The following is a 72,089-nucleotide window of genomic DNA, read 5'->3' as shown; positions in this document are numbered from 1 at the left end:
GTTCGTGGGAAAGAACGTCGTCCGTCGTCACGTACGGCGACGCGGGGCTTGCGTCCTCGCCGTCGCAATGTTTAATCTTCGTCTGGCTCTTGCAGAGCATAACCAACGTGTATGCTCTCAAAATAAACACCCAACTGTGTGGACAACAATCTAGACAAAGCGGCCCCTATATTTCGATCCGCTCCCCAATAGTCCAATTCACGAGGCGCTCTCACTGTTCAGTAATTATTTCTAAGCCAGTTCATTCATGCTATAACGAGTCGTAAAAATTCATCAGCCTTGCTCTTCCAAACGATAAAACGAATTCCGAGTCGGATAAATTTAAACTCGTTTCAAAGTACACTGCCAAGATAAAGCCGCCCATATTAATTGTCTCTAGAACAGCAGTTGCAACATGACGAATCACGGAATTAACTCGAGATATTTAGCACATCTTAGTTCAGCGGTTCTCAAACTGTGGTCCGCGGCGACGGTTGAAGGGGTCCCGGCTGATTCGAGGATCACCCTGTATATGTGTTCATGTGAGTAAAAACAGCGGCGCACAGACACAACTAAAGGGAAGAGAATTAAAACAAATGCAAATTTAATAATTCGAGCAAAATAAGCGAAACTGCACTGAACGTACGGTTGAATGCACTGACCGAAGAATCAAATAAACACTTGTCAACTACAAACACATGGGACACGAGGCGACAAAGACAATCACAAGACATTACTTCAAAATCCGTCTTTACAAGTGGGCCGGCGTGGAGAGTTCGGCAGTAGCACTGCTATTATATAATAAATATTTTTTTTAATTACACAATATATTTCTCGCGATACTGTATTACATAAATGACATTGATAAAACACTATCAAATGATCTGTGCCGCGAGAGGCGCTCCGGAATATTATTTCTCACTATAAACATTGTGTTTGCAATTAACACGCTATTTATTTTGTACGATGTGTTAGCGAGTGATTGCTTTATTCAACTATGCAGAAATAGCGGTACTGCGATTCCCGTGGCCAAACGAGCCAATTATGTTTTGGCCATAAAAAAACTGAAAACCTAGATACCTAAAATCCCTTTGGGTTTTAGCAATACGTCCAAATTTATTTACCGTCTAATGACTTTAAATATATAATTGCAACACGAGCTATAAACCCGCTCGTGGGAAACTTGATTAGCAGCTTTTAGTTATTTACCCACCCAGCTTATCGCTACAATGATCTCCGTTCGCCGAGCCCCCTAAAAGCACAGTGAATACGGCACTAAGGGAAATGCCTCCCCCTCTTCTAAAAGAAAAACACGTTCCAGTTAAGTAAAAACAACACTGTATATTAGTTTCTTTAAAAATAAATACATAATCGAATACATATATGACAAACTACCGGCATATACCTTCGTTACTTCATCACAACTAGCCACCAGCACTGCACAACAAAGTATTTTTATACAATTTTTCACGACACTGATTGTTTCCTATAGTATTTCATAGACAATTTGTAATGATTGGCGACCGGGCAGTTTTTCATGACTTGAGAACATATCTTCCAATAGTCCTGATCCCCACACGTTCTGCTCCTCGGATGACTTCGTAGAAGGTTGAGCACTTTCGTGTAGTTCGTTCCACACTGCAGCAGAATCGTTGAATCTAAAAAAATAAAAGCAGAGAAAAACACCATGAACGGTTTTAGGGTCTATTCACGAGCTGAGTCATCGCCCACAAACATGACCGCCAAACGATAAAGCAAAACTTTGATTCGCGAGAGTTGTGAAAAATAAAAGACAACGCAAACTCGCCAATGGGATAACTGCGTTTGCCTTCGGTGGCCATACTTCTGTGTTGTGACTCGGCATCAAAAGGCAGTCTGACGTCATATAAATACTTGTAACCTCCTTGCCTACTAGCCCCGAGAACGAACGCAAGCGTGGCTGTTGTTCGAGGCGTTCGAGATCGTTTCATAGGTCACAAGGAAAGAGTACAGAGAATTTAATCGCAAAAGATTACAATCGCACGAATAGAAATATAAAAAATGGCGCTAAACATAAAGCAAAAAGTTACGGTGAAGTTATCGGCGGCCAATCACCAACCGTCCGCAACGTGAGTACTAAAGGTGTCGCGAACCAGCCGACGTTCGAGTTCGACCAGGTTCGAGCTTCTCGAACCTTTTCCGCAAAGTCCGACAACGTGCGTACTTGGGCACACGTACGCCCAAGTATGCATGCGCCCACTCAAACACGCACGAATTAGGCACTCATACGCATGCGCGAACACAGATACGCGGATGCACGCGCAGGCACGGATGCAAATTCACGTACACACGCACAAGCACATCCGCGCACACGTACGCACAAATTACACACGCACGTGCACGCGCGCACTCGCACAGGCACGCGCACTTATGAGCAGGCGAACGCCCACGCGTGCAAACACGCACATGCACGTATAACACGCACACAGATACGCGGGTATATATACTCACGCGTAGGCATGAAAACACGCATGTGCATGGGGGGCACGCACATAAGCATCCTCGCTCATGCAGGCGCACACGCAAGCAGACACGGACGCGCAATTACGTACGCAAGCGCGAGCACGCACATAATAGAAAAACTAGACAAAACGTCACAAGGTGTATCGATGAAACGAACGCCGGCTATTTCCGATGGAACGATTTATCCTTGAAAAAGTGCAGCTTCGAAGAAACGAGCTGTCTAAAACGTCGTCTGACGAACTGACTGCATGGCACCGCGTATATTCGGAATGTATAGTACATAAAACAGCGGTCACTAAAACAGGCACACAAAAAGCATAACTGTTTCCAGTGCTTCGTGAGAAATCGTCAGACCCCAGTTGCCGAAACAAATCTTGCATTCACAGAAATACACATACAACAGAGAGGGATTCTAACCACGGTCATCTCACCATAAAAATAAACTACGCATTGCCAAATGCTCAGCGTCCGCCCAAATGTAGCCTAGCGACAGAGACTAATGTATTTTCGTGGCGAGAAAAACATGCATCGGATTTCTTTCGAACGCACTCTAAAGAAATGTATATTATATCTACGATCGAAATTCGCGCCCCTTTTAGAGGAAGAAATGTAGTACTTACCGTACCAGAAGGAGCGTCGTTCTTGTGCCTGTACGATCGCTTTGACCACGCACAGTCTGCAACGACGGTAACAAGCGGATAGCCTTCGGCATCGATCTCGCCAGATTCCTTCGCGCGCCTCGCTTCTTCCACTCCGGCCTGTTGCATGGCTTCCCAAGCGGAATCTTCAACACCCCGAGTCAATTCGTTCTCGCAGCGCTACGACACAATGACTCAACCTCACCTGAAACCTCACCATCCGTAGTTTCAGCAGAGGGTCGCTTACGTGCAAACTCTATTTGCGACTTCGAGACCTTTCGCTTGCCATATTCATACCTCTTTGGACCCATAGCTGCGAGGACGGCCTTTCTAGTTATGAAAACACGCACACCTATCCGCCTGACACCCCACCCCGAGAAACAAAACCACTCTGTCTGGACGGGTCTTGCCGTCTCTGGACCACCACAAGCGCGTTACTGAAGAGCGCATGCGCGCGGAGTAATACAAAATCAGAGCAGCGTGCGTGGCGAAATGGTGACGCCCTCACGCGGCGCTCGTCGAACTAGTCTTGACCGTCCAAACGAGGAAAACAAGCCACAACACCTTGGTTCAGTTTTTTCGATGTAGTTAAAGAACGGATGTACTTACAGCTATAATTTTAATATAATTGAATTCCGTGTTAAATGCCGCAGATATCCCACAAGACACATTTGTAGTTCAAAATTCACAGGTTTTTAAAAACGCGTTCTAACGTAAACATGTCAAAACAGCCAATTCCGACCGATTTCACGATTTAATATAAAATATAATAAATATTTTTATGAAAAATATGCTCGGTGGGATAGTTGGACGAAGAATGAATCTTTTTATAGCAAAAAAGTTTGAAAAAATCGGTGTAACGGTTATTAAATGAGAATTTTCGTAAAATGGCAGAAAATCGCGTGTATTCTCTATGGGGCTTGGAGGAGCGCTCCCTCTTAAGGGTTGGGTTGTCGGGATGTCACGTGGCAAAAATCAAGGACTTGGAAAGGTTCGGCAGTAGGCGCCGTAGCCTGCTCGCCGCTGGATGGTCTCTAGTGTCGCCTGAGCTGAGGCTCCCTTTGGCGACCAGACAGGCGTGCATTGCTCTAATAGGGCAGGACCAGCGCAGTGTACAGCTGCGCCAGTACAGCAGCAGAGTTGGGCAGAAATACTCAAAAATGTATTTGGAAATACAGATACTGGGATACATTAAAATAGTAGCTAAAATACTGCTACTAAGATACATCTGTAAAAATGTATCGCGATACGTAACGGAAATACATTTTAAAAAGAGGCAAAAAGTATTTGGAAATACAAATACAGGAATACATTTTAGGGAGGGCAGCAGTACAAATACAGAAATACAGATAGTGCAATAAATTGTCCCATTTTCTTGAGACGCCAACTGAGATAAAGCTTGAAGTTTGAAGTGGATGTTTTGGATCCCGAAATTACTTTCCTGTAGGCTTGGCACTTTGCCTTGAAGGTAGTGGTTTCGGACGACAAGGAGTCTTCAATGGGCCCAAAAAAACGTTCCATCAAGGGCTCACCGCGGTCCCTTCCATGACATCCTGTCTGTCTGACGAGGGAATTCTGTCAACATTGATCACATGATGTCACGGTGGAATGAACTAGTATTCTTTATCTGTAGGTGTGGCCTTGAACATGAAACTTTATCACGCTGCTGTATGAAAGAACAATACGTACTTTCGTTGTAGGTTACCTAGTTGAAGATCGTGCATGCTGTGTCATTTGGAATTTTGAGAATAGTGGACCACTTGAAGCATCTTGGAATACATGTCTTATGTTTAGTTATGGTTGAAAAAACGATGCGGTAGCATCCCTGTTCTGAAAGGCCTTACTACAGACCCTCCGCCACCGACGCACGGATTGCAGTCCTCAAATTTCGCCTAGCATTATCCAAACAGAGACCTCGTGGATTGCGAGCTGATATTGCCGGCACAGGTGCGAGCTGTCCGAGAAACAGCTCGTTTGGGACGAGTCGCGGGAGTACATAGTCTCGGAAGGCACAGCGAGGCCACTTCTGGCCTCCTTCTGGGTTTCGGATCATCAGAGCAGCGGGTCACGTCAACGTCGGCTGATGACGTACCCTTGAGCCATGCAATTTTACGGGCGCAGCCGCAGATGCATTCGAATATGTGTTGAACTTCACAGCATGAGTCCTCCTACTATTTCAAGTCAACCACCGCCAGGCTCGTGCTGCAAAGGAATGTGACTCAGCTTTACCGGCTGGGTGTACTCTCTGCGCTAAGGTGAGAGAGACGGTTAGCAGCGGGCGTTGGATGCCAGCAAACAATGACTCAAGACATCCCTACGTAAGGACCTGCGGCAGATGATGCTCTGACTCCACTCCTGGCACGACACCTGGTTCGAGTCCCCGACTACGCAACACTTCTCGGAAGAGAGAAGAGGACGCATAGAAAAATAGTTTGCAGAATCAAAAGGAACCTTGGTCAGCATAGTAACAATGCCCCAGTATCTCCTTGACTCTGGTGCCCTCAGAAGTAAAGAAGAAAATGCGTTCGGACTTGTTTCTTTTATTTTTCGGGGGGGGGGGGGGGGGGGGGCGGAGTAATTTTCAAAAAATGTAACGAAGTAAATTTCATCCTGATTGTATCGCGATACAGAGAAACATGCCAAATGTATTTCCATACAGGAATACAGATACTGGTGAAAAAAATGTATCGCGATACAGAAATACAGATGCAAAATGTATTTCTGAAATACTATCGCGATACATTTGTATCGTGATACTGCCTAACCATGCACAGCAGGACGTAGACCCTTACTGATATTGTGCACGAATCCCAGCATCCGCCGTGCGCGTAAGACGACGGAGTGGACGTGCGCAGTGAAGCTCATTTTGCTGTCCTGGGTGACACCCAGCAGGGTTATTCTCTGCTTTCGTTCCGAACTCCTTAAAACGAGTTGCCGCTTCGGACATCACAAATCCAGAATTGCTGTTATCTTGATAAGTGGGAGTGTTATTAGATGAGCATATGATTAAATATTCCTGGAAAATTAGTTAATACATTTAACAATACTTTATAAAATTCATTTACCATTATGGTGTGCTGCTTTTTGTGCAGCAATTATAATTTTTTTTTAATTTTAGAAGCTTAATAAGCTTCATGCTTCGAATATAATTTATCTATTTGTCTAATGAACTTTTCGTTATACGTTGGAACTCATGTATCGCAAAGGTAGTCAATATCGGACACCTCGATATAGTGATCAAATTATTGTCATGGCAATTGCATAGCGACTTTGGTAACATACCCAAATTACTTGGATAGAACATAATATTATACCCAAAACCCACTCAATAGATTTACAAAAACTACTCCCTCCGTTATATTCAGATTTGCTGCTTGTCACTATTGTGTTCTTGAAAATATCCGATCCAACGCAAGAATTGTTGACTAAGCACATTATTGAAATTAAATAAAACAACAGCAACAGAAATACGTCTTACCTATTTAACTTCATTTAACGTGTTCCTTTTTCACATGCGACTTAAATGTGGTACCGTACACTGATTTCAAAGGCAAGCATCATGCACGGCGAATTCCGAATTCGCCCAAAACGCATGTTCTCGGAATGTTTTTTTTTTTTTTTTAACGATTGCAACGAAACATTTCTCTGCGTAGAGACGACATCAAACTGTTCACGCTGTCACATTCACGAAAGAATTAACATCTAGCTAGGCCGATGACAAAGTTCCTCCGGTCCAAAATTTAATCCTGGAATGTCTCCAGGTCTAGCGGAGCGATATATACCAACCTAGCTAACGAGGATCAAGTCGTCAGTAGAGCAAAGGGTTGTTAACAAATGCCACCAGTATCGTTCATCACCGCCCCTACACTCTAAGAAAAAATGACTACCCTGGGTAGTCAAATGGCGCATTGGAGGCTTTGACTACCCCAAAAGGCGAGTTACTAGCCTTTGGGCAAAGTGACGACCCCAAACCGCTGTGGAATGACCGCCTTTCTGCAGGTGACGACATGGGTGTGGTCACTTTCGAACCTGATATTCACGTGCAGGCAGTCGTAAATAATATTAGTAACTTGGATAACTACTGGAAGACTATAAATTATATGCTTCCTTAGCTTTCGTGATCTTTTAAGATCCGCCAAGGGGAAAAGATCAGAAGGTTTGAAAGGCCACGTCTTGCAACTTGCAAGGCAGACGGTAAACTGAACAATCACGACCATTAAACACCGAGGTCTGCTGTACCCGGTTTTGGACTTTACGAAATTTCATTGCATTGAGACATGCTGCCCTATACTCCGTTCACCCCTAAGCTGAGACAGAGCCATATATATAGAAAGTTTGGCCATTCGTTGGGAAGTATAGGAGACGAATGAGGAAGTGCCATTGGCCGAAAACAGGCTGGGCGTGTTCCAGGGCGTCTTTACAAATTCGAATGTGGCCAATCAGAAGCCGGAAATAATACCTTGGCGGTGGTTGCGAGGAACAAGATTCATAAGTGCGTCGGAGTAACTCTCGGTGACTGAAAATGTGGTCCATGTGATGTCTCAATCACGGTCATCCGAAATTATGGTGAAAGAGTGCGACTGGCGGAACGATCGACATAATCCGTGCGCCGAAGGCCGGGAATCTACCGTCTGAGCGGTCACACGCTCCCCGAGCAAAACAGAGTTGAGCGGCACATTTGTTTCTTACATCTTTCTGCATGATCATAATTGTAACATCCTGTGCACCCTATTTTCAACCATGAAGGGTCACTACACTACACACTTACGTGCTTATTAAAACCACACACCAACATATAACTATGATTAAAACAGTTTCTCGCTACTACCGCTACGGATTCTTTTAGGCTTCTGGTTGGCCAAGAGAGAATTTCAAGCCCACTTTCTGCTTCTGGTGCACGCCCAGGCTCTGCCTGCGCCCAGCATTGACCAAACACTCTCTAAACACGGCTCTGAGCTGAGACTGCAGTGGGAACTACTTGCCCGCCGAACTAATTTGCCACCTCCCTTTCATCACCTGACCCAGTCCTCGGTCTGTGGATATGAGCGGGAGCGTGATCACGTGGCGAAAGAGGGATGTATGACTTGGTCCATTGAGGACGTAGCTTTCACCGCAGTTTCAGATTAGGGATGAATGGAATATAGTCAGCGCGCAGGATGGCCACCCAGCTCCGGCCTCCCAAGAAGTTGGTGTTTTAAAGATGGCCGCTGTCTTCATTGGCCTCCTCGCTCGAAACCGTATGCTGAAGAACCAGCGTGCACCAGCAAGCGACATGAAGCTTTATCGACGGCTGCCCGTACACGGAGGAGCTAGCATCTCCTCCTTTCTAGACAGGTGCTTTCGGTGAATCGCAGTGCTGTGAAATTAATTGTTTCTCTTTCGATTTTTCTTCTAAGAAAACGTTTTTATCATAATTGCCTGTGACCACAACAGCTGCCATTAAGTCAACATTTTCCTCTGATTGCGACTATCTCAAATATGACAAACTTTCCTCGGATATGAAGTTTTTCCAATATCATTTCTCATTGACCACTTGTGCGTATTAGAAAATAAGTGTTGTGTTCTGGTATTTTTATTATTGTAGTCTCCCTACAGCTACTGTTAAAAAAAATATTAAGAATGGGAGAGCAGTAGTTGTTCGTTCTGCTTTAATGGGGTACGGAAGCAAAGTTTCAGCGCCTACTTCTTTCTGTAGACAGGACCAGCTTCATGACAGCAGCTCACGAACAGCAGTCTTTCGTCTATAAATGCAAGAAAAGCAAATTTAAAACAAATAAACAAATGCCCTGATACCACCTGGTAGTTGAGGTCTGAGCTTTGTTGGAATGTCTCACGTCACGGGCCCATCAGGAGCTACGCCACGGTGTCGCGTGTCCGATGGAGGCGTGCGGGAGCGAGCGACGCTTGGCGCACGTCTCAGGTCTAGTACACCGTACCTCAGGCATTCCGACTTGTCAGAATTGTAACGCGCTGACGATAAAGCTGGCGCCACCTAGTGACGGCGATCGTAATTACGATACCCTTGGCCTCGTATGGGCCCGTGACGTTGCGAGCGTGACGTCATGGGTAAATATTGCCGCGCCCAGGGCTGAGAAAGCAACGCTCAGTCACGGACCTCCAGAAAGTTCTCGTTTATTCATCTACCGCATGTAACTTCTCTCATTTATTCCTGCTTTTGTTTTCTAGAAAGTGCGTGTTCATTCTCGCCCGATCACGCGACGCTCGAGCCGCTTTCGCCGAATCTTCGAGATAGCGACGCACTCTAGATAAGAGGCCGCCCGCGACCTTGTCGAGTCAGTTTCGCCTCAGCGTTCGACCTTGCTGCTTCGCCGCCTTCGACGCCCGCGACGCTCTGTTGTTATTTTTCTATTTCCTTTTATTTTTGGCACAAGTTCGCCACATTAAACGTCTATTTCTTTCTGTGTATTTATTGTTTCTTTTGGTCACCACCCGTGACATTTTGGTGGAGGTGCGGGGTACCGCATGCCCCTGCCGCGTACCCCTCCGAGGGCCCGCAGTCCAAGTCCGACGCCTAGTCCACGAAGAACCAACGAAAGCACTTCCGAGATCCGGTTCAGTCGTCGCACCCAAGGCCTACACCCGGAATTCGGACCTCTGCCGCCCAAGACTAAGCAGCCAACGAGACCAACGATGGACAGCCAGTCGTCGCAGAACCCGTCCACCGCCAGCGTCGTCGTCCTGCCCGTCGCACCCCGGACTCCGACGCCTTTCCACGGGGAGATCCACGAAGACATCGAAGACTGGCTGCGACACTACGAACGTGTAGCCCGCCACAACGGGTGGACGACTGAGCAGTGCCTCCACAACCTTTACTTCTCGCTTGAAGGCACTGCGAGGCACTGGTTTGAAAACCACGAAGCCTCCTTCCCCACATGGGAGTCCTGCGTCGCCGAACTCAAACGAACATTCATTAACCACCATCGTCGCCAGCGAGCAGAGGACCTGCTTCAAACAAGGGTGCAGGGCCCCAATGAAAGCCTGACCAGCTTTGTAGAGGATGTTCTGCGTCTAAGTGCCCGAGCAGACCCGGAGGCCGCTGAGGAAAAGAAACTTCGAATCCTCATGCGAGGCGTCAAGGCAGAAATTTTTGGAGGCCTGGTTCGCAATCCCCCGACGACCGTCGATGCATTTGTGAGTGAAGCCACGAACATCGAGCGCGCACTGACGGCCCGAGCAAGCCACTACCACCGACTCGCCGGCGCGCCTACTTCTCCAACCGTCGCAGCTACACTTCCGGACCTGAGCACCACCGGTGTCGACAGCCTTCGGGATATCGTCCGGGATATCGTCCGGGAAGAGCTCCGGAAGATTCTACCTGCTGCAGATCGCCCAGCCTCACTCTCACTCGCCGACGTCGTCCGAGAGGAAGTTCACCGAGCTTTCCATCCCGAGGTTGCCGTCACCGCAGCAGCACAGCAGGAGCCAGCCGTAAGCTACGCCGAAATGCTCCGCCGAGCACCATCAGCACCGCGTCCGTACATGGCGCCTCCCGGACGTGTGCTTCCAGAGCCGCAGCATTCCCGACGCCAGGAAGATCGGGCACACGTTCGTCCAGAACAAGTTGCGCCAAGGAAGACCGACGTGTGGAGGACGGCTGATCGACGCCCGTTGTGCTACCACTGCGGGGAAGCCGACCATATCTACCGACGATGCCCCTACCGCCAGCTCGGCCTACGAGGGTTCGCGCCCAACGACCCTCGACCACGTCTTGGAGAGCGACCTCGGGACATCGAGGACTACCTCCGCCGCTCTTCAACTCCTGAGTCGTCTCCCCGCCGAGTATTCCGTTCGCCATCTCCCCGACGCTCGCTATCGCCCTTCCGCCGGTCTCGCAGAGACAGCCTGTCACCCATTGCGTCCCGTCGGGAAAACTAGGCGCGGCAATGCCGGGAGGTGGTGTTGCCGAAGACGAACGATGCCAAGATCCTCCAAGATCGTCGGAGCTCTCCCACTCTAACGCCGCAACGCCCCGAAACGACGTTTCTGTAACAGTGTCGAACAACCTCAACGTTATCATCGACGGCCACGACGCGACAGCACTCGTCGACACCGGAGCGGATTACTCCGTTTTGAGTGGGAGACTCTCTCGTCGCCTTCGGAAAGTTACGACGTCGTGGGATGGACCACAGATACGAACCGCCGGCGGACACCTCATCACGCCTGTCGGCAGGTGCACTGCTCGCGTTGAGATCCATGGTGAAACCTGCCCTGTCAAGTTCGTCGTTCTGCAAGACTGTTCGAGAGACGTCATTCTCGGAATGGACTTTTTGTGTGAATACGGCGCCATCATCGACCTTGGGGAGAACAAGCTGACGCTTCGGAAACCTGTTCCCTCGGCGGAAGATCCCAAAGCGACGTTAGCTGCAGTGCGAGTCCTTACCAGCCACGTAAACCTGCCGCCGCTGTCCAGTGTCTTTGTCCCCGTCGGGACCGACGAAGCCACCTGCGGGATAGCACTGTTGGAAGGAAGCGTCCAACTTCTCCTGGGACGAGGGATTGGTATTGCAAGAGGCGTAACCGAGCTCCAGGACGGGCGTACCGTAGCCCTTGTCACCAACTTCCGGCAAGAGTCGCAGCACCTTACAAAGGGTACAGCTGTGGGCTACGTCGAGGAAATTCAGGACTCGGCCGCCATCGCCGTGATCTCAGAAGACGCCTCTCCGACGCACCACAAGGGAACCACGCCGTCAAAGCTCGACATCGACCCATCCCTCCCAGGCCCACAACGACGACAGCTGACTGACGTTCTCGCTGAGTTCAGTGAGTGCTTCGCCACATCGTCAAGGCTACGCCAAACAGCGGTTGCGAAGCATCGAATTGTTACTGACGATGACGTGCCCCCTATTCATCAGTCGCCGTACCGAGTTTCGGTGAAGGAGAGGGAAACCATCCAGAAACAAGTTCAAGAAATGCTCGACGACGATATTATTCAGCCTTCAAGCAGTCCGTGGGCCTCTCCAGTCGTGCTGGTGAAGAAGAAAGACGGAACCCTTAGGTTCTGCGTGGACTACAGGCGGCTGAACGCTGTTACAAAGAAAGATGTCTATCCGCTTCCCCGCACAGATGACACCCTCGACCGTTTACGCCACACCCGGTACTTTTCGTCGATGGACTTGAAGAGTGGCTACTGGCAGATTGAGGTCGATGAACGGGACCGCGAGAAGACTGCCTTTGTCACGCCCGATGGACTTTACGAGTTCAAGGTGATGCCCTTCGGACTCTGTACGGCGCCGGCGACTTTCCAGCGGGTCATGGATACTGTACTAACGGGACTGAAGTGGCAGAGCTGCCTCGTTTACCTGGATGACGTCGTCGTTTTTTCGCACGACTTCGACGAGCACTTGAAACGGCTTAGGGCCGTGCTCCAAGCCATCAAGACCGCAGGGCTCACACTCAAACCAACGAAGTGCCGCTTCGCCTACGCCGAACTTAAGTTCCTTGGTCATGTCGTTAGTAGCGAAGGAGTACGCCCTGACCCCGCGAAGACATCCGCCGTAGCCGAATTCCCTCGACCATCGGACAAGAAGGCCATCCGCAGATTCCTGGGGCTGTGCGCGTACTACAGGCGCTTCGTTCAAGATTTCGCAAAAATTTCGGCGCCCCTCACACATCTTACGAAAGACGCCGTGAAGTTTCACTGGGCAGAAGAACAAGAACGGGCGTTCGACGAACTGAAACAAAGACTTCAGACACCTCCGATCCTCGGACATTTCGACCAGCACGCCGAAACCGAAATTCACACGGACGCAAGTAACTCCGGCCTTGGTGCGGTATTGGTACAGCTACAGGAAGGCACGGAGCGAGTTATTGCCTACGCAAGTCGGACACTGTCAAAAGCGGAGAAAAATTACTCCACGACGGAAAAAGAATGTCTCGCGGTTGTATGGGCGATCACAAAGTTTCGTCCGTACATATACGGGAACCCGTTCCGGGTGGTCACAGACCACCACTCGCTCTGTTGGCTTGCAAACCTCAAAGACCCTTCAGGACGCCTGGCTCGATGGAGTCTTCGACTGCAAGAATTTGACATGACCGTAGTCTACAAGTCAGGACGGAAACATAGCGACGCCGACTGCTTGTCCAGAGCCCCCGTCGAAACGCCAGACTGTACCGACGTGGATGATGACGAGTGTTTCCTAGGTGCCGTGGACACCAACGACATGGCAGGACTTCAACGAGACGATCCGGAGCTCCGCGCCCTGATTGAGCATCTAGAAGGACGAGGAAGTACCGTTTCTCGTGTCTTTTCACGAGTCCTGCCGACCTTCGCTATTCGAAGAGGTGTACTTTATAAGAAAAATTTTGGAACCAGTAATTCGTCGTGGCTTCTGGTAGTCCCCACCAGCCTTCGAGAAGAGATTCTTCAAGCCTGCCACGACGACCCAACTTCAGGACACCTCGGTTACAGCCGAACACTAGCCCGAATACGTGAAAAATACTACTGGCCCAAGCTGCCGAAAACCGTCCATCTCTACACGCGATCGTGCCATGAGTGCCAGCGACGCAAGAAACCGCCGTCAAAGCCAGCAGGTCGCCTTCAGCCGATTCCCCCTCCAACCAAACCGTTCCAGCAAATTGGAATGGATTTGCTGGGCCCTTTTCCACCGTCGACCCTGGGAAACCGCTGGATAATCGTCGCCACAGATTATCTTACGCGTTACGCCGAGGCGAAAGCCCTTCCTTCGGGGACTGCTGTCGAAGTCGCGAAGTTCTTCATCGAGTCCATCGTCCTCCGGCATGGCGCCCCCGAAGTCCTGATCACAGACCGAGGGTCATCGTTCATGGCGCAGTTAACCCAGGAGATCCTTCGTCTAAGCCAGACGGACCACCGTCGGACAACTGCATACCATCCGCAGACAAACGGGTTGACGGAGCGGCTCAACAAGACCATCGCCGACATGATCTCCATGTACGTCGACGTGGAGCACAAGACATGGGACGAGGTATTGCCATACGTCACATTTGCCTACAATACGGCCGTACAAGAGACCACAAGAGTGACGCCCTTCCAGCTGGTGTATGGCCGGAAGGTGACGACTATGCTAGACTCTATGTTGCCGCACGATCCAGTCGACGACGGAAGCGATGACGCCCAGGTGGTTGCTCAACGGGCAGAAGAGGTCCGCCAACTGGCAAGACTACGGATTCAAGACCAGCAACATGTCGACGCCGGCCGATACAATCTTCGCCGGCGTGACGCCCACTATCAACCCGGAGACCGGGTATGGGTGTGGACACCAATACGGCGCCGCGGTCTCAGCGAGAAGCTTCTCAAGCGCTACTTTGGACCCTACAAGGTGCTTCGCCGTCTCGGGGACTTAAACTACGAAGTCCTTCCCGACGGAACCCGCCCATCTGCAAGACGTCAGCCGCGACCCGAGGTAGTGCACGTCGTCCGGCTGAAGCCGTATTACGAACGATAGGACTCTCCACTCTCGTCGACGAGTGAACTGTGGACTGTGAACTCCGGCTAGCAATTCTGCTGTCCTTTTGTTTTTTTGTTTTCCGTTTTTGTGCTGCATCGGGACGATGCACTTTTAAAGGGGGGGATAATGCCGCGCCCAGGGCTGAGAAAGCAACGCTCAGTCACGGACCTCCAGAAAGTTCTCGTTTATTCATCTACCGCATGTAACTTCTCTCATTTATTCCTGCTTTTGTTTTCTAGAAAGTGCGTGTTCATTCTCGCCCGATCACGCGACGCTCGAGCCGCTTTCGCCGAATCTTCGAGATAGCGACGCACTCTAGATAAGAGGCCGCCCGCGACCTTGTCGAGTCAGTTTCGCCTCAGCGTTCGACCTTGCTGCTTCGCCGCCTTCGACGCCCGCGACGCTCTGTTGTTATTTTTCTATTTCCTTTTATTTTTGGCACAAGTTCGCCACATTAAACGTCTATTTCTTTCTGTGTATTTATTGTTTCTTTTGGTCACCACCCGTGACAATATCCCGAGATTTGCTTGCCGACTCGATGGCAGTTTTTGAAGCGCTCGCCAGAATCTGTCGGTTCGAACAAAAAATATAGCCAACTGCTAAAACTGCAAGCGTGCCATTATCATTTACGGATATCGTGGATCATATTTCACTTATTTCGAAGTGTTCCGGAAATATTCCAAGTTTTGATTCTGTACCCCCTTAATGTCTTTCTTGGGGTTTTGTTTAAAAAAAATATAAGGAAAGGAGAATCTATTAATTGGCTTTTACTAGTTTGTTGCATCGTCACAGACACTATTTGCACTATTATGAGTGCAAGTTCGAGTCCGAGCTTGCACCTCTTTGCCATTCTTGTTCTTCAGTTCTGATGTTCTGCTCTATAATTAATGAAATCTAAACCTAAAAGTCAATCACCTCTGCTTTGTCGCCGGCAGGGTTCGCGCTGACTGTGAACCCCGCCACTACTCGTCTCCCATCAGGGTACCCCATCACCTGGCCGCTCCACCAGCGCTTTTTGGATGTCTCCTGCTGCCAAGGAGCAGCCTGATCATTGAACCACCGAACCTCCAACATTGTTGCCTCTCCGTCAAAAAACTACTACAGGTAGGCTGGCCCACTTGTGGGGAAGCTGTGTCCAGAGCTGATCTGCCTGGCGTTGGTGCTGTCCTCTTGAGGTGCCTACTGTTGTCATTCGCATACCATCAAGTGAGCAGACATTTTCAGGAATCCACCATAGGCCTAAACTGCGCGCCCACACAATCTGTCCCACACCAAAAGGATGGTTGTCTCCCATGTGCGGGGACGAGTCCAAATGCATATAGACAAAAATCAATCGGGGATCTGATGTGGTAGCCAAATAACAGTTAAAAAGAATACTTCCTATCTTTTGCTGAGGTTCTGCAGCAGTGGAACTTCAACAACAGCGGGGAAGTGCTTGCAAGCCTGGTTCCAAGACTGAGGTTGAACCTCATAAATTCCCCTTTGTCTCCACATATCGCATGCTCGGATAACCTGATGAACTGCGGGTGATACAAAGGGGTGGTGGGGTGATGTACATGACTGTTGTAAAAACTGTTTGAAACCAGTACTATTAATCTGGGTTCGTTGTCGTCAAACACAAGTGTCCTTGGCGGTCCAAATCTATCAAAGATGTCGCACTGGGCTTCCACTGTGGTCTCGGCCGATGCTTCTCTCTGCTTTGTGTTGATCAGTATCACGTAACTTTCCAGCTGTACGGCATAATATAAGCCATGTTCAGCATTGCTTGGTATCCAATCAGCTGACCCGACCCTGCACCAGGGGCATTTGACAGGACTTGGCACATGTTTCGCACCTTCTTACTTGGTCTTAAATGTCTGTCAACACCGGGGTATTAGAAGATGGTTTGTGCCAAGCTCTTCATGACTGACCTGCCTGGGGCCATACATCGCGCTTTGTGGACTCCCACGGCGACTAGAAACAAGGAAGTGACGTAAGCAACGCAGCAAACGCAGATTAAGTGTTGATTGGTGAAAGTCGCTGATGACGAATTTCCGCAGAAGAAAACAAAGTTCACTTTTTATTTGTTTTCTTCTGCGGAAATTTGTTACCAGCAAATCTCACCAATCAACATCCAATCTGCGTGTGCTGCATGTTTGACGTCACTTCCTTCTCCCTAGTCGCCGTGGGAGTCCAAAAAGCGCAACATAGCGCCCCAGGATAGGCGTCCTGGAGCATAGCCTCCTGTATACTGATAATTCCTGCTCAATTGCCAGTTGCCAGCTATCACTACAAGGGTGTGTCGTCTTCCTATACAAGGCAGAAAATGTGAATGAAAATAAGCCTCTCGTGTGCTCTTGTATTCTTGGTGCTGTTTTTGGCATTTGTCATGGTACCTGTGGGCAACAACTTGCCGGGGCTGTCATTTCACGAGACCCCAAGCAACACCCGGAAAGTGACTAAAGCTTATTTTGAGGGAAGATTGCGTCCCAAATTCGACCTCCTATATACTTAATAGTGTGTGGTAGGCACCTTTTTGTGACGTACATGAAGGAAGGCTTGTCTGGTCCTCCTTCGTGGATTCTGCTGAGGTTCCACTCAAAGCCCAGCTTGGCTCAGGCCTCTCTGGTGTCAAAGCTGGATGAGCCCATGTATCCTTCCAGGTCCTGTTTTGGTGCTGCTTGACTGGCTGTTACTGTTTACCTACGCACATCTTTCTCGCACTGCTCGAGGTATATAGTGACGGGCGCCTGACAACAGGCACAGTGCATCATTACTAAACGTGAGCCCTGGCACAGCTAATACCTTCCACAGTGCTTATAAAGTCAAATAAATGTGACTTCGTAGCGGTTGTTACCCGAGAGGACCCTGGCTGTTGCAATTCCTCTTCACCTTCTGAACTTTAAAGCAAAACCAATTATGCAGCAAAACCAAAGCCTGCACTACCTTTCAGCATTTTACCACCGCTTCTCGGCATCATTGTCGTTGTTGCAATGCTTTGTTTGTTTGTAGTTGATATGGTGATATCACAACACCTTCCTTGCCACTCATGGTGCTTGCAGTAACTTCGCAGAACACGAAAACATTCAAACTGCATACAGCTGACACTGCAGTGGAATGACCAAAATATGCGGTTGCAATTTCTGCTTGCGTCGGCCAGCTCCACACAATGCGACATCGGGACATGCCATGTCACAGAGTCATAGGACGCCAGCTACGGTTGATGTGCGAACCATCATACAATGCCTGTCTTTGTCGTGCACGTGTTTCACATCTACTTTGCCAACTGATGCAATGAAAAGAGCTTTTGTTGAAGGCTACTGAGCTGGCAGGTCACAACCGCCTGAGCATTCAGCTAATTGGTGATTTCACTTGGCTACTCGTTTCAGTGGAATGTGTAATCTTGATTCTGTTTGTCCATAATCTATTTATTGGCTGGTTTGTTAGAAAGTAACCCAGTCGGTCTATCTAAGGAAGCCTCAAGAAAAAGCTTTGTAAGGCAGCACTAGCCTTGACAATTTTTTTTTGTTGAGACCGAGATAAGGCCGCCTGATTTTATTTTGAGCAAGCCAGCACACTGCAGAGGAGGAATGACCCAGATTTAGCATGAAGTTATAGGTTTCACATCAGCACATTCCATTTGTAGCTGAAAAAGAGGTGTCACTTAATTAGAAAGACAAGTGAAAGAAAAGCATTCTTAGGTATTTCGGTTAAGAAAGCTGTGCATACTTTAGCTCAGCTTTCAGTATTTTGGGTACATTTTGCTTTGTAGCTTTGAGTTTATTTATGATAACTATTAGTTGTCTTGGAGCATGTAAAATACATTGGTTTTGACAGACAACCGCACTTGGGCATCTATCATATGTCTGAGCTGAGCCTTCATTTCTTTTTTTTTCAGTTGAAGTGCATCTCTCGCTTGGCTTGATGAGTATCTACTTAATGTACTGAATGCCTTTTTACAGGGTTGCGTTGCCACAGGAGACTTGTGCGCTTGTGGGTGTTTGGTGAGTGGTGTCACCAATCACCATGAGTCCCGAGCCCAGCATGGGTTCAGACCCCCTGCAAGCCTGGCTGTGCTAGGTGTCCCCGTGTCTGATGAAACTGGGGTCTTGGCAGTTGAGCCAAGCCCGGGCTAGGTTTCCATCAAAGGCCACCCAGGTTAGGCAAAAAACCATCCCAGCCCACGCCCTGCACAAACAGGTGTACTGCGTTGGCTCGCCTAGGACGATTCGGTCAGTCGCTTTGCTTCACCACTCCTTTCCTCTGACGTTCTTCTCCATCCCTGTTTTCAACCTCTCATCTTTCTGATGTAACAGAATTCTTTGAAAGTGAAGAGGAATTATATAGCCCATGGGTGTTGAAAACCACCAGGGTGTGACATGACGACACTGGTAGATACTTTACTATGAAAATATCTCACCCCATGAGAATCCAATGGCCTAGACACAAAGAGGCTTTGCATGGTTGGAACGACTGGATGTGCAGCAGCCTCAGGGCTTTTGCCTTTCAATAGACCAATCTCACCAGCCAGTTTCATTAAGCCGCCACTGCCACAATGCATCAAAGAAACTTAAGTCTTTCTGCATGTAGGAGAACCCCGCTGGAGCTTTGCACGTGACAAGACGACACGAGCCGTCTCGTGCACTGCCTCCTGTGAACTAAAGTTATGGCGGCATCACGCATGCGTGGAACGCTTAGTGAGATCTGCCTATTGGGACAGTTGATGGCAACAATAGATGACTGTTCCCGTATATGGTTGTGGACACCTGGAGCACTAGTCGTGACAGCTGCCTCTGCTGTCTCGGAAAACCCGGTATCTCGGCGTGCCCATGGCAGCCCTCTCCCTTGGTGCGGCATGACTGCTGTACAGCGTGGACGGTGTGATCCACATGCATTCTCTCATATGCGTGGTGTCTACACCGTTAGGAGAGTAACATTTGGCAGTGTGCGTGCGCTGGCGTAAATGAATGAAGACAAATGTAATTTTCCTGGTGAAGTATTTGGTGACACTGTCAACTGGCACGCTTGCAGCCAGGCTAGCAATGGCCGTGGTAAGGTGACTCGTATCCCAAATGTCCCAAGATGTCCCTGTCGCATTTCAATGACTGCATTAGGTGTGCTGGCAACAATGGGACATTTACAATAAAAATATAGATATTCACTCAAGATAGATAGTAAACATATTTTTTTTATGAATCTGTATATGCTTGTAGTTTAATTTCATTATCAATGCAGGGTCAGAAGGTTAATTGACAACAAAATTTGATTGCTTTATTTATTTCTAGTTTTGTAATTTATGGTTCTAGGTGCATCAGCAAAAGACATAGGCATAGTTGCAAGTGATCACTCCGAAAGTTTGGGTCTATACAGCATGAACTAATTGTATTTTTGGATAGTGATCATACCAGAAATAGCACGTTGCTATTTCAGCGGTTGCTGCTCGTGAACTCAGGAGACTGGAATTGCAGCTATTGCTACTTTAAGATGTAACGAGATTTCAGCTGCTCGTCAGACCATGGCCAGGCGGTGGAATATCGATCCTCAATTCTTTGGGGGGGGGGGGGGGGGCATGCTTGTTGGTTCAGATCGTGAAACTTCCAGAATTCTGTTTGCCTTGCAACGTCAAAATGTTGAAAAAGATTTTTCGTGTGAAGCCAGCCTAAAACATCTGTTTGCTACATTGTTACAGGATTGTCAGCCTTTTTTTTATAGTGATATAGAACTGTTGTGGGAAACACCGGTGCCCACCGCCAAGCACAGCACCTCATGTGGCAAGCACCAGCAAAAAGATGCGAAAGAGGGTTAGCAGACAAGACCCGCCATGTAATAGATGCCACCAGCCCGACGTCCCACAGGACCACATATTGTATGCAATGCATCAGTTGTCATCGTTAACCTGTCTCGACCACGACATGCCGGCAGCAGTGGGATCCAGTGTTGCCCATGAGAACAAAGGCTATATCAAAACCATAGGAGACGAGTGAACATTGCAGTATGCGCTTCTGCTATTTGTATTGCAGCCACCAACAGCTTGTCAGCTACCCTTGAATATTCCCTTTTCAAAAGTGTGCACCAGCTATACTATCTTCACCCTGTCGGACCAATCAGCCGCCTCCCTCTTTTCACCCAGTGATGTGATTGCTGCGTAAATTGTGCCAAACTGCGCCTAAGTGCTTATTCTGCTACACTTGCTACATTTGATCGAAATGTGAGGAATTTGCACCAACATTGCACCAGAACTTAAGTTCAATTAAATAATACTGAAAATATAACAGCTGCAGGCCTCGCTGCCGGGGCGAATCGTTCGTGTAGGCTCGTGCGGGTTTTCAGGACTTTCGATAATCGTCTCAAATAACATACTATTCGATTTGATTTCGCACCAAGCACTGACGGTACTCAGAAGTTTCGTAACAAGTCTCGTGTTCGTGGTCTGCTCTGGTGGGTTAGTTAGCCTTGTTGAGTGCGCTTCTCACCGCATAGTAGTGTAATGCAGTGAAGCAACAATTGCAAAATAGGCGTCGCTATGTTGCGTGTCTTGCTTCGCCACAGCACACCCGCGTACTAAGGGGAAAGGTACTCCTCCAGAGCGAGACGGGGTGCAAGAAGGTATATATGGACTCTTGTAGGTTTATTTTTTATGCTTTTTTTTTTGTCTCAATTAAGAGTTGGTTTTGTTACAACCCCCTTACAACTTGAAGGACACATAAATCTAGGTGCTCAAAATGATTGTATTTTAACATTTTTTAGTGGGATTTCGTACCTAAAATAATCATCCACAGCAGTTTGCGCTGTTCTTCATCAGTCGTCTTCTTGTTGCCGTGTCTGGTGCTTCCACAAGCACCTAAACAGCTGGTGTTTGTTCTCCTGATATTTGCCATCTCTCCTCACATTTGCAGTGATATAAATGAAAATGAAGTGTGCGGTTGTGCTTCAAAAGCTCTTTTTGCTTCTGCAAAATGAACTTTTGGCTGCTCAAACAGCTGCTCCAAAATGGCTATGACCAATCACATCACGGCTTTTATCACCTGACCCAACTCTTTGCGCGTGGGTATAACCAGGAGCGTGATGATGTGGCAAAAGAGAGGCATATGACTGGTCTAACGAGAACGTAGGTTCCACCACAGTGTCAGCTCAGAGGTGAACGGAGTATGGTAGCTGCAGCACCAATTATCGAAGTCTGCCATTATTTGGGCACACACTGTGGCCGATGTTGCTTGATGTTACAGATAAAATTGCCTCATCTCAATTAACCTTATGCGAAATTGCTTGGTAGGCTGACAACACTGAGAGCGTCACTGTTTTAATGTTAGCAAGCGTTGTCGGTACTGAAGCTCGGTGGAGGGCAGTGTGTGATGGCGCGGCAGCTGTGTTTTCCGCCTTCTGACCATGGAACGGGGACGAGCAGTTTAAACAACCTACCGCAACTGTCTGATGAAACTTTCGGAGGCCTGTGCACACGCTGGCGACAACCCGCAGTGTGTAAGCTTCTACAGCAAAGGCGTAGGACTTGCTCCGCTGCTTCGACGAGGTTGTTGCCAGCGTGCACAGGCCTGCTAGAGCTTCATCAGACAGTTGCGGTAGGTTGTTTAAACTGTTTGTCCACATTTCATGGTCAGAAGGCGGAAAACAGCTGCTGCGCTATCGTACACTGCCCGTACGGCTCTCTCTGATGCCTCCACCATGCTTTGGTACCGACGACGCTTGCCAACAATAAAATGGCGACGCTCTCAATGTTGTCAGATCATCAAACAATTTTTCATAAGGTCTATTGAGCCTCTTTGACTGGTCGCCATCTTTTTTTTTTAAACATGGCATATATCGAAAGCTTTTGGTGCAGTGATTCGTTCCAGGTTGGGTGCAAAAGTAACCGGAATGAATTTCTGAAAGCGGGCTGTTCGTAGTACCAGCTTCCGCCGCTAGCAGCGCTTTGCAGCGCCCCTTCCGAGCGAGTTTTCCGACTGGCATTGTCTGCTATATATACTGTTTCCAAGCACTTTAAAATGTTTTTTTTTGCAATGTCTGATATGAAAGAACAACATGGGGCTGTGAAATATTGCTTTAGGTAAAACTGTGCCAGAAACTCTTGTAATGCTTCAGGGAGCTTACAAGGAAGATGCTAATAAGAAATTGCAAGTGGTTTTCTCGCTTTAGGACTGGTGATTTTTTGATCGATGACCAACCTCGTTCTGGGCGACCTTTAACCTCCTCAAATGAAGAAGAACACAAAAAAATTGGGCACTGATCACTCCGAGTTTGTTCCTCTTGGTGAATCTGTTAATCAGGTGTTTTACCGGGCAATTTTGCGACACTTGCGAAACTCAGTAAGGCAGAAATCCCCGATATGAGGGAAAGGGGGAATGATAGTTCCATCACAACAATGCCCCAGCAGACACTGTCCTGGCATGACACCGCTTCTCAACCTCCCGTATTCTCAGGACCTCGCCCCTTGTGACTTTTTTCTGTTCACCCGTATGAAAAGTCTTGAAAGGACATCATTTTATGGATGTGGAAGGTCCTTCAAGTCAGACATTGCAAAAAACAAGGAATGATTTTGAAGCGCTTGGGGAAAAAATTCGCAACATGCCGCTAGATCCTTAGCAGACGACGCCGGTCGGCAAACTAACTTGGGAAGGGTACTGCAAGAGGTAAATGCTGGTACTACGAATGCCCGGCCTCCTGAAATTCATCCCGGTTATTTTTGGGTACCCACTCATACTTTTTTTTATTGTTGAAACTTTGATTCTATGGCCCAGTATCTTGCTTGGTATAAATCATATCCCTTTTTTTGTTATGCATATTTTCAGGTATTTTTTTTTTTTTAGAATGGTGAAGTGACTGTGATGTTTCATATTTTGATAAATTTAATATGTTTGTAACGCATACCTAACATTGTTTTTTGGTTAAACGTTCCCTGTTTCCATGTACCGTATTTACACGAATGCAGGTCGACCCTTTTTTTAATTTTTGAAAATCTGAAGAATCTTATAACCGAACCAAAGCATTCCAACGCCGGCAAAAACGAAACAATCGCGATATCATGGACACCTCGGCTTGTTACGAGTTCAGCCGGCTGTACCCCTAGCATTACATTGTTTTGTGCGCTCATTTTACAAATTAATTATTTTTTATTTGCGCAAACGAGTATTATTGGTAGCGATTCGCAAATTAACTCGAATGCACGGCGGTGAGCAGAGCACGGAGTGCCCGACTCCCGGGGGGTGACGGCACTTCTCGTAAGAGCCACTCCGGAGGCCGCTGGAACAGCCTCACGGCTCGCTTGGCTCGCTCACCCCGCGGCCTCGCAGTTTTTCGCGGGATTCACGGTCGCACATCGTTTGATCGAGTACGAGATCATGCCGGTGCGCTAACTATGTTCACTATGGTCCGGGCAGTTTAGGTCTTCGGTGCTCGTTTATGGCAATTCTTCACTCAGAAGCAACAAACAACTGCGCTGTTGGACGCAAGTTCGAATCGTCGGAGTGGGTGATGCTCTAGTGGAGTCTGCGGTGGCGCGAAATCTTAAAGTGTGACGGCAAACGAAGAAGCTTTCGCAGGCCAAAGTCTGGATAGGTGGGGATGCCTTCAGGAGTTGGAGGTCAGTCTTGCAACGTACGCCGCAAACGTGCGCAATCGGTCCCTACCCGTGACGTCCGACGCGATCGCCGAGGAAGCGCGGAAGATGCGGTTGATCCTCTCATTTGCGAAGTGCCGAGATTTCATTGGACGACGCCGACGACGTGCTTCGAGAACGTAGCAGTGACGACGACGGGACTGACATCACCAGTGCGGACGAGTCGTAGTCTAGTCGGGGATGGAGTGAGAACGACAGTGAGCAGCTTCAGTTGTCCCGCCTCCAGCGTCAACTTCCTAGTTCCGATAACGCCAGACCATCTCATGCACCTCGCACGTGCATGCGCAGCCAAAGCACGCCAGAAGGCATCGATCGCGTGTTGGAGTCTCGGCTTTCGAAACAGATACTTTGCCGTTCTCACGTGTTTGCAATAAAATGCGCAACTGAAAAAAAATTTTTTTTTGCTGATGTGCGATGTGGGGAGTCGACTTACAATCGAGTCGACCTACAATCGTGTAAATACGGTAAGTTTTCAGGTTTGTTTCATATTCAAAGGGTTGATTCTGGCTTTTGAAAGTATCATTACTATAACTATCATAGTTTGATAGTCAGGTGCTGGAAAAAGACTCCTTTTCAGATTTCCATTTCCACAATGTGTCAAAAGTACCTACAAGGTTGTTTTAGGAGTTTTATTTATTTTTAGAAGAAAATATTTTCAATATAAAATTTTATATTCAGGTTTGGAAAACGAAAGAATGCAAACAATTGCCACCTGAGTACTTTGTCTTCATTATAGCCACTTTATATATATATATACACAGTATAGTTTTGGTTGTAATGCCCTAATGTTTTGAGCTCAATACACTATTTATATCAAGTGTCCCCATACTTGAAAAGTGCCAACTTTTTGTTGTCAACAGAAAACTGAAAGATTTAAGATAATTTGATATCGGTGTACATGTTCTCCGAATGCAGCACAAAAAAAAAAAAGAAGAAATCTCGGCTATGCTAGTTGTTTTTGATTCTTTTACAGGTACCCCAATCCTTTTTTTTTTCACATGAGTATAATTTAGGGGATTCTAAAGTGGAGCGAGTAGAGCGACTCATCGGTCACTCGATCAACACGGGAAAGCGTGCCGCCAGCGTCTGCCCGCTACAATTGTCACCTATTCTCAAGCACTAAATTTAAGTGCTTGAGAAATTTAAGCCCAAACATATTTCTACGCAAATTAAAATTGTAGAAACTTGTGTGCCTTTATTTATGGCTAAGGTGAGTACATTCATACAAAAAGAACAATGAAATTTCAAACCAGTAAAAAATTATTGAACGTATCAAATATGATACACTGGGCTTTTCTGCTACGTCCTTGCCAGCTGCAGTCTCGTGGCTTGCGGTATTCAAACAAACAGTTGCGTCTCTTGCTCAGATTTGGAGTTAGATCGCATTTCGCGCACACAACTGTGCTAGATGTGTTCGCATTGGGCACACAGTTCCTGCATCGAAGTCGGTTGCTCGCCATAGTTGGAAGATGCCCAACCCCGTCTTTTCGAACGTCATCTTGGGGATGACTTGGCGTGAACTTGCTCTTCTTCATCGGAGGCGAAGGCAGACTGACCGGCCGTCCTCTTGGCGCTTTTCTAGTAGAGATAGGGCTTTCTGATAAACTGGCAATGGAGGTTCTCAGCTTGAGTGGGCACTCCTTCAGCTGATGGCTTCGGCGCCTGTGAATATTCCACGCATTCACGGCGCAGATGGAGATAGCATGATATATGAGGTACGTGTACCAGCACCCCGACCGTATGGTGTATTTGTACAGCGACACCTGATAATTATGCTGGTCAATCCCCCCCCCCCCCCCCTAAAACTGTTGTACATACCAACAATTGCCGGGCGTGTGATGTCAATGTGGAGTTTGGCCTTCCGGTCATACCGTTTGACTTGCTGAATTGACTCAACAGAGCCGAAGTTTGACACTAGGGTGACAGCTTTCCTGTCAAACCAGCGAACTACAACAATTCCTTTGTCATTGTCAACTCCGTAATCATGTGAGCCTTGGCCGACTTTTCTCAGAGTTTTCTCATCCTGGAGTTTGCAGTCTCTCAGCCGATTTTGCCTCAGAGTTCGAACGTACTGTATTTTTCTCGTTAACTCTTCAACAAGGTCCAAAGAGCTAAAAAAATTGTCAGCTGCAACCTTGAAGTCTTCATTTGAAGGTATTTTAGAGCAGCTGCTCAGGACAGTATCACCCCAAAGTCCAAAAATGTATTTCTTTTTTTTTTTTTTTTTTGAGTGGCCTTGGTATACCTCGAACTGGTAAAGGACACCGGTTGTGTCTGCCCGTCCCCAAAGCTTGAAACCCCATGGCGTCGGTTTGTTTGGGATGTACTGTTTTAGCGAGCTCCTTCCTGTAAATAACACCATTATCTCATCCACCGCATTCAACTTTTCTTTTTCAATGCTCTTGAGGTTGTGCTGGAATAATGAAATCCAAGGACGAATCTTCCACAACTTGTCCTCCTTCGCTTCTTCGGTGGTTTCCATGTTGTTTACAACATGCATGCATTGCATCAGCTTCAAGAAACGATTTCTCGACCTCTTGTCAGCAATAGGAGAATACCTTGTCCCATTCTCCCAGTAGCACATGACCTTCGGCATTTTGTAAGCGCCATTTTCAGGTATATTCTAATTTACTGCTCCAGCTCTTGCAGGGTTGTGTTTACGGAGCTGCCGTATTTCTGCGTACTGTACACATTTGTTTGCTCCACTAGCATAGTGAGCATATCAGTACTTAGAAACTGGCGGAAAAGGAACAATGGTGAATCTATGGTATACGACTCAGAGAAAACTTTGGAAAATTCAGCATGACTGTTTTGGAGCAATTCCTTTCGCCATTTGTTGTATGGACGAGAAGACGAAGCTACAGATGATCCGAAGGAATTTTCTACAGTGTCTTCATCATCACTTGTCTCAGAGGGCTCAGCCGCGGCGGGGGGACTAATTTTCGTCACTTTCCGACAGATCACTAAAATCGCTGACATCTTCGCCGGCGACGATATTGTTCAATATGTTCCTAACTTAGGAACCTAAAATTAGAAGGAAAAATCAATCAAAAAACGGTTAAAACGTGTACCATTCAAAGCTTTACCAAGAAAACAAAAATAATGCCGTCAATTACGACCCACTGTATCTAAGATGATACGCAGAAATTTGAAGCAATGTTACTAAGCGGACGGGACTCAAAAACAAAAGTGAACGGAATAATGTGGTTGCGCAACACTTTCTGAGCAAAAAAAAAGTGCCGAATATAGGACGGCAAAGCCATATACTTACTGTTTTCTGAATACAATGACGCGGGCGGTGTGCCTTCGAGCAGCCTGCTGCGTGCGGCCATCTTGCTCTAGCTGCCAGCGGCAGCCTGGCGGGGCCTTGCTGAACTACCCAAATCGGAAAACTCTGTCAGCGTATCAAAACCGATACTGCGGGCTTTGGTCTTAGCAATAGAGTTATTACAATAATAACTCTATGGTCTCAGCTTCACGCAAATTATTGTCACTTTTTAAGTTATCAAACTCCACGTAGCAAATATGATACGCTGGGCTTTGTGGGGTATTTATTAACAGAAGACTAAGAATTATGTTACCTTTAGCCGATTACTGACTAGGAATGCGGATATTATTGTAACCTTTGCTGCTATTACACGCGCGGAACGAGCATGGGGCAACATGGCATTAGTAAGCTTATCACTGCGTGAATCTGAAACCGAAACTGATCGGGAGCATGCCATTTGGTGTCACTTTAGCCGATTACTTTCATATCATGTTGGCTTTCAAAGCGTTAGATTAAGAGAGGTGTCTAGCCGGCCAATCTAAATACTCAGAACAACTGTATACTAATAATACTTGCAGATACTCTTTGTATTCATCAACTAAACAGCGGCAGTCACTTGCCTAATCCTTGTCGGAACCGGGTAGGGCATATATACGAATCGGGTCGGTAGGGTGGTCACAGTAGAGATTCGCGGAGGTGTTGTGTTGCAGTTGCTTGTGCCTTGTAGTACTGTTGATATGTATGTGTCCGTTTACAGTGTTCGGTATCGTAGCTGGTGTGTGTTGGCGCATGAGTTGTCATAGGTGCAGTACGTACGTAGTTTATGAGCCTCAGGAGAGTTGGTGTATAAGCATTTTTTTAGTGCATCTAGCTGTTACTACTACACCTCCTAAGTGGCGCAAGCTGCCGCCTGATTCAATAAGCTAAGTGTTGTGCAGTCCCGTAGCTATTGATTACAAACACCTGGCATACGGTCCAGCCGTCCAGGCTCTGCGGTCCACTGGGCTCCCTACGTGCCTCTCAGATTGAAAACAATCGTAATAATTGAGTCACTCGGCCTCCTAAATTATTGTTCTGTGTCGAAGAGCTGCGAAGTGCAGGCAGCAATGGATATAACCACGTCGGTTGAGGTTGGCACAAACAAGAAGAGATAGAAAAAAAAGAAAGGAAGAAAGATAGCGGGGCGTTGGTGCGAGTTAAACGCCTCCCGTCGGTGTCGACGAAGGTCCCCAGTGATTCATCGCCGCAAACGACAAGCATACGTTGTCTTCAATAAAGTCAGCGTGCCCATTACTCGCGTTACGATTTCTTTTTTGAGCGTTCTCCGCCGGCGGTAAAAATACAGTCAATCTAGCGAGATGCCGTCGGGTGCAATCGCGGCGATTCCGGCAAACACGCTGCCGTCCTCCCGGCTAATTGGTACGGTACCTGTGTCTAAGGACGGATGTTTAGAGTGTCTGATGGCGCTTGGAAGACGTCGAATAGGCGTATGCGCCCCACTGCCCTACTCTCTAACTGGGCCGAAAAGCCGTGCTGTTCGCTGGGCCTTACCGCGGAATCCGAGCCTCACTAACCGTCCGCCATGTTGCTTTTGGGGGTAGTCATATTTGACTACCTGTTTTTTGACTACGTGTGGAGTCGTCATTTTTACCCTAGGGGTCGTTATATTTGGGACAACTTTTTACCACCCTAAAGGTAGTCACATATGACTACCCTTTTTTTTAGAGTGTAGGGTGATAATCAGGTGTTAGGGAGTTGATATAAAAATGCTATGGAAAGTGCTCAAGGTGGAACTTGGGGAGTTTCTATAAACTCACATAAAAGAACTGTCCTTTACACCGCCAACACACACCAACCCTTCATCCTTTACACCGCCAAATCATATTTGATTGCATCACTGTATCGCAATTAGATTCTAGCTCTTTAGCGAACTGATCGGAGGCGTCGAAAACGGTACCATAAAATGTCAGGTTGTTCTTTATGGTTCTGAATATAAATCCAGATTTCTTTCAAATGAATTGCGCATTTTTGTTCCAATTTTACAAAATAACTTGAAAGTCTCTGAGTGATTGAGGTATATGAATTGAGACGGCCCACACACTGAAACGGGCGCTGCACGCGTGCTTCGAAGACTAGATCCCCCCTCCCCCCCACCCCCTTTCCCATGTCCCCGATGTGTTTGTCTCCAGTTTAATGAATTGCGCAATTTCTTATACAGACCTAACCTTGTATTAGTGAAATTGAATGTCGTCGAAACCAGAAAAAGGGTATCGCCGACGCTGAGCAACCCGTTTACGGGTTACGCAGCGTCGGCGTCGGCGTAACCGCGCTTAATTTAGTGGAAAAACGGACCTCACGTGACCTCAACACCAATTCGATTCCCCGCTAAATGTAGCGGGGAAAATAGCGTCACATGACTCGGTGTGACGTCACCTATCGGCAAATTCAGTTTCTTCGCTAGATTTAGCGGGAAAACTGACGTCACGTGACCTCAACAGCAATTCGATTCCCCACTAAATTTAGCGAAAAAAATTAATGCCACGTGGCCTCAACACCAATTCAGTTTTCCAGCTAAATTTAGCGAAGAAAATGACGTCACATTACTGGTGTCACGTTACCCACGAAAAACAAATTCAGCTTCTCCGCTAGATTTAGAGGGACAATTGACTTCATGTGACCTCAACAGAATTTAATTTCCCGCTAAATCTAGCAGGAAAATTGATGTCACGAGACCTTACACCAATTCGAATTCCCTCTAAGTTTAGCGGGGAAAATGACGTCACATGACTTGGTGTACGTCACTTATGAATAAATTCAGTTTCTCCACTAGATTTAGCAGGAAAATTGCCGTCACGTGACCATATTAGCGCAAAGCATATTTATGATCATGTATTTATAATCTTAAAGATGGCAAATATAGTCAACACAAGTACGTAGCGGGTGTGTTCGAAAGGTATGTGTCCTCCCTGAAAGCATCCGTGCTCTGCCTTCATAACAAATCAGAAACAGTTGCTTTTGATTATATGGAGAAATCAATTTTGCATTATAAAAATTTGCTGGATCTGTTTATTTACAAATTTTAAGAAACTGTACATTGTGCTCGATCTCATGTCTGTTGTCATTAAGTTTTTGTTTAAGGATATACAACTTAATTGTTTTATTTAGACACTCAGGGTTCGCTCCCCGGGTGAAAAGGTGCCATAAACAGCTATTCTTGCCTCAAAAAAAGCGCCTGAAGTATGCAATATGTGACTCCGAAAAGAAGCCGTCTGCATGGAAGTCATTCGAGTGCAGCGTTGTCGATGGCCCATTTACTCTCTACGCCGATGAAAGTATAAGGCGTATCTCTTAAAACAAATAAAGATCTGTCTACACAAATGGATGAAGTGGTGTCGGGCATTTGACTTCAGCAGAGCTCGCTGGATGTGAATTTTCTTGCGCCTTTTTGTATTATTTCGCGAATTATACGAAAGATAGACGTCAGACTTCAATTGACGGAATTGTACTTTATGATATATTCTCAATACGTTTGGAAATGCCCGTATAAGAAATAGCTCCCCTAGGTCAACATTGTGCAATGCTGCTAATGAAGAGTTTAGCAGGACTAATAGTTAAAAAAACATTATACTCGGCCTAGGATAGACCATAAAACATATGTCGGGTACTTAAGTTCTTTAAAGGGTAACTGCAAAGCATAAAACATATGTCGGGTACTTAAGTTTTTTAAAGGGTAATTGCAAAGAAAACAAAAATTCAAACAATCTAATTGGGACAAGCATGTCACAAAACAAATCTTCCGCGAAAGTAAATTCTTTTTTTAGCAATATTTACGTTATAGGACGTTGTTTAGTCGGAGTCAGAACCACTCCACAATTGAAACTCCCGCTCTTTCGACCCGCGCGGAGGAGAAGTACGCCCCGCCTTTCAGTCTTGGATATGCTCTTGGGTCGACTTGGCTGCGGAGTTGAACGACGAACGCCGCGTCTCGATCTCCGGTGCGTCTTGTCGAAAATACGCCGCGTATTGGGGAGGGGGGGAATTGCTGACGATGTACGCTTGAAGCTAGAACCGGTTTGCTTTCGTTCCTTTTGTTTGATCGGTGAAAATCGGGCAACAACGCACGTTTAACATGGCGGTGGTATTGTGTTGTTTCGACGGGACTCGAGAAGCTCCGCGGTTTGCGAGCACACGTTGCGAAGACGTGACCAGAGAAGTGCCCCTGTGATGTTCCCGGAAGACGGAAAGTATCATTCGTAATCGTCGTGTGCGCTTTGAAAGCGAAGGGTGTGACAGAGTCCACGAGTGCGCAACCACAAGCCAACGTTGACGACAGCAGTGCCTGCACTTCGGCGACCTCGTTTTGTTTGGTGCAACATGCGACTTAGAACTGAAACGTTTGCGGTGTGTGGTGCGGGGCTTGTTAGTAGAAACCCACATTAACACGGAGCGCAAATTGGTTGTTGTGGGGTTGACATTCAACGGGTTCAGTCCCGTCGTCGTCAGCTGATCCGGTCCGGCTGGTCCGATAGGACGCCGCGAGCTGTGGCAGCTAGCGTTTTTAAAAGTAAATCTTCCCTCGTTTCGTTTCAAAATCTGAAAGAGTCCCGACGCATACCGTGAGTAAAAAGCTGCAGGGCTTTTTCAACAAAATTATGTCGTTTTAATTTAACAATGGACTCCGGATTGTTGTCCTAAGTCTGCTGTTTTTATGCTTCGTGTTGTTTGACTGCGTTTGCACAGCGACGCACACCGCTTGAGTAGATGATTCGGTCCTGCAAACGACCGGTTATACAGAATTTCAGGGAAACGTAAGTCACTACCGATACGTTCCTGTAAATCTCATGTCAGCTTGCTGCGCTCATCATGTGGTGTGAATAAATTTGGGGAAGATTTCCTACCCGCCCACAGATGCTTGAGCTGAGACCATTCTTTTGCTTTTTCTTTATTTTGTGAAGAGGCGTTGGTGCATTTATTATGGTACAATCACTTGAGAGTTCAGGAATTGGGGAGGGCGAACAAGTTTTCCCTACTTTTTTTCTTTTCTCTCTGGCACTTCCCTTAGTTTCAAGTTGCAGTTTCAGTAGACATACCTATTAGCAGGTACGAACTTTTCTAAAGCAGGTAAAATACTGGGAAGTCAAGACGGTGCGCGGACTCCATGTTTCGCGCTTTTCGCAAGGTGACTGGGTAAGTGCTTTTGCTAGGTATGCGGAATGAGTAATACTATACGCACTCCGTCTTGCACCTTAGCCGGAAATGGCTATATGCACTATGCCAACCTGGTATAAAAGGAATGGTTCCAACAAGTTTTCTGAGCGCTGGCACAGCGTGTCTGCTTCATACGCAAGTGTACGCGGGTTCGGTGCGCTGTGTGAGTCTACTTTTTTCCTTTTTTTTTTCTGGAATATTTTGTTTTGTCGAGGCACATTGGCGATATTTACGACTTTTCTTTTGTTACAATCAACACACAAACAAAAACACGAATGTCGTCGACGAAACTTTGCAGAACTAAATGGTATGGGACTCCCTTTCCAGTGGTGCAATCACGGACAGCGGAACTTGGCTTTCCAGCTGGACGCTGCGAAGCAGTGTACGGGTGACGTTTGGTAACTAGCAGCCGCACGCTGTCGCCGCGAAGCGTCTTGAACGCAGGCGGGGGTGTGTGTTAACGAGCGCCCTAGTGATACACGCGCCGTTCGAAAACGGTGACCCAAAAGGCATGAGCTCTCAGCGTAGTGCCTATAGCCATTTCCGGCAAACGACTTTGTTATACCCGTCGTTTGCGTCTCCAGCAAAACGAATAAGATGATCTAGAAAGGCACAATCACAAGCCAAGATTTACGATAACAGTACACATTTACGATAGCACTACACATTCAGTTCAAACAACTTAACGCAAGATGGTTCGGAAACCGAGAAGAAAAAAAAGTCAGCTAACGCAAAGTTCGGACGTCCGAAGGCTTCTTCGGACAGCTGTTACGTAATAACCTGGCCGTGCCAGGTTTTTTACGTAACAGCTGTGTCTCAGTCGCGGACGTTCGGTGTACCCGATGCGGATCTCGAAGGCCTCCAGAGCGAAATGGCGAGTACACACCTGGACACGTTGCTCGCTACACGAACGCCCGATTGACACCAGCTAAATATGTTGTCGATAAATATGCTTATGTTTCTGGTATCGTTAATGTGTGCTTTGCGCAAGATTTGGTATCCATATTTCACAAACAAAAAAGAAGAAAGAGCACGAAATCGACTGCCGGGCTCCGCCCCTTAAGTCCCTGTGGCATTGACGGGCCTGACGCAATGCATTGCGAAAAAATGAATCAATAAATAAATTATTCTTCCTTTCAACTGATGTTCTATTTAACATTTTCTTTAACATTTTTGAACAGTGAGAGCTGTTAACACCATACCACAAAGACAATTCCAACGTCAGTGCTCCCCAAGTATCGGTTGCGACAGATTCAAGGGGTTGGAAGGTGGGGGAGAGAGGAAGGTCGCGAGATGCGTTTTAGGACTAAAAGAAAATAAAAATTGGCTTTTCTAGTCTGGCGTCGTTGAACAAAAAGTACAGGTTGCAGCTCGACACACAGCCGGAAGAGAAAGTTGCGGTGTCCAAACTCCACCCTTTTTTCTGAGAAGCTGTGCGCTAAAGAAAACAAGCTCAGATTAGTCAGGGCTAGGATAGAGAAAGCTCGAACTTCGGAAACGAAATATAGAGGATAGGGCCAGCAGTATTTCTATCTATGTCTCTTTATTGTCTCTTTCTCTCTCTCTTTCGCTCTCTCTGAGTTTCACGCTTTTCGTCTCCCAATTTTAAGTTGAACCTTTCTAGCAAAACTCAAGCCCGTCACATTATACATTATGCACAGAGATACCTGCTGGCCTTCGTTAAGATTCTAAAGTACTCATGCACTGAAAGACAAATGCTTCTGGTATCTCCCTAAAGGAAGGGTGGGAAAGGGGAAGAAGATCCCGATGCAATATTTTATTTGGATTTTTCTGGGTCACAATGTAAAGCGTTGGGTAAGCACTGGAGCGCGTCAAAATTATGGACAGACTGCAGTTATTTTTGAAGCGGCAGCGTTAGAGGACCCACCACGCTCAAGGCCGTGCCCTCAAGGTCACGTAACGCCCGTGGCTCAAGTGCTCGGGGTTGAAGCTCATGGTCGTGTTGCCGAGGTCACATAACCCCAGTGGCTGAAGCGATAGTGGCTGAACCGTAAGCGCCGGTAGCTAAAGCTGACGTAGCCTGACGTTTTTGGCGTCCTCTTTGACGTCCTCCTTGGCATTGTCCTAGAGATGTCCATGCGGTCGACCTACACGTCGACTTTGACGTGGTCTCCTAAGACGTTGTCTTCGACTCCGTCTTAGGCGTCGTCCTTGACATCGTCCCAGAGGTCGTCCTAGAGGTCGTCCTCGAGGCCGTTCTAAACCTTGTTCTTGACGTCATCCACGTCGTCCTAGAAGCCGTCATTGACCTCGTCCTCCATGAGTCTATGGCATATTGCCCCGCGCGCAGGTGGCCAAGTAGGCAGCGCGCGCGTGGCCTAACGGTTATCGCGCCTGTCTCCCACGCGAAAAAGCCAGGGTCCGATTCCTGGGAGCGACGCATCTTTTGTTATTCCTGCAATTTAGTTTTCTGGTAAATTCAAGAACCCTATTGGGCTTGTTCGAGGTCCGAATGTTCTACACGTCGAACATTCTACGCCGACTATTCCAGAAGTTCACTCGTGTACATAAGGGGCTCCGCATAGCGAGCCAGAGTCACTTTCGCCCCAGCGTCCGACTCTGCTGTTACGCTTTCGACGCCTGCGACGCTCTGTTATTATCTTTTGTACCCGTTTATTTTGGCACACGTTCGCCACATTAAACGTTTATTTCTTTATTTTTACTTATTGCTCTTTTAGTCACCACCTGTGACAATATTGCAACCATTTCATCACCGTACGATTGCTATTCTTATTTGTTTTCACTAACGATGTTCCTGCAAAGCTACCGCATTTCGTCGTGTTTGATCGAATGAAAAAAGCTGCATGATTTGTTTTTTTTGTTTTTTTGCCCGCAGCAGGTGCACAATAGTTTAGTTTGCAAACAGCAGCCCAGAGCGAATGCCAGCATGAAGCTAGCCTATCATTCGCGGTTGATGTCACGACGGTTGTGCAACAGTAACGGTCATACGGATCCGACATATGGTCGACGTGCTGCTTGTTTATTTTCATCCCGGCAGATGGCTTTGCCCGTGCTGCCCTCCCCTTCCAATACGTCAGTTTTCTTAGAGGCATTGTTAAGATGACCTCCCGTATTTTAAGTTTGTCGAGTGGAGTCTACAGCTTCAATGACTAGGGCCTTTAATACCTACAGAAATTTGAGTCCGAACTATCGCAAGACACCCCTTTGTGCAAATACTGCTTTCCTGTGAGTAGTTTTTCAGGCATGAAGTGCTTTTTAATGCAAATCCCGATCCTAAAAGTTTGTCCATCCGCCTGCGATTCTCTCGCTAAATATGCCGGGTACGCTGACGTCACGCGACGAAACGTCACGGGACATATACAGCAAGAGGAGAAATTGATGTCACCTAACATTCGCGCAGTTTTCTACTCGTTACTGAGAAAGATTCCGATTACAATTGCCATTACTTTATTGAAAAATGTAACTGTTTACAGTAGTCAATTACTGGATCAGAAAAGTAATTGAGAAACTACCAGAAAGTAATTTATTACTTTCTAAACTTTTGATTAGAAATTCGAAAATGCATACATTTGTCCATAGCGGTGACATTTTGTTTCCTTTTGTCATTGACACGTTGTTAAGCTTCCACAGCAGTTGTCGTTCGAAGTTCTTTTTAGTCATCTTTCCACGTTTCCTGATGAAGATACCTGCCTCGACGCCGGAGGCCCTCACGACGGATGCGCTTGAGGGAGGAGCGGTGTTGTAGCGCACAAAAACTTGGCGTACCAGTTCGCGGTTGCGCAGTGCTTCCACGGACGCTTCCGAGTCCCCTAGGGAACGAGGCACTCTCAACAGTCAAAACGCCGCTGAGCAAGTTTGAATTCTATTTTTTGTGGTATCTTAGTTTTTAGGGGTCACAAAATTGTCCAATGTTGGTGCAGCATAGACGAGTGACGCACGGGCAGACAGTGTGATTTCTTTATGAAAAAAAATGCAACTCAGTAAAATGAGCATTTTGTGGAAACTTATATTTTCAACCTGTAAATGATAACAAATAATAATATTTGCGTTACAGCAAACATTACCGCAGAACAAAAGTAGTTGAAGCGCTAAAAAGTTACAATGAAGTGTAACTGATGGCACATATTCAGTTACTTGTTACTCGTAACCTACAACTCTGTCTACACGTGAATTCAGTCTCCCCGCTATATTTATTAAAAAAATGCAAGTCTTACGACCTATGCACCAATTCAGATTGGCCGCTAGAGTTAGCGGGGAATCTAAATTGGTATATTGACGTCACGTGACCTATACACACATTCAGTGTCCCCGTTCAATATAGACGACAAACTGGAAAAAAAAAAAAACGTTACCCACGAAATTTAGCGAGGTAATTTGCGCCACATGGAAGAACAAATTATTGTCCGAGTTAGTGGGAATTCACCGTGGAAACAGCGCGGAAACATGTGGACGCAGACGAAGTAACACATGAGGCAAGAGCTTTCCATCCCTCTTCTCCCTTCTGCTTCCTTTCCTTTTCAATCCCTCTCCCTCTATAGGCGTCCTCTCCAACCTCCCTTTCCTTCTCTCCTCTCTCTTTTCCCACCTACCTCTAAATTACTCCCCCTTCCTTTCTTCGCCCTCCTTCTTCCTCCTCCCTCTGTCTTGCCATTTCTGCACCGCTCTTCTACAGTGGTGTCCCATCCTTCCCCCTTCCTGTCAATTGACACACCAATTCATCTGCTTCACTTCCTTCACCTCCCCTTCTCTCCCTTCATCTTCCAATCCCTCGCCAGACCGTCGAACAGTGCCCCCTCACTCTCCCCTTTTTCCTCTCTTCTACCTCCCCCTCCCTTGTCACGTGGCACCATTTAAGTTTTTCAGAAATTGATAAAACTAAAGGGCCTTCTCGATTGAAAATATCCATCAAGTATGATGTGTTATGGTAGCCTCCCAAGCATTCGAACCCTTTCAGCTCATCAGGCACTTCTGCCCTTCAAAGCCCTTCAGCCCTTAAAATCCTTCAAACTTCTTAAAGGAGCTGTGCAACGAATTTAACGTTGAAAGAATTGGCATCTTCTGCTTTTGATATTGTTCACCTAGTCACGAATGTCAGAAAACAGACCTCCTTCCATCGAAATGTTACGATTCCGGTGCGTAATAGCGAGGCAAAACTTAGAATATTCCCCGACCTGTAGCCGCGAGCGGCGGCCACGAGAAACACGCGGCGTGACGTCAATGGGGAATCTTGTAGAAAGATAGCAAGTTGTGCGAATACCTGCTCGATAATAGGTAACTTTTCTATAAATCTTGTCGTTCCAACATCTCTATATATATGCGTCAAAAACTTGGTATCCTCGACAAAACTTTTAATATACAAAGTTTTAGGGGCGCCATCTATCATAGGTCCACAAAACCGTCAGCTCTCTCTGCTACCGCGAACAGCCGCCAGAAGCCAAAGGCTCCTTTCAACATATCGTTCGCGCGGCGCCCGCCAGCACGTGGTCACGCGCGGATGAGTTCTCGCTGCTCACTGATGGCTCTAAAGAGAGAACTTTTCCGGAACCCCGGGCCTACCCCATCAACGTCACTGCGCACGTGACCCGAAAGACGACGTACAAGTTGAGAGGCGGCAAAAACTTGGATTTTTTTCATTTTTTTTAAATAAAAACTAGGGTATCCAGGCAAAATCTGTTTTCTGTAGTTCACTTACAGAAGTGTAAAGCATCAACTTCCACAATAATTTAAGCGAAGACCTGAAATTGTTGTACAGCTCCTTTAAACCCCTAGTCTTTAAGACCCACTGAACCCCAGAAGTCTTTAGACGCCCAAAAGTTGGCGAATCGTAGGCCAGAACTGCAGTCAATTAAAACTAGTTTATTTTAGAGATTATGATTTAGATGCATTTTTAAACTCAGAAAGATGGCAAGAACCAATGTTTACTCAAACTTGGGAGAGAGCAGCTGTAGACAAACGCGATCAGACCAAATAGCGGTAATCAGGTCTTTATCTCTCCGCTACGTCAAGTATAAAATCTATTCTGGATGGCAATTCAAATGTTCCTATAAAGTAGTCCCCATGCAGCAGGGTGGAGAATAAAAAGCAGTAAATTTAGAATGGCAATTTACATCATGATTTAAAGGGGCACTCCGGTGATCTCTTGGGCTACTGCTAGTAGCTGTATTTTCGAAATCACCGGCCTTTACCCTTTCCGCTATGCTATTCAGTATCATGTAATTCAGGATAGTCATTGTGATATCGGCAAGCGAAAATTATGCCGAAAATGACCTTCAAATATGCCTGAGTTTATCGGTGTGGTGACGTCAGGGGAAGGCAAGCTTGAAGGTCGAGCGGGCAGTCTAAAAATGTACTGTGCCACTCATTAGCTTCGTGTCGCTGCGCGGGTGCTGGAGCGAGCTTCCAAATCATAATCTGATATCATGAAACTGCTATTAATCAGTTGGGAAAAAAGTCTACAGTTCAAAGGGTGAACCCCTGCCTTCCCCGGAGTTCACTTTTTTAGTGTTGCCAGTAGAAACTTTCACTTTAAAAAACGCGGCGAAGACGAAAATTGTGAAGTCATATTTTTGCTAAAACAATTATGTTGGCACAATATTTAGGTTGCCATTTCTGCGATGTTTGTTGTGTTGTCTGTTTGGAAAATGTTGAGGCTAATTTGCGACTCTGAAGACAACGCCGAAGCACCCTTTTAAATCGTAATTTATATCAGGCCAGGTTCAGCATCACAAGTTTCCCACAAACATAATTCCGAATTATTTTTTTTGTACCGTTTGTCTGTAATATGATGCTTTGTATGTGTATGTGTGGTGATTTCGGACTTCAATGTAGAAGAAAAAAGAGGACGACGACGAAAAGGAATGCTGATGTGGCTGGTTGACTGTGTGTTTGTGTGCACGGAGAAAATTTGGCGCGACTGGCAGGTGGTGGAAAAAGAAGAAGTAGAAGGAAGCCTGGAGGTGACCGAACAGGACAAGCGAGCAGGATCTGGTGGACGAAAAAACCGACCCGCAACGATAGGCGTGGTCGGCACGGCTTCAGTTCGTCGTCCACAAACATAGGCCTGGTCAGCGGGCCTCCGAGGCTGCCCTGCCGCTACTTCAGGCCACACTCTTCAAGCCACCCCGTCGTCCACTACCCAGCCCCAACGCGCCAATCTACCTGGCATCAAGACTTCGGCGTGTCAACCATGATCCGAACTCAGACCCGCTTCACGGACTATGTGGAGTACTCCTCTTTAATTACCCTTTAAGTGTTAGATTTTCCGATAATTAATTTTTTTGAATTTTCTCATTCTCTAGTGTTTAACGCTTTAATATATTTTCCAACTGGCCCAAAGATGTCGTCTCTTTGTCCATGCTCTTCGCGTCGCACACGCACGCAAGCGTGAACGCGGTCCACTACATATCTGGCGTCCGCGACAGGACCTTGCTCTTAACTGACACCCTAAAGAGCTTCACCTTGCGAATCGGTGCGACGGCTGAGAATGGATACCGAGAAATTAATGAAGGTTGGCCAGGAGTTGGGGTTGTCTGGGGCAGCTTTGAAACAATGGATGGATGAAGAGCGAGTGCGCGAGAGGGACCAGCGTACAGCAGAACGCGAGGCTACTAAAGAAGCAGAAGCCCTTGCTCGGGCTCGCTTAGACGCGGATGACCATACTCGTGCGCGCCTAGAAGCAGAACGTGCGGTACTGGAGCTCCAATTACGTTTACAGGAGCGACGAGAAAGTGCAGTAGAAGGAATTCCGAACGAGTCTGGTGCGGGTACACCTGCTGGCTTTGTACAGGGGTACCGGAGCCCACACAAGCTTATCCCCGTTTTCAATGAGAAACGCGACGAGCTTGACGCCTACATCCAACGATTCGAGCGGGTGGCAACGTGCCAAGAGTGGCCACAGGATAAATGGGCCTTGTCCCTGAGTCTATGCTTGACATGGGAGGCATTAAATGTAGTCGGACGCATGGCTGCTGACGCTGCTACAAACTAAACTGTGCTTAAGCAGACTCTTCTCCAACGATTTCGGTATACGGAAGAAGGGTACCGCGCCAAGTTCAGAGAGGCAAGACCAGAGGAGGCAGAAACAGGCAGACAGTTTACTGGTCGTCTGTTGGGATATTTTGACCTGGCAAGAAATGGCCAAAACGGAGCGTACCTACGACGCACTCCGGGACAAAATAGTGTCAGAACAGTTTCTCAAGAGATGTCACGAAAAACTGACCATCTTTTTAAGGGAAAGAGGCTGCCAAGGACTTGACAAGTTGGCGGAAGCTGCCGATCATTATCTTGAGGCTCAAGGACTAGTCCATCTTGGCAGAACAAATAAGGACCAAGAGGCGAAGCTATTGGGGAAAGCGAGGAGTTCTAAGCCTCCAGATGCAACGGGGAGACCCGCCTGTTTTCTTTGCAACAAGCAAGGTCATCGTGCAGCAGACTGTTGGTCCAAGTCAAGAGGATCCAACCCAAAGTTGACTGTTTGCTGGAAATGTCGCAAGACCGGGCATAAAGCAGAGTCTTGCCCTAACAAGACAGACGCGGGTGGACAAGCATCGTGTTCTCTGGCGCCTCAGAATAAGCCAGGGAAAGTTGGTTTGGACATTCATTCCCTTAAAAGAAATGTGAAAGCAGAGCAGGATGAACGAAGAATCGATGTTCAAACAGATGGCATGCCAACGGCTGAAGGGCTGCTTGAACGACAGCCTGTCATTGTACTGCGTGATTCAGGATGCAACTCGGTCATCGTGAAGCGATCTCTGGTTCCTGATGCCAAACTGACAGGAAGGAGTCGATCGATTTACCTTCTCGACCGGACAGTTCGATGCCTACCTGAAGCGGAAGTGGACATCGACTCTCCTTATTTCACGGGCACAGTAAGGGCAACCTGCATGGAAAGACCGCTGTATGATGTCGTCTTGGGCAACATCGATGGCGTACGGGATGCTTCTGCTCCTGATGTCAAGTGGAGAGAAGACCAGAAATTTCTTCCTCTGCAAGAAAAGCCCCAAGAAAAAGACGAAATCTTGGGCAACCAACAAATTTGGACAGGGACGACCTCGTCACCGAGCTCCGGAGAGCAGAAAGGCGAGCTTCAGGCTAGTGTCGTAACGATGCGGACGTCGGCGACAGCTGCTGGGCTACCAGTTGCAGAAATAAATCCACTGGATATCAACCCGGCGGAGCTAAGCGCCAAGCAAAAGCAAGATGCTACACTCAAGAGATGCTTTGAAGCAGTGGGAAGCAAGGTTGCCTCAAGATCAGCCGACATCGACTTCGTGCTGATGAACGGGATTCTTTTTCGACGGTACAGACTTCCATCGCAAAAGGAAATGGAACAACTCGTTGTCCCGACTGGCCTCCGAACATTCGTTCTAAAAATGGCACACGAAGGAATACTATCTGGACATCAAGGAATCGAAAGAACGACAGATCGAGTGCTTGAAGAGTTTTACTGGCCAGGGGTACAAGGGGATGTCACGCGGTTTGTGAAATCATGCGACATCTGCCAAAGAACCGTTCCAAAACACTTGGTAGGCCGCGTGCCTTTGGGAAACATGCCCGTGATCGAGACGCCTTTTCAACGGGTAGCAATAGACATCGTGGGACCACTGTCACCAACCTCAGAGAAGGGCAACCGTTACGTACTAACCATGGTAGACTACGCGACCCGCTATCCTGATGCAGTTGCCCTACCAAGCATCGAGACGGAGAGGATTGCGGAAGCTCTCCTCGAGATGTTTTCACGCGTGGGATTTCCTAGAGAAATCATCAGCGATGGGGGCAAATCATTCACATCCGGACTCATGAAGGCGTTTAGTCGTCTCCTCTCGTTTAAGCAGATGCCAACCACGCCGTATCATCCCATGGCCACCGGCCTCGTGGAACGGTTTAATGGCACACTAAAACAAATGATACGACGAATGCGTCAAGAGAGCCCGAAAAGATGGGAGCGATACTTGGCACCACTACTATTCGCGTATCGCGAAGTGCCGTAGGCCAGTGTTGGGTTTGCACCATTTGATCTCCTGTATGGCAGGTACGTCCGAGGACCGATGGCCATATTAAAGGAAATCTGGACAGGAGAGCACCTTGACGAAAACACGAAGACCTCGTACGGCTACATGGTCGAGCTCCGCCAGCGCTTAGAAGACACTTGCCGGATAGCACAGGAGCAGCTCAGAAAGGCGAAGATAGTACAGAAGAAGTACTACGACAAGAAGACGAGAGTGCGCCAGCTTGCTGTTGGAGACAAGGTTCTACTTCTTCTCCCCTCCGAGAACAACAAGCTGATCCTGACCTGGAAGGGCCCCTTCAAGGTTTTGGAGAGAAGAAATGACATCGACTACGTCATTGATCTGGGAACAAGAAGTAATCCATTCCATATTAACATGTTGAAAAAGTACGAAGAGAGACCGGTTTCTAACCAACCACCGCAGCATGCCTCAGTCGCGGTCCAGCACGAGGAAGTAGAGGAAGAGGACATACCTTCGGTGACGCTCCACAAGAAAGAAACTCACCAGGATGTGAAAGTCTCGAACGACCTAACAGCTTCTCAACAAGCGCAGGTGTCTATCCTCTTGGCTGCGCACAAGGAAAGCTTCACAGATGTCCCAGGAAAGACCTGCCTGGTGGAGTGCAAACTGAAGACCACCACAGACATTCCTATTCGAGTACAACAATACCCGATACCGTTCGCTATCCAAGAAGCGGTGCAGGAGGGAGTCCAAGAAATGTTACATCGGGGCATAATTGAACCCTCCGAATCGCCGTACCAATCTCCCATAGTGGTGGTAAAGAAAAAGAATGAATCAATGCGGCTCTGCATTGGTTTCAGGCAATTGAACAAGGTCCTCGTCCCCGACAATGAACCCATCCCAAGGGTGGACATGATGTTCGCTAAGTTGGGAAGCAGCCGATACTTCTCAAAGTTCGACTTTTCGAAAGGTTATTGGCAGGTGCCGATGCACGAAGGATCAAAGCAAATGACAGCTTTCCCTACGGCTTCGGGACTTTTCCAGTTTCGATTTATGCCTTTTGGGATCAAGACTGCACCGGCGGTGCAGTCTTGCACCGCCGGCGGTGCAAGACCGGCGGTGTTTACCCGGCTCATGAGGAAGGTGGTCCAAGGCCTGCCAAACATCTACCACTATTTTGACGACGTCCTCATCGCCACAGAAAACTGGGAAGAGCACCTGGAAACACTCAAGTCATTCTTTCAGCGGGTGAGAGATGCTGGTTTGACGATACGGCCAACGAAGAGCGAAGTCGGCTTTGCATCAGTCACGTTCCTCGGTCACATCATTGGACATAACCTCCTGCGACCGCAAATCGAGACGCTAAAAAAGATTCAAGTTGCCGAGCCACCCGTTACAAAAAAGGGCGTCCGCTCGTTTCTTGGCCTGACAGGCTACTACAGAGATTTCGTTCCGCAATACTCTGAAATTTCACAACCGCTAACGGAGTTGACACGAAAAAGGGCCCCGAACAAAGTGAGTTGGGGGAGAAAGGAACAACACGCTTTTGAGAAACTGAAAGAAGTACTGTCGAGCCGACCCATCTTAAGGGCACCAGACTTTTCTGAATCTTTCGTGCTTAGTACGGATGCGTCATCCACAAGCGTGGGGGCGGTTCTCATGCAGCGGCATAATGGAATACTCCATCCTGTAGCTTACGCGAGTCGTAAACTGCTACCTTGTGAAGCCGGCTATTCAACGATAGAGCGAGAAGGCCTGGCACTGATATGGGCAGTTAAAAAATTTCATGTGTACTTGTACGGGAAACCATTCATTCTGCAAAGCGACCATCAGCCTTTATTGTACATAAACTCTGCAAAGCACATCAACAGCCGTGTTCTACGTTGGAGCTTGACGCTCATGGAGTACGACTTTACAGTCGAATATATCAAGGGCTGTGAAAATGTGGGCGCCGATTATATGAGTCGCATGTCTGTTAAATAAGAATTTAAACTTTATTATTATTCTTTGTAGTGATGCATTGTGTACAATAGTCAAAACAGTTTTTTTTTCTTATGAGTGTAACGTGCGTATGACAAGGTTGTTGAATCAATTACTTTGCATATGTTTGTGTGTGGGAGAAACCAAAAGTTTGAACGAACCAAGTGTCAAATGTGTAAACTGTAATATAGTTTGTGGACAAGTTTTTTTTTTTTTTTTTGTTATGTTGTAGACATTGTTTGACCGAAACAACGCTCTTAAGTGAGGGGTAATTGTGGTGATTTCGGACTTCAATGTAGAAGAAAAAAGAGGACGACGACGAAAAGGAATGCTGATGTGGCTGGTTGACTGTGTGTTTGTGTGCACGGAGAAAATTTGGCGCGACTGGCAGGTGGTGGAAAAAGAAGAAGTAGAAGGAAGCCTGGAGGTGACCGAACAGGACAAGCGAGCAGGATCTGGTGGACGAAAAAACCGACCCGCAACGATAGGCGTGGTCGGCACGGCTTCAGTTCGTCGTCCACAAACACAGGCCAGGTCAGCGGGCCTCCGAGGCTGCCCTGCCGCTACTTCAGGCCACACTCTTCAAGCCACCCCGTCGTCCACTACCCAGCCCCAACGCGCCAATCTACCTGGCATCAAGACTTCAGCGTGTCAACCATGATCAGAACTCAGACCCGCTTCACGGACTATGTGAAGTACTTCTCTTTAATTACCCTTTAAGTGTTAGATTTTCCGATAATTAATTTTTTTGAATTTTCTCATTCTCTAGTGTTTAACGCTTTAATATATTTTCGTACTGGCCCAAAGATGTCGTCTTTTTGTCCATGCTCTTCGCGTCGCACACCCACGCAAGCGTGAACGCGGTCCACTACAGTATGTTTTGTATTTAGATAAAATATTCATTAAGCAATAAACATTTACATCAGGTTTAACACAAGCAAAAGGAAGTGCTCTTTCGGACTAACCGAAGCGCTGATCTTGACTTTTACTTTCCACTTGGGTTGTGAGGCGCTCAGCGTACTACAGAAATAAAGTGAGAGCTCAAAATAAAGAAATAATAAATTAGGAAAGTGATTTGTTACTGAAATCAAGTGAGAGCACAAAAATAAATAAAGTAAAACTTTTCGACTAACTAGAAAAATCAAAATTAAGATGGGTGCTATCTCGTGGGGGCTGCAGCAATTAAAGTTGCTAATTATAGTGTACACTTACAGTGATTTGTTTTCTTTCGAATTGTTATCAGTAATCAGTTGAATTGATCAACGTTCTGAGCTGCTATGTTAAAAGATACATCTTGTGGTAAACATACGAATTTCCTACGTACAGTTATTTGAATAAAATTCATCTGATTTAAATAAACAAAATCTGATTAATTTATTTTTGTAATTATGCTTTTGTTTTACGCTCCTTTGCAGTCGCTTATTTTGGTGTAAACCATGACGGCTTAATTATATTTGTTCCAGAATCACCGAAGCAGCATGATTCATTCCGTTATGCAAGGCATTTGTCTTCTTTTGGTGTCACCGTCCTACCTCTTCTCCCACGCCTTGGAAGATACGTCTGTGCCTCACTCTTTGGACCTCGTAATTGGTATTTTCCGTCATGGTGATCGGGCACCTTTGAGATCGTTTCCTACTGACCGCAATTGGAACAGCAAGTTCTGGATACTCGGTTATGGAGAACTGACTCATCGGGGTATAGGAACCATGAGGAACGTCGGGAAATATTTAAAGGAACGATATAAAACATATTTGACGGGTGACCCCAAGGAAACAAACGTCAGAAGCAGCCCTAAGCCACGGTAAGGCATTTTATTTCTGCTTTTTTTTATTCTGAAAAATACCTGGCTCTTTGCATCGATTAGAACTAATATACTGCAGGACCTTTAAATTTCTTTGGCGCACAAGTTATTATTTAGTTTTTATTGACACATCATTTATATTCGCATTTTACGCCACAAAACATCAGCAAGGTTATGTTCATCCACTGCATCAAAAACCTCATTATAGATAGTGCTTTGGAGTCTGCGGCTTGTTGGTTTAAATAAAATATACCTAAAGCAAAGCGGAAACTTTGAAATCGCGTAATGATATCAAGGTGTTCTGACTAGCATTTCGTGCATTCGATAAACACCGATAATCACTGACAATTAAACCCCAATGCTGTTTTTTTGTTTGAACCGATGAAAACCAAATAACCCTGAATTGGAGTCGTGTTTGAAAAATATAAACCCAAGCCTCAATGAAAAAAAAAATCCCAAAAAAATTAACGGCGTCTTTATTTTGTGTTAACTTGGACACGGCCCACTCTGATATGTCCGCAAACACTTCATTCAACAGAAGACCATGGCTTAACACGTTTTGTTCTTTTACCGGTACCGGGATGTTTTCTAAGTATTCAGATCACGGCGTTTATGTTCCCTGGATGTTAGGGAAACCCATCGGCCCCTGTCCGTGCACTTTTTTTCTCCCACATAAGCCTTCTAAACACCGCTGTTTCACCTCCATCAAACGTTTACACGGAAAACGGCCGAATATTTCGACTCGCGCGTTCCGGGTGTTAACTACGCTATGCGCACGACGTCGCGCACCTCAACCGGGAATGGCTATACGCACGACGTGGAAAGCTGATGCCATTTGGATCGCCCCTTTCAAAGGCGCAGCGGGGGACGGCGCGTGTACCACTGGGGAGCGTGTTAATCCACCCTACACCGTTTATGCCGCTTCGCGGCGACAGTGCGCGGATGACTCATTAAAACATATGAACCCACTTGCCTTACCCGTACACATCGTCTCGAGGCGCCCCGCAGGCGGGCGAAGCTCCGCTGTCACCCATTGCACCTCCGCAACGAGAGCCCCATGCCGGGTAGTTCAGAGGCATTTCGTCGACATTTGTTCTTCACTGTTATAATTGTAAAAAAAAAATAGTCTTTAATATCGACAAATGTTTGACAAAAAAGATATATGCCTGCCGCCTTCCGGATTCAATCCTGGGTCAGCTGCGTGTGAAGCGGTCACTTTACAAATAAGCTTTTTTTTTCAGCAACATTTATTTACAATATGTTTAAGAGGGTGTACAAGACAGATAAGATCCAAATGGTAAAATCGCTACTACGTTCTCCGAAACTGCGCCTATGGTCTGGAGTTCACCAATCCAATTAACGCAAAAGACCAGAAAAATAAAACTGCCAAATGCAGATCTGGGTGCCACTGTCTGGTGTCGCACCGTAGCCCCCTGGCTTGCCCTAATAAGGAGCCCCTCTGTATGAGTGTATGTCTTTCCAGATATGAGAGGTCTGCCAAGCAATTCAGACTGGGCTGCACTGTTTTCTTAGGCAGGTCACATAAGGAAAACCCTCCACAAAATAACGCCAGGCTGGCTTACCGCCCTGCACTACGTGCAGGTGATCTGTCCTTGAGCGCCAAAGCACCCAAAAACTCAGAAGAGCAAACACCCCCCGTGCCCTCAAAGTGGGACTATTTAAAAAAAAAGGAGCTTCGCCTGTGCTCACTTAAGATACAGATCGATATGCAGTACCGCTCTAAGTTCTGCCCTGAACAGCTCGGTGTTAGTGCTGTGTGCAAACACACGTTGGAAGGTTTCAGGGAAAGGACGAAGTGCCCAGTTTTGTCGACCATGGCTAGAAAAATAAACACCTTTCGAACCAACCTCGGGTTAATGGGCAAAACATCAAAGTGAAAGCGCGACAAACGTTTTTCATTGATGTTTTGACGGGATAGCTGCGGCCCCGGTAAAACACGTCCGTCGACCCTTCTGCGCTCCCCATGTATGAGCGGTACAGGGAAGGTGGGATTAATAAATAGTGGTGTCCCACTACAATGTATTTCACCGAACCTTTTGCAAGTACTTACTCGAAAATCTGATATTTAAAACAAGTCGGATGGTCTCTGCTGTTTGTTTTTGTAATATATCAGCACATGTGCACTACAAGTTTTGTTAGCACCCTTCACGCCAATTCCCAAGAAAACCACCGGCAAGTTCCCAAATTGAGGATACAATGAGCGGGCTCTTTTTATCTCTAAAAAACGGGCCTCGCTACAGCTTTACCTATAAGTTTTGACAATTAGTTTCATAGGAGTACGTTTGGCGTCGCGCGTAAAGCCTTCTAAAGTCTAGGTGCACTACGTCGTGCAAATCGCATTACTCAAAAATAAACCTCGAAAAACCATTCGCGATTCGAAATAGATTTGGCCCCTGAGAACACGAGACCCTAGCTAAAAAGACATACACGGCGATATTATTTCAAATTGTCCGATATAAGTAAATAACAATTGAAAAACATTAGACACAATATACGATTTGTAAATTCTTGAAGATGAACTTGGTAAAATCAACTGAACACGTTTTTCGTGCACTGTTTGCAAGTCCCGTGTATTTGGTGAACATTTGGGGTGAAAAACACGCTATTTACACAAATTATTATAAATTTACACATTGGGTAACGGATAATTCGTTCAAAAATCATGCGAGGTTGTAAAAAAACGTGCTTTGGTTCGGTCATTCACGCATAAACGTGTAGCCGACCTCGAAAACACGCATCACCCCCGGCGACGACCGCAACATTGCCGGCCATCGAAAAGAGGAATGCTTGGGGACACACTTAGAAAGGACCGTGGAGACAAATGCCGCGGAAAGAAACATGTCTCGGAGACAGATACGCACCAAAAGCAATTACGCCATGTCGCGGGACGGGGCGAAGCTCGCGCTTACTTACCGTGCTCGCTGCCATTGATTTGGTCGATGGCAATGCGGCTTCCCTCATGTCACCCATTTTTGTATTTATTTTAGGAGTCTTGATAATTGTTCCTTACACACCCCAAATAAAATTATGGGTTCTAGTTACTCGTTGTAAACAGTTAAAATGGATATAAAAATCGTGCCCTCGATCTGAACACATGACATCGATTTGGTTTCGTTTTGACTTCAACCCTTCAACAGCAAGCGAAGGTGACGCCCGTGCCGCCCGTGCCGCCGCTTCCCATGCACCCTCCAAGCACCCTCCTCAAAATTTACGGCGCTCCGTGGTGGCCACCATATTAAAACTTGATACCAGTATTGCTGCATCTGTAGGTCATATTTAGGTTAGAGCTGGCAGAGAAAATTTGGCCACGGCGCAACGCCGATGCACGCTCGAAGCTAGAGCCGGTTTGCTTTAGGTGTTTTTGTTTGGTTTGTGAAAATCCGGCAACAACGCACGTTTAACATGGTGCCGGTATTGTTTTGGTTAGACGGGAATGGGGGAGCTCAAGGAGGTTAGAAGTACTAGGAGGGGGCACGTTGCAATATTGGTGAAGCCTAGTCATAAAAAGTTTGAACGATATTGTGCGCTGCGTGACCGCAGATCTCTCTGGCGATTGGTGCGCGTGACATGTCACGTGCGAGATGGATGGTTGATTGCAAGAGGATTCCTTGCAGTCTTGTGCGCGCTCCGTCCGGCAGGTTTTATCAGATCGAAGGCTAGACGAGGCTAGCTACGGTCACGTCGTGTGGTCTAGGGTGCCTTCATGTGCGCTTTGCTTAGGGTGGAGACATCTCGCCATTTTCATTATTTTTTCATTTTCATTTATTTTTTGTTCAGAAGCGCGTGAAAGAGCGTGTCCCTGCACGCATCTGTGGCGCTGACTGTGCTATGGCGACATTTTGTGTTCGTCGATTTTTTTGTATTTTCCCCGTGAGCGCGTCCTGTCGGCATCGGGTACTACAAAGGGTGGCATCACTCTAAACAGAAGGTCATTGAGGCACCCTAGTGTGGTCATGTTGGGCTGATAGGTGAGGAGAGTAAGGAGGAAAATGAGAAAGAGGCGAAGCGTCAAGGGAGCATGGCTTGCGGAGGCTACGCGGCTGACGTCATGCCCTCTCCTACCCGTCTATTCTCCATGGGGAAGCTCCTCGGTTAGCGAGCACATATAGCGAAGACGTGACCGGAGAAATGCCCCTGTGATGTTCCCGGGATACGGAAAGTATCATTCGTAATCGTTGTGTGCGCTTGGAAAGCGGAGGGAGTCACAGGGTCCACGAGTGCGGAACCACAAGCCAAGGCTTACGACAGCGCTGCGTTGACTTCGGCGATCTCGTTCTGTTTGGTGCAACACGGCGATGCGAAAAAGAGCTGAAAGATTCGTGGTGTGTGGTTCGGTGCTTAGAGGTGGAAAGCCACACTAACACAGAACGCAAATTGGTTGTTGTGGGGTTGAGGTTCAACGGGTTCAGTCCCGTCGTTGTCAGCTGATCCGGTCCAGCTGGTTCGGGATGACGCAGCGAGCGTCTTCAAAAGTACATCTTCCTCCATTCCGTTTCAAAATGTGGAAGTATCCGGACGCATACCGTGTGTAGAAAGCTGCGGGTGTTTTCAACAAAATTACGTCGTTTTAATTGAAGAATGGACTCCGGATTGCTGTCCTAAATCTGCCGTGTTTATGCTTCGTGTTGGACTGTGTTCACAGTGACGTGTTTGCACAGTGGCGCACACCACTCGAGTAGATGATCCGCACCTGCAAACGACCGGTTATACAGAATTTCAGGGAAACTTAAGTCACCACCGGTATTTTCCTGTAAATCTCGTGCGAGTTTGTTGCGCTCATCATGCGGTGTGAATAAATTAGGGCAAGATTTCCTACCTGCCCACAGATGCATGAACTGAGACCATTTTTTACGCAGTGAACATGGTGCTTTTTCTTTATTTTGCGAAGAGACGTTGGTGCATTCATTATGGTCCAATCACTTGAGAGTTGAGCAATTGGGGAGAGCGAGCAAGCTTTCCCAACTTTGTCTCTTTTCTCTCTGGCACTGCACCTAGTTTCAAGTTTCAGTTTCAGTAATCATACCTACTAGCAGGTACAAACTGCTCTAAGGCAGGTAAAAGACAGGGGAAGTCAGGACGGTGCGGACTCCGTGTGTCGCGCTTTTCGCGAGGTGACTGGGTAAATGCTTTTGCGTGGAATGCGGAATTTGCAAACGATTCTGTTATGGCTGTCGTTTCCTTCTCCAGCAAAACGAATAAGATAATCTACAAAGGCACAATCGCAAGCCAAGATTTACGATAACAGTGCGTCACCTTCAGTGGTCCGTGTAGATGTATTTTACCCTTCTCTCTGCAACACCGTGTCATGACAAAGGGCAGGAACGGTCACGGTTTGTGCTGGGCTACCGGTTGACAGAAACCCGCATCGCCCGCATCGGCACCGAGTGCACTTGGGCTGTTGATGCTCCAGCCTTTCATTCGCGGCTTGTCGACAGCTGATCCCGCTGCTCCACGGTGAGGAAGTGGCGAGAGTGACCTCTGAAGTAAATGTAAATCTTCGTTCATACAGTTATCCGGTGTCAAAGTGTGGAAGATGTCCTACGTGTACTGAGTGAGGGAACTACGAGCGCTTTGTCTTGCTTTTATAAGCGAAACCAGAGCAACGAGATAACTGCCTTGTGTACTCCAAAATGACTGAAGCAGAAAGTTTCAACAGGTCGAATACGTCACCGCGGATGTAGGCGAGACGGCGCACACTGTTTAAACGCTTGCAGTATCCACGAGTGCTACGAGGAAAACGACGTCAACAGGGAAGAAGCTCGGAATTCAGCATAATGCAGTGCTACGGGTCCGTGAATCTTCAAAGTTCGGTGCGGTGGGGGTGTAAAAAAGAGACGCATCAGCGCAACACCAGTGATCACGAATAACGCCGGTCACGAACTCCCAAGCCCCGCCGACACCGACACCGACACGACATACGACAATAAACTGCATCAAAACGCTCCATAATTGAAGGCGTCTGTTCCCGTACTGCAGCTAGCGGAAGTAAAATGTTCGGCGGATGTCCTTCACAATAATATATTTTAAAAAATGCTTTGCGCGAGGATTGTTTACATTTATTATTGAATAGATAATGATAAAATCCCAATAATTTGCTTTTATATCTGATTCGAGCTAGTCAAACTGCTCATAACACTGGTCGAGCATGAAAATAACAAACAAAAACTACTTTTTCATGGCCGGTTTAAGATTTATTGTTAATACATCATTGTTTTTCGCAACGGACTAACATTTTAAATTTTGCCTCCATACGTTTTCAATGCCAAGAGTTCTTACATACGGCTGTTCATTGTGCCGCGTTTTGTGTCTTCTATAAATCTGTAACGGTCAGCGACCAAAGAGCTCACCCGCACATGCCAAGCTTATATACGCCGCGGGGTGAAATAGATCTTGAGTAGGAAGTGTCGGGCGCCGTGTCGGTCGTTGTGTTTGTGTATATGTCGATGTCGGTGCTGTTTAATACCTCCTCCCGTGTTGTCTACGATGTATGTAGGTTTCTGTCTGCTCGTGATCGTTCTCAGCGTATAAACAGACTCCTGCTTTTTTTTTCGCAAGTGTGCACAAATTTCACTAGGTGGCGCACGTTACCGCCCGATTCCAAATAGTTTGCTCGAGTTATTTACCCATGTAATTCGGCATTCGTTTCTCTGCCTAGCGGTTCCGTCGTAGCTATATACCAACGTTACTAAAACACTCAGTTGGGAAACTCGCCGTCGAAACCTGGGCCGCTGGCGTCCACCGAGACCGAGCTAAATGCGACAACAGCGCCACTCTTTTTCGTTTGTCTGTACTGTGGTCCCCTTGAGCTTTTTGAAAGCCTATTTTTGCGTAAAAACAAACGGAAAAAACTCTTTTTGTATGGAATTTATTGGAGTTTAGTACCAAATGATGGGCGCGTGATGTTTTTATCATCTTTAGTTTGCAAGGTTTTGCGGAACAATTAATATTGTTTTCATGCAACCATGCCTCAGCGGGCCTTTCAGGTAGCACGTCCTGACCTAGGTGCATTTTAACGTCAGTAGGTGAACGCGGCGCCTCCGCCGGGGAGACGGGGGTGGCACCCCTGTAACCTCCACCGCTGTATCTGTTCTTAAGCCAAAATAGAAGTCACGTGCAGTTCTTCGAGAGGCCGCTGCGGGAGAAATGGTGGCGTTGTGTTCGTCATTAGCTCGGTGCTCGGAGACAGATTGGGGCCACTTTTTCAAAGCTGTCTCTATGGGAGTTTCCCAACTGAGTGTTTTAGTAACGTTGCTATATACCGATGCCACCACTGATCTCTATGACAATTGCTGGATCGCGCTTCCCTGCTTGTTTGCTGCAGCGCAAGTGAAGCCACCGGACTTCATTCGCTTGGGATACGATTTGCCGTTTTTGCTAGCTTTTGCTGCGGTTTTCCAGCGTGCTGTAGAGACGTTTTCTACTCGTTCGTCGTCAATCGCCGAAGAAGTTTTTTGACGACTTTGTGTATTGTTGAGACTTGCCGTTGTGAACACGTTGAAAATTTTACGAAAGTGCAGTATCACAGGAAAAAGGCACAACGCGTCGACAGGAAGGGCTGGCGGCGTGTTCAAAGCTTCCTTGGCACGCCGAAGTGCCGTGTCTCTGTGCCTTCGCACGCTTGGATAACGACCAAGAACCGACGCCGTGTGTATGTGTTTAGCGAGTGCAATGTGCGTGAAGCTGTTCGTGCCTCTGGATCAGCGTCTTTTCCCATCGCGGTTTAGGAACGAGCTTAATCCAGCGTCCACTAGCGACGGAAGATGGGGGAAGGTACGTCTTTTTTTCGTCCTTAGACGATTTACACGATACCGTGCACAACAGCTCCTCATCACTGATCAGTGCTGGCTTATTATCAACCTACTTAATTGCACTTGACGTTTGAGCGCGGCTCGCCTAATTGTAATCGGTCAACAGATTGCACACGACCATATCGGCCGCGCTTCAAAGATTTTCATTCTCGCCGTCATGTACTTTTGCTTTCGAAAACCCCCCTGGCTCCACAACGTTGCCCTATTCGTGCTCGCACGGAATCTATTAGAGTAGATTTGGGACATAGCCATGGTTAATATAGTACATAAGAACACGTACAGATATCCCCCTTTTACTGATAGCAACTCACCGGAACAGCTGGACGATCCAGAACTTCGTGGCCGATATATATAAATGATCTAAAGGCATCTACGCGCGACACACGTTCAGAACTTTGGCGCGGCGTCAATTCTTGACCGGTATCCAAGCGTGCGGAGGCACAAAGATGCATCACTTGGCGTGCCAAGGAAGCTTTGATCACGCCGCGACACCGGCGACACGTTTTCGACGAGTTGTACCTTTTGATACGGCTTCACGCACATTGCACTCGCTAAACACATTCACACGGCGTCGGTTCTTGGTCGGTATCCAAGCGCGCGAAGGCACAGAGACACGGCACTTCAGCGTGCTTTGAACACGCCGCTAGCCCTTCCTTTCGACGCGTTGTGCCTTTTTCCTGCGACACTGCACTTTCGTAAAATTTTCCACGTGTTCACAACGGCAAGTCTCAACAATACACAGAGTCTCAAAAAACTTCCTCGGCGAATGACGACGAACGAGTAGAAAACGTGTCTACAGCACGCTGGAAAACCGCAGCAAAAGGCTAGCAAAACGGGAAATCGTATCCCAGCGGGGTTGCGTCCGGTGGCTTCACTTGCGGGAGCGGCAAGCGCGATCCAGCAATTGTCATTGAGATCAGTGGATGCCACCGACCGCCGACGACGCACGTACGTACCTTTGCACGTAGCTACGTCCGCCGCTTGGAGACTGTTTGTTGTGTATAAAAACATCGAACGGGAACAAACGCGTCCTGCGTGCTTTCAATTCGGCTGAAAAGTGCGCGGCTCGCTGGGCTCATCTCTGCCCTGCTCTCGGCTGCTGGCGGCCATGTTTCATAACGAATACGCTCCAGCGTGTTTCGTGGAAGGCAGACACGGTGTACCGTGTTAAGTTTACACGGCACCTCGTGTGTAGACGAGTAACACACAAGGCTGCGTGTACTACGAACACGTTTTGACGTGTCCGCTGTAAAAGAATGGTTTACACGCCTGAGGGTGTTGTTTTTGCTAACAGTGTGGCAAATGTTTAGGTCTTTGGCGACTGCCACAAGTGCCGCTTTTGTGTATTTCGCCAGGATCAGGCACATTTCGCGCAGCAATAAAACTTTGTATATGGTTTTCTAAGCTACAATAGACGAGTAAAATGTTTATGAAAGACGCATGTTAAAAAATAAGGGTTTTGTATAAGTTCGTCGGCGGCGCCAGTACAGGAAGCGATAAATTTTGAACTCTTTGGACTCCGCCGAAGAGGGAGTTATGAAGCGAATACTTTCGGAGCGCTGCGTGATCAGGAGGTATGTCTTCAACATATCGTAGTGTGGTTAAAGATAGAATGAGTAGGCAGGCTAGCTGGTTGATGTTACACATTTTTGAAAAACCGGAGACGACGGACAAAAAAGGGGACAGTACACAAAACGTACCAAACACAGCTACAACCTTTATTGGCAGGGTCGTTTATATACCATCTCTCCACACGTCTCTCGGAAACTGCACATGCCCGTAGGACATTCAGCCAGGGCACAATTCGTCTTAACCTAATCTCAAACCACCAAACTCAGTTCGTACACAGCATTGCAAACAAAGCACCATTGTCACAACCCACAAGGTCGGATCCGACGCACAACACCTTCACACAAACACTAAGGACTAACCCGCATCTCGCACAAAGGCCCCAAACTAAAACTGATAAGCAGATACAGAAAAAAAAAATACAGCAACAAAAACCTCTGGGTCGTTTCTTCTAGTGTAATCGACGGCTGACTGATAAAATGGCCTAGAGTCGTGATTCTGTTTGTCTTTTTCTAGACTCTTTTTGCACAATCTTTTTCTTTGCCCAAAACAACAGTAGATACCCAATTATATTAATAATTATTGCATTACTGTACATAATTAGCAATCTCAAAGTTTGGAGACCCGTTATAAACTGCGATCATGTATTCAAGCACCTTTTCCTCTACCCCACGTAGGCGAATCCACAGGCCATCGGAATATCATATATTACACCAGCCTGGCAATCACCGGCGGCTTCTCTGTGCCGCTTTTGACAACCCCGCGCCCCACCCGCGAACGGCGTAAGAAAGTCAGAAGTGAAAACCGCCTGTACCCTGAATCTTTTTAGAGGAAAAATAATTTAAAAAAAACTTATAAGAAAGTCAGCGCCTAAATCGCGGTTCACTGTGGAACAACCACAGTGAACCGCGGCCATAGGCGTGCTGCCTGCTTTGCCAGCTGCACGCCGGCAATATAACATTGCTCTGCGGTCCGGATGCGGAACGCCGGCCACCGGTTTTCGGATTTGTTTTATACCAGTCTAAGGCTTCTTCATACGGTAAAACAAAATAATTAAATCTCGTTAAAAACCTCATGTTAAATGTTGAACTTTACAGTTTTCTTTCGTATTTAGAGTTCTTTTGATAAGATAAATTTAACAGACAATATCTTGAGCTTGCTAAATGCTTAATATGTTTAAGTTTTTTTTTATTTTTTAATACTTTAGGGCATAGCAGCAAATACTATAACCAAAGTTGGGATCATTTATACTTGGTGAAATATAGTCAGGAGCAAGGTTCTTGATTACAAAATTAATTAAAAACACAATTTTAAGGTCATTTAGCTTTCTTGTACTATCTCGACAAACCATGTGCAAAAATTTCTAGAACGAAATGTATCTGAGTCTTAAAAATACCCAAGTGTGTGATCTACGACGATCGAAAAATTTTTAAATTTGTATTTGTGCTCTTGGAAGTAATTATATCTGGAATTAAAGTAATTCCGGTAATATGGCTTTTAGCTTTGTAGTAGGCAATAATGGGCCTCGCAAATACATGTAGGTATTTTTTACGTGTTTTACCCATGACCCTTTATTTTTGCAAGATTTGAAATTAAATCTCTTTACTGGACAAGAAGACACAGCACTTACTTTCTGGGTGCATCTAAGGAAATTTGAAACGTAGAACACTTGAAATATGTGATCTTTGCATCACCTTATTCGTAAATATGAGAGAATTCCTTTGGCACAACAAAACCACATTTTCAGCATGTTAATGTTAGGATCGGTGGTAACACATCAAAGCAACTTTGTACCAACCGAACATGTTTCAATGGTGTGGATTTCATGAAATGTTTTAACACCCGAGTGTGACAAAAATGCAATACACTCAGACCAAGAAGATCTAAAGGATGAAAAGCCCGTAGCAGGCAATGGATAAGCATCCAAAGCATATAGAAGACATCATTAGTCGTAAGAATTTACAAACCGTCATACCTAGGAACACACAATCGAAACTAGAGGGTGTCAACAAAGAGCTCAGTGGGAATCAAGCACCGGACAATGGTATGTGCAGTCCGATATTTCTGCTTGGTGCCACGATTAGGAGATGAACGAGAGCGGACGCAACTGAACTAAGTGTGACGTGCTGCGGACGGTCGCCTAGAGTAGCACGCGAATAAAATATTAATTAAAACACAACTTTGAGGTTATTTTGCTTTCTTGACTTAGCTCGAAAACCCATGTCTATTTTTTCTTGTACAATGTTTAGCGGTTGTCCGTGGTGATCGTCCATGACGATTGTCCGTATCGAGTTCTACTTGTCCAATGCTACTTCGTCCGGTGAGGACCGTCGGCGCGCGCAGCTGTTTCCAAACAAAGCGTAGCTCCCCACGGAGGCTCACGACATCACTGGGTGAATCATAACGCATCAAGTGGTAGCACAACGGTCGTATGACGTCCGACCATCAGATAAAGGTCAATTGATTGAGTAAAGGGTGCGATAAACCTTCTCCCTTCTTGATTACTTCAGTTACAACAATTTGGGCTGTTTACAAATTAAAATCATTAAGAATTCAAGGCACTACACACAAACACCGAACAAGCAGAATCCATAAAAAAACTTATCTTTGAAACATGATCGTGACATACTCGAATCATGAAGAAACTTAAACTCGTCTTTATAATTCTGATGAACCTAGAGATCACAAAAGAGTCGTGTGTGCAGCGTATCCGAAACCGCCAAAATCTCTCAGCAACCAAGCATAGCAAATCATTACTAACGCATAATAAAAGCACGAGACATTTTGTGGTTTCCTGGTTAATAGAATGTCCAGGGCAAGTTTTTGTGTAGGTAGTAAATTTCATTACAAACCCGATACCCGAAATGATAAGAAAACGGGTACAACACACAAGGTCTCAAACCCAGGTACTATATTATTTCACGCATTAGCTCTTATGCAGCCGTCAGCAGCTTGCCTGTGTTTTTACCCTTACGTAGGTAGTAAACATTAATCAACACATGCATGGTGTAGAATGAGGTAGATATATTTCTTCCTAAATCAATTTAGTTTCAACTTTCTAGCCATATTTTGTTAGATTATATTTCGGCTAGTATCCTAAGGTTTACGTTGCACCACAAGCCGTAGTGACATCACGGGCCGAAGCAACAAAGCTCAAAACTGGACTTTCAATAACATGGATAACGGAGTTTTGAATCACTCGTTTAAAAATTAAACGACGCACGCTGAACTCGTTTATTCCTGCAATAAACACCCCAGTCGCCTTAACACCACGTGAATTGAGAGTTTTTCATGCACCTACAGCTTCCACAATTGACTCCAGTGGACTAACTCACCAATTCGATGTCGGATATTGCTACGGGTTTATTTGCGGTTTGTGGATAAACCGAGAAGCTGTTTGCCAACACGCGTAATTCACAGTCAGCCAAATAAGCTCCCCTGTGTCATGCAGACTACATCAATTAACGACCAAACTCTTTTTCTATAAAATTATGCCACTAAATAGGTAGTATGATCTGAAAATAACACGGTACCTTCTTCCATCACTCTTCTGGCAGCATTTCGAAAAGTATAATAAACTCACGAAGAGCGACGTGTCGCTAAATGCTTTTTTTTTTTCTTACTTGCTAGAACCGTTACGGCTACAGACCTGTTAGATTCTTCAATTGCACCTGTATAAACCATCTCAACCAAAAGGAATCAAAAGACGAGTGGTTTACACATTTTGTCATTTGGATGGCAGATGCTTCAACAGCGCATCGTTTCTTCTCTATGACCTCTACCCGTCCAAACAACCCCGTCAAGTCGCTCTGGGCGAACAGTGGTTTCCCTTTCCCATCACGAGAATGCCGGAGGATCACGATAAGTATACGTACGTAAATGTACGCTCGTACTTGTCATTTTTCATTGGAGTGAGTGTTGCTGCCTTTCCTCTCACCTGCGCATATCGGGAGCGTCCGACAACACAGTGGTACCGCGGTGCGCCGCCTAGCAAAATTATGTCGCATATACAGGGTGTTTTAAAGCCCCGGCAGCTTCTAATCAATATCACCTTACCTCTTTACGGCTCTGTTAGAAGCGTTCAGTGCTACATTTGGTGTTGATTTTTTTTTTTGCACTATATTTGAAAACTGGGAACAAATATCTCCTTCGTTCTCTGCAAAAACAGCCACGATCCACTCATTCACACTACGCACTTTTTTATTAAATTTCAAATACCTTCGTGGCCCGTGCATTAAGGAGGGAAGAGAGCTATGAAATATCAATTATATAGTGTATATATTAGTAATAGCACGTCTAAACGAAACAGTATCAGTAATGTTAGCAATCGAGACGGGATGGTGGTTCCAGTCTATCGATGTTCGAGGCATAAATAAATAGTGAAAAAATGAAGTTCTTAAATTGGGAAGACCAACATTGTGGCTATATTCAATCTGAGCACAGAATCAGAAAGGTGGAGTGATTAGTTTATGACGTAGTGTAACATTTCGATGAGATATTTTATGAAAAAGACAGATTTTTTGGCGGTGAATTAGTAGCGGCAGGCCTAGTGTTTTTCAAGCTGGGAAAGCTGGCAATCCGGTGATTGCTTGTCGATATGAAACCAGCTTAGCGGTTTTGAATGTATTCAAAAAGAGCGATTTGTGATGAATGAGCAGGGTCCCACACAGCAGCAGCATATTCTAATTTTCGACCGAAGAGGTTTTTGTACATGTATAATTTTAACAAAAATGGAGCGATAGTGTTTTCAAGTACCCTAACATATGTCATGCCCAGTTAATTACGTATTCAATATGAATCGTCTGAGAAAAACTATTTTTGGTGATGCATGGCGAACGAATAGCGAGACGTGACCGAAAACAGTACCTAAACAGTTGCCGAGGGCTAGCGTAGGTTAGGGGCGATGGTGGACCTCTTGGGAAATACTAAAATGTGCAGTACGAATCACTGCATAACGCAAGATGCCCGCCCTCTGCGCCACCTCTTGCTGTTGTGTTGCATCAATCTAAGGGTAACGAAAAAATTTAAATACGAGAATATAAAACCTATAATCATAACAGCACGGCTTGAGAGGATGGAAAAAAGCTGATATTTTCATTTCGCTTGTCAGCTAAAGGTGTTGAAGAAAATAATACGCTACGCTTGATATGCGAAGGTTAATATTTTAATGTTTAATTAAATGGCAGATGTTTTGATACGCTAAATATTCTCTTTTCTGGCAGGTTAATGTGCAAGCCCAAAATTAAGAAGATGGTAATGAAGCTGCTGAATCCGTTTGGTGGATTGTCCGGCTTGGCCTGGTTTCTTATTAGGGCTGCACCTAAGCTTGGACTTCGTTTACTGAGAGACGCTGCCATTATTCCGGACACACTTGACGCCCTACTGGTTCAAAAGGAGTACGGCTTAACTATACCCAAGTGGTTTGAGAAACGACTCCTCCGTCTTTCCGACGTTTCCCGAAGGCTCTACGTTCTAATTGCTGAAGAACTAATGATGAACTTGGGAGGGGAACTTCTCAGGTGGGATCTGGTTACTCGGAGCACGAATTTATTGAATGTCTGATCGACCATATCTAATTTATATGGTGGTTCTTTTTCGTGGGAAAATAAGCGCCAAAAAAACACGGACAAAGAGTAGATTGACAACGACACAGGGCGCACTCTCAACTGAATTTATTAGGAAAAAAAACACAAACTTATATACCAATGGGAGCACACTATCAGACACCACACGTCACGTTAGTCTCCGCCCAGACCACGTTTCAAATATTCAAACTCATTCGTAGACAGAGCCAATGATGTATCGCTAATGCATTTTTTACCCCTTCTCCTAATCTCAAATGCCTCGTGAAGCTCGCGTGACACTTTGTTTCTGTACCTCGCCAATATTTTATTGCTGTCAAATGATGGGTCGCAAGTGCATCTTTTGCAATGTACAGCCAAATGCCCTGACGGTGTAGTTCTAGTTGAAGCGGCGTGCTCGCGGACCCGATCATTAATACACCTTCCAGACTGCCCTACATAGCTTAAACCACACGTCATTGGTATTTCATAAACGACGGCGGTTGCGCAATCAGTGTACTTATTCCTGTGCTTGGTATGGCACGGGTCAGTTATCGGTTGTGGATCATTAATTCTCCTGCATAATCGTGACATTTTGTTGGGCGCTGAAACTACGACCGGGACATCATAGCGCCCAGCCACCTTCTTAAGGTTATGGGAGACACCGTGCATATATGGTATCACCACAGGCCGTACGTTGCTCTTTTCGCGCGGTGGTTTCTGCGTCCCCTTGAACTTCTTTATCAAGCTCCCAGCCACTTCGACCAATGAGCTCATTGGGAAACCCCAGGAATTGAAGGGAAGGGGGTCCTTCCCTTCAATTCCTGCCACTCCAAGCTAGTGAAGAGAGGCATCGCGAGCTCGTGTATGGAGGCGTCTCTCAGAAAGTCTTGCCTGCATAGCGCCCACGATAGCTTTGTCAGACAAGTAGATCGTCTGCGAAAAGGGGGTTTCCCAATGAGCTCATTGGTCGAAGTGGCTGGGAGCTTGATAAAGAAGTTCAAGGGGACGCAGAAACCACCGCGCGAAAAGAGCAACGTACGGCCTGTGGTGATACCATATATGCACGGTGTCTCCCATAACCTTAAGAAGGTGGCTGGGCGCTATGATGTCCCGGTCGTATTTTCAGCGCCCAACAAAATGTCACGATTATGCAGGAGAATTAATGATCCACAACCGATAACTGACCCGTGCCATACCAAGCACAGGAATAAGTACACTGATTGCGCAACCGCCGTCGTTTATGAAATACCAATGACGTGTGGTTTAAGCTATGTAGGGCAGTCTGGAAGGTGTATTAATGATCGGGTCCGCGAGCACGCCGCTTCAACTAGAACTACACCGTCAGGGCATTTGGCTGTACATTGCAAAAGATGCATTTGCGACCCATCATTTGACAGCACTAAAATATTGGCGAGGTACAGAAACAAAGTGTCACGCGAGCTTCACGAGGCATTTGAGATTAGGAGAAGGGGTAAAAAATGCATTAGCGATACATCATTGGCTCTGTCTACGAATGAGTTTGAATATTTGAAACGTGGTCTGGGCGGAGACTAACGTGACGTGTGGTGTCTGATAGTGTGCTCCCATTGGTATATAAGTTTGTGTTTTTTTTCCTAATAAATTCAGTTGAGAGTGCGCCCTGTGTCGTTGTCAATCTACTCTTTGTCCGTGTTTTTTGGCGCTTATTTTCCCACGATGTACCAACTGGCCCATCTAAGCATTTTATTGCGGTTCTTTTTCCTTCTAGAAAACTGCACTTTTTTATACCAAATTGTGAAACTCACCTGTTCGCCAATGTGAGCATATAGGGATGTGCAATCAAGGAGTACGTTAGATTAACTGCTGGGCATACAGTTTAAAGGGGCCCTGCAATGAATTTTTTACTAATTTTTAATTTGCACCGAACCTGAGCGCGCTGAACGTAGTAACTTAATGAAACTTTTTTTTTTCTCGAATTTCGCTTTATTTTAAAAGTTATAGGCAAATCAAAATGACAAAACAAGAAAAAAATAACCTCCTTCATGACGTCCTTGGTTGCTTGAGTGGCCGTGAACTAGAGGAGAGCTAGTGAGCTCAGCGAGCGCTCACGGTTGCCGCACTCCGTGTCGACGGCTTGAGAGGGAGCCGCTAAAGCATGTGCTGGCTAGGCTGTATGAAGCGGGCAGCCAGGGCGACTCGCATTGCATTTGCTGCGCGATTAAACACTAATTCAGCATGACATTTCATTGGCCACAAACGACAGCAAACACGGGGTAAAGATCAGTTCAGAATGGGAGTCACTTCGCGCTGGCATACCGCGAAACGGCCAAATCGCCGGACAAAGCTGCTCGCCGAAGGCCTTCGGAACGCTCGGAGCCGGTCGGGTCCTCCAGTCCCTACGACCACAGCGCCACCGCGTACATCCGGGACCCTTCCGTGCCGGCGCCTGATCCCACTACACCTTTCTAGTATGCGCCACCTTTTCCACCGCTTGGTGGCGGGTATGTCGACGGGTCATTTCTTGTTTGCGTGCTTTATAAACAGCATTTGATTCTTTCCTGATCTAAAATACTGAACAAAACCCACTTTCATCAATAATTGAAACGGTTCGCACCATCTATACTTTGTATTTCGACTAAAAAGTAGCTTTTAGCGGCTCTGACCAGTAGTAAGCCAAAGACCAAAGACGTCACATATCGCGCGCTTTCGGTACCACGGGTCGCGCCCGTCGGTGGAGGAGGTTTCCGCGTCGTCCGGTTAAAATATGACGCACTGATATTTATGGCGAATTCGGGTGGTCAGTCGCCGGCGAGAACGAGCCGGCGGAACCGGCAACCAGAAACGCGCCGGCGGCACACCACGTGACCCTCACCACCCGAACACGAAACGCCAGAGGGTGGCAGTTTACTTCGCCTCTTGCCCGCGCGACACCCCTAGCGAGAGCCTGTCGCCGCCTTCACTCATGTCCCAACGACTTGGATTGACTTTCGTAGCGGCTGCTTAACTAACTTCAGATCAGTTTCGTTCTTTCGTTCATTTTTTTTCTCACTGACCTTCTCTCTCATTTCGGAAGTGACGACACCGGACACAGTCTGGCGTCTACTCGCCCGGCCGTTTGGAGCTCGGGCGGAAAAAGCGCCGGAAAGTTGCCGGTGCTTGCCGGAGAACCACCACCCGAACGGTGCGCGCCGGCCGGAAACTGACCACGCGAACACTATTGCCGGTTTTCCGGCAAAATAAGTTGCCGACGATTGGCCACCCGAATTCGCCATTAGTTACTTTCTCCGTGCCCGCTCGCTTGTCCGAACCCCAAGAGACGTGGAAACCGCACAAAAGGTAGACGCTTAAATATGATTGCAGGGCACCTTTAAGTACCTCAAGAGTACTTAAACTGGCACAAATTCTTGCAAGACTAGAGTGCGTTGGCAGTAATATCGGACTCAGCTTAAGCATGCGAAGAATGCTTTAGGGAGCGATAATTTTATAGCCGCGTATATAATCAAGCTAACGCCAAGCACGTTTGAGCGGTAGCAAGCAACAACAAGGTCACCGTTATCTATCAGACATCGCTCAGTGGTTTCAACTTACATGGTACATGACTCTACAATTTATATACACATATTCAAAAACAACAAGGTTTGTGGGCACGACGATTTCGCTTGGACAATGCATCTAAAGAATTCGCTCAGTTTTATCGCTAGGTTTCGCTGCTCGGTCCTCTCTGGGTGCCATCGTTCGTCGGAACGGAGACTAACATCGGCTGCACGTCTGACAATCTACCACTGGGGAAAATGGTCTGGCATGCGCCCTCACTGCGTGGAAATGACGCAGCCGCCAACGTAGCACATTTCCTGCCAGCAGTCCCCTACGAATCACATTCGTCAACAACGGCAAGGGGGCGGTACCAGCAACACACTATATCTTCGAGCAGGGACCAAGGGCACGCCAGTGGTCACGGCGATCTCGCTTGGACAATACATCTAAAGAATCCATTCCATTGCATCGTCCAGGTTTCGCTGCTCGGTCCTCTCTTGGCGCTTTCGTTCGTCGGAACGGAGACTACGCCAGCTGCACGACTGACGATCTCCCGCTGGCGACAACATTCTGGCATGCACCCTCGCCGCGTGGAAATGACGCAGCCGCCAACGTAGCACATTTCCTGCCAGCAGTCCCCTAAGCAGCACATTCGTCAACAACGGCAAGGGGGCGGTACCAGCAACGCACTATATCTTCGAACAGCGACCGAGGGCACACCAGTGGGCACGGCGATCTCGCATGTACAATGCATCTAAAAATTCCGTTCAATTTTATCATCCAGGTAAGAGATGAGCGCGTTGTACCCGCTTGCCGTGGCGACGACGTGTGTCTCTTGTTTCTGCCGTGCCTACGGTTAGTGCTTGCATTTATGTCTATCTGCTCTGACATTATTGTTGTACTTCTCTCTTTGTGTGGGGACATCGAGTCCAACCCGGGACCTACCATGGTTGAAATCTTAACGAGCATACCGTCGGAAGCGCGCGATATCAAGGATATAAAGGAATCCACGTCTAAAACAGATAACCTGTCGTCTGAGACGAACACAAGCTTTACTTTGATTGAACAAGATATCGAGACCATGCAGGCCACTGTGCGTCACCACAAAGAAAAAAATTCATCCTTGGAATTAACCTTGACGGGTTACTAAGAAAGGTCGATGAACTAGAAAACCGCAGCAGCCGTACTAATTTGATAGTTTACGGCGTGACTAAGTCCGAGAATGAAGACAGCACTTCGTTAGAAGATACTGTTTGCGAAACTGTATTGTCAGACATATTGGCTGTTTATGACGTAGCAATTGAAGGAATTAACAGGCTTGAAAAAAAAAAAACTAAAGATAAATGCAGATACCGTAATCTTTAAACTGCTCAATGGAAGAGATAAGGACGGTATACTTAGAAACTGCAAGCGCCTTAAGGATACACCTTTTAGCGCACCTGAGGATTTATCGCCCAAGGTACAACAAACCAGGCAAAAACGTTGGTAAAGTAAGAAATTTTATAATGGAGATAAAGTGTTTTTAACTTTCGATGAAGTAAAATAACGGCGGCATCATTGTCTGGGTTGAGTCCGCTAATATTAGGGCACCATTACGGAAGCCGCGACGGGAAAGACCTCAAATAGCTTCTAAACCGGTCTTGTGGGATGGAGTTGCCTCAACTAAGCAAATTATAGTGCCTATCGCTCATTCTGCTTCACAAAGAATGAATATTAATGCGAGAAGCATAATTAATAAAATATTTTAACTGGAAAGTGTTCCATTGTCTTATAATGTCGATGTTGCAATTCTCACGGAAACATGGTTAAACAATAACATTCTTGATGAAATTATTCCATATAATTATGATATTGTTGGGAGAGATCGGAGTTCAAAATGTGGTGGTGTTGCTATTATTATTAGGAAAGGTTACCGGTCTTGTTTGGCGGTAAATGCTCGTGATGTCGAAATGATCTGCATTAAAATTTGCTCGATTCTTCAAACCTTCTTTTGGGTGCTTTGAATCAACCACCAAACGCCAGTATTGATATTCTGTTCGCATTGCATAACTTTGCCTGCGAAGAATCAAGGCACATTCTGAGTCGCTGTTAGGTACAACCTTTGCATGCAATCTTTCTCAAAGAGTACGCGGTCCGACAAGAGTAACTCAAGATAGTAGCTCGCTTCTAGATCTTATATTTTTTTCTAAAAAACTGAGTTCATCAGACATGCAGTGCGAAGTTGTCCGTGGGATATCGGACCACGATATGGTTTTGTTGAAGTGTTTGGCTATCCCACGTCAAATTTTACAAGTACTCGCGAAGGAATTTTGTGATTTTGCCAGAGCTCAGAATGTGGACATTCTTGACTCCCTGGACCAATCTTTCGACAGCTTTGTTAACTTGAGCAGCAGAAGAGATATTGATATTGATGAACTTTGGGAATTCTTTAGACAAACCATACGCATGTCCATCGCTCCAAATTGTGCCTCTCCGCAAAAAAAAAAAGAAAAGTCTCCTAAGCAGAATTCATGGGTGGCCAGAGCAATATTGCAAATAAAGCGTCGAATAAAGTGCCTATGCAGCAAATCGAGCAAAAAAAAAAAAAAAAAAAGACTGATAAGTTAACGCTATCATCTCTTAGAAGGAACCTACGGTCAATGAAATAAATGATAGATGTCGCTTTTTTTAACGTGACGTTGACAAACTTTTTTCGAAATGATCCCCAGAAATTTTGGCGATATCTCTCGAGCACAAAACGCTTTGTAAATAAAATTAAGGAGAATTACAGGGAAGTATATGACAACCTGTCTATCTCGAATGCATTCAATGATTACTTCGCATCTGTCTTCACGAGTACAGTGAGCAGCATTCCACCTTTCCAATCAAATCGTTTGAGCATCCCTGAAGTGGCTCTTACTGAGGAGGGAATCTTTGAAGCATTCTTATCGCTGAAAACAAAAAAAAAGGTCCTGTGGAGCAGACGAAATCCCAAGCATTTTTTTATACCTCTATGCCGAATGGTGCTCGAAATTTCTTTACGTCATCTACGACCGGAGCTTGAAGTCAGGTACTGTTCCGAATGATTGGAAGGTTGCGAAACTAGTACCTGCATTTATATATGCTGAAAAACTAAGCGTGACGAATTATCGGCCAATCTCATTAATCTGCACAAGTGGTAAAGTTCTTGAGCACTTTTTGTTTAAACACTTATCCGTGTATCTCGAGAACAGTGGCTTCTTTTGTAAAGAGCAACATGGTTTCCGTCGAGGACTCTCAACGGAGACTCATCTTTTTCACACTATCAACGAATTTGCGAAAGTTATGAATAAGGGGGGGGGGATCAAAGACCTTGGCACAGTCCAAAAAAACACGTCAGTGTTTTTTTGGACTGTGCCAAGGTCTTTGATCGAGTGCCCCCATTCCAAGCTTTTCCACAAATTAAGAGCCATACTTGACAATGATAAAATTGGAGCTTGGCTCGATATATATATTTATCTGGACGCCAGCAATCCGTGCAAATAGAAAATATTTCTTCTCAGACTGCTGCGGTTCTGTGGGGGGGTACCTTAAGGGTCAGTGCTTGGTCCGCTGTTATTTCTGGTCTTTATTAACGACTTGACAGTGAACAAACCAGTGCAGTGTCGATCGTTCGCAGATGATTGTGTAGTGTATTCTGATATAGGTTGTTTTGCAGACCAACAAGCGCTTAATCACTGTCTTTCATCCATTTGCAATTGGTGTTCGACTTGGCAGTTACTATTAAACTGTACAAAATGTGCTCAGAAGACTTACGCGAAAAACATTTCCTTTGGATTTTATTTATTTGATGAAGAACATACCCTTGCAAACAGTCAGTGAATATAAATATCTTGGAGTCATCATTTAATCAAATCTCAGTTGAAATGCACACGTAAACTACATATCCGCTAAAGCTTCACAGAGACTCGGGATGCTAAGAAGAAAACTACAGTACTGCACATCCGGAACCAAATTAATGGCCTACGCTACTGTTATTGGGCCATTACTAGAGTATGCCAACTTGGTATGGGATCCCTACACACAAATAAGCATAAACCGTCTAGAAAAAATACAAAAAGCACTACGCTTTGTTTATAACAGGTACGACAGGCAAGCGTCTATTTTCTGTTTATACAAACTTTCAGGCTTACCTGAATTTGAAATTCACAGAAAAATAAGCTGCCTCAAACTCCTATAGAAACTAGTCAATAGTAAAATTCCGCTTCCATTTAAAGATTACATGCGATACAACACTACGAGGCCTACTCGAAACAAACATGACAAAGTCATAATAGTCCCACAAAAAACGGACTTTTTTTAGGCTTTCTTTTCTTCCTCGCACCATCAACGAATGGAAAAGTTTACCAATAAACATTATTAACCAATCATCCAACTCCTGCATTTGTCGCGGCTCTCATATTTGCTGGCTTAGATAAGTAAGTTGTCTGGTTTAAAGAGTGCTTTTAAATTGTGGGTTGTTGCGTTTGTCTTGCATTTATTACCTCATGTGCTACTTACTATATTGCCTTTATTTAATATCGTGTTGCTCTTGTTCTTTTTTTTGTCTTGTTTTTCTTGTATTTTGCTTGAGAAATGCTCACCCTTGCCTTGGCCACCTTGTAGGTGGCTGGCAGTATTACCGAATAAATAAATAAATAAACGAAATACCATTTTTTAAGAACGCCAGTTTACAGATTGAAATATTGTGTACTCAAAGTGATTTCGATTTTGCAGCCTATTTGTAGAGTGAAAACATTCAAAGTTTTCTTGGAATATTTCATTATAATGCGAATGCCCTAGGCGATTGATAATGTGTTGGAACATGCAATATCTCGATCTATCCACACTCTTTAGTCTAGGGGGCTCATGCTTCGTGGGAAGCTAGAAAATGATATTATCGATGGTTCTCAATCTCATTTAATATTAAAAATTAGAGTATGTTAATCTAGTGTTCACCAGAATAAATGAGCGACCCGGCGTGGTAACGATCACCCAAAACAAAGATAATTTACAGATATTTGTTCTGTAGGGGGTTTTCACACTAAGTTTGGAGTTAAAACTCTCCGTCGTCAAATTTAGCGGACGGTGGACACGCGACTAAATTAATGTGACACTGGTCATGTGACATCAGTAGCGCCATGTGACACAAATCATGTGACCACGTTCGATGACACCTAATACATGATCATTATATAGGGCGTCACAAAAGATAATTTTATGGGTTTTTTCACCGCGAAAATAAACTAGGCATCGCCGAACGCTCATTCTCCGCCCAAAGGTAGCCCTAGAAGTAACAACGAGATGCCCAAGTCTCAGCCCGATCCGATACCTTAATCAAAAGTTATAAGTGATTTTGTGAAATGTTCAATGGAAAAATGGAGGCCGACGGAGTTCTCGAATACATGGGGCTCTATGGCGCGAGAAAGCGAAAGCGGACAAAAATGGGCTCCTTTTTCCCATTGAACTTTTCAGAAAACCACTTACAACTTTTGAATAAGGTATCGGATCGGGCTGAAACTTAGGCATCTGGTTGTGACCTCTAGCGCTACCTTTGGCCGCAGAATGAGCGTTCGGCGATGGCTAGTTTATTTTCGCAGTAAAAAAAAAAAAACCTATAAATTATATCTTGGGACACCCTGTAGGTAACATTTGGTAAGGCAACATCCCTGTGTCACGTTGTGGCGTAACGGGACGCGACGTAAGTCACGGTATTACGTGGCATACCAACGTGTCAACGTTGCCTTATATGACGCAACGTGACAGTGCGTAACAATGCGTGACGCCGCAATGTCACGTAACCAGGTGATTCATTGTTGCAGGAAGCGTGTAACCGTCGTTCATATTGCGCATTGCGCGGCACTGTTAGCGCGATCATGCCATCGCCGGCCTGTATTTTCTGTTTTCCCTTCAAACTTAAATGGCTGCCGTAATTACCAGTGTGGGAAAAAATCCTTACTGAGGAAAGAAAAACTCAGCGGTAAAGCTTAGTTGCAATCAATTTTTTGTTTAAGCAGAATGCAGAAAAGTAGGACGTCATGTCCACGCTAACAGTGCTGCGTAGTGTACGAGTGATGAGCTCGGAAAAGCTCATAAATAGATACACCCCACAGCTGAAAAGAGAAGGTGCATCCCGAGCTTCCCTATTAATTATCTTGTGATTAGATAGTTTCATATTTGCTTGGTATATAATTACACCAATACGCGTGAAGCGTGAGCCCCCTGGCGCGTTTTTAGACGCGATTCACGAGCGTTGGCGTCGGCGCGGTGTCTAGTGTTGCGTGCCTTTGCACGCTTGAAAACTGATCAAAAGCGCGATTATTCTGAACAAAAGAAGTGCCTGTCTTTCGTTTAGTTCATGTTTAATGCCTATGTTTAAACTAAAACTGCTTTATCCTCATTATTCTTCTAGGGACATTGCCACGCTTATCGAGGAACGATATCAGCTTGCAGGAAACAAAACCGAAGAAGCCACCGCCAGTGCAGGACACAACCATCAAAAGCGCCATGCCAAACTCTTCCTTTATTCTTATCACGACCTGAATATAATGGCAACTCTGAAGGCTCTCAACAAAGCGTTTTCCCAAAGACCATACTATGGCTCGTTAGTGTTCTTCGAGGTGACAAAGCAAAATCAGAGTCAACTCGAGATTAAGATTCTTTACAGAAATGGGACTGCACAGCCCAAGTTGTTTCCGGTAGATGGCTGCCCTTCACCGTGCAGAGTAACACATTTTATCAAATTGGTTCGAAAGAAGTTTCCTAGACCATTTAGGGCAGAAACTTGCGGATATGCCAAAGACTACGTTATTCTGTAGACCAGAGTTTCAATGCACAAATGTAACTAAGAATAAATGGCCTCTGTTTAAACAAAAAGATAAAATAAACGTGTATTTTTAGAATTTCGTTATTGTATTTAGAAAAGATTGCCACATCAAAGATGAAACTGAAATCACTGAATATGTTTCCAAAGTACCGAACACTCCAGGCTCCGCATCGTGGCGCTCAAGTGCATGCATATTCTTGCCACCATTTTGGATCCCTGCATAGCACTGTACGATAACTGTACGCTTAAGGCGCCGTTGATGTTGACGACAAGTCTTTCAGGTAAGTGTGTGGCGCTGTCAATAGCCATGTTAACTGATTTACGAACAGCATTTATCTAAACTGAAGTCTAATTGCACTCGTGTCATCATTACTCTGTGGTTCACGTTAAAGAACCCAAGTAAGCAGT

At 46.2% G+C, this 72,089-nt stretch overlaps 2 protein-coding genes across 2 annotated transcripts; both read left to right on the top strand.

The window, feature by feature from the left end:
* Positions 1-40,766: 40,766 nt before the first annotated feature.
* Positions 40,767-42,623, top strand: LOC120849730. The gene has a single exon (XM_040221929.1). The coding sequence runs from the start codon at positions 40,767-40,769 to the stop codon at positions 42,621-42,623; it is 1,857 nt and encodes a 618-aa protein (XP_040077863.1).
* Positions 42,624-46,060: 3,437 nt separating this feature from the next.
* LOC8037595 (testicular acid phosphatase-like) lies at positions 46,061-71,621 on the top strand. The gene is made up of 5 exons (XM_040221928.1): positions 46,061-46,383; positions 59,524-59,652; positions 61,004-61,300; positions 71,268-71,475; positions 71,523-71,621. Exons 1-5 carry the CDS (start codon positions 46,061-46,063, stop codon positions 71,619-71,621), a joined length of 1,056 nt encoding a protein of 351 aa, XP_040077862.1.
* Positions 71,622-72,089: the final 468 nt, after the last annotated feature.

Source organism: Ixodes scapularis, unplaced genomic scaffold (genome assembly GCF_016920785.2).
Source record: "Ixodes scapularis isolate PalLabHiFi unplaced genomic scaffold, ASM1692078v2 PGA_scaffold2__306_contigs__length_199485367, whole genome shotgun sequence".
NCBI classification, from domain to species: domain Eukaryota; kingdom Metazoa; phylum Arthropoda; class Arachnida; order Ixodida; family Ixodidae; genus Ixodes; species Ixodes scapularis.
The sequence above is the reverse complement of the archived record's forward strand: the minus strand, read 5'-3'. Positions and strand labels throughout refer to the sequence as shown.

Excerpts from the sequence above, each read along its gene's own strand:
- LOC120849730 (XM_040221929.1), top strand. The coding sequence starts at position 40,767 with ATGGCCAAAACGGAGCGTACCTACGACGCACTCCGGGACAAAATAGTG.
- LOC8037595 (XM_040221928.1), top strand. The coding sequence starts at position 46,061 with ATGATTCATTCCGTTATGCAAGGCATTTGTCTTCTTTTGGTGTCACCG. Across the intron at positions 59,653-61,003 it reads GAGGATCACGATAAGTATAC|GTTAATGTGCAAGCCCAAAA; the intron begins GTACGTAAATGT and ends CTTTTCTGGCAG. Across the intron at positions 61,301-71,267 it reads TTGGGAGGGGAACTTCTCAG|GGACATTGCCACGCTTATCG; the intron begins GTGGGATCTGGT and ends TTATTCTTCTAG.